At 37.3% G+C, this 72,089-nt stretch overlaps 1 protein-coding gene across 1 annotated transcript; it reads right to left on the minus strand.

The window, feature by feature from the left end:
* Window positions 1-2,123: 2,123 nt before the first annotated feature.
* LOC149549705 (uncharacterized) lies at window positions 2,124-57,940 on the minus strand. Its single transcript, XM_089792990.1, has 2 exons — window positions 54,752-57,940; window positions 2,124-2,655 (listed from the first exon to the last, which is right to left on the minus strand). The coding sequence occupies exon 1, from the start codon at window positions 57,574-57,576 to the stop codon at window positions 56,683-56,685; it is 894 nt and encodes a 297-aa protein (XP_089649116.1). The 5' UTR covers window positions 57,577-57,940; the 3' UTR covers window positions 2,124-2,655; window positions 54,752-56,682.
* Between the last annotated feature and the right edge of the window lie 14,149 nt (window positions 57,941-72,089).

Consider the following 72,089-nt stretch of genomic DNA (forward strand, 5'->3'; position numbering starts at 1 on the left):
TATTATAATATAATCTAATGATGTCACCTCATCAATATATTTACGTTAACGTATATAAGAGCATATAATAATAAAATAAAGTTTAAACTCTTCAATTCCTCCTTATTTCTTTTCCCTTAAGTTCTTTTCAAAATCGAATTCATGTTGTATTCGAATAGTCATCTTGGAAATTGATAGAAGCCTAGGAGTCTCGGCTAAGTCTTTAAGAAGCCACGATCGAATTAGATGGAGCATACCTCATTCTATCTTCTATTCTCTCCTATCTCCATACTGTTGTGCTTTCATATTGAATTCACAGTCGAATACCCTTCCTCATTCACACCCTGAATCCCTATTTTCTTCTTAATATTGCCGACGACTGAAGTCTGGAATTAGTCTCAAATTAGTGGGTGGACAAGAGACCTGACTAGAGCAAGGGAGATACAATCCAATCACAAGTCACGACTCCTAATTTCCTTTTATTTTGTTTTCAAAGATAAGTCGACTGAACACAGATCTTCCTATTTTCAAGATTGAATACCATAAAAACAATGTAAATCATGATTAGATTTTACTGAGTTTAATATCTATCTTTAGTCGGTACATAATGATAGGGTTGAGAATAAATTAAATATGTTTTCCAAATCCTGTTCTCTCTGATTTGAGTATCCATCCACAGTCAACTAGACATGTTAAATAGAGATCAATTTATAATACTAGCTGTTTGTATTATGAAGTGTATATGAGATCATTTACCGAGTATTCCTGAGTATATATCATTTATGAATTCCTTTGGTAGTATATATCATTTATGAATTCCTTTGGTAGTTGTATCAAACTTGATTGATTACATAAATCCACATCAATGCACATGCTTTAATAAACTTTTCAAACATATTCAGAACACTTTTAACACCGAGAAATTCATCGACAAGATGCCAAGGAATTGGTGAAGAGGTGTAAAACAACATCAGAATGCTCATAATCATGTGGACACCGAGGAATTCACATGGCAAAGAAGCCATAGAATTGGTGAAGAGGTGTAAAACAATATCAAAATGTTCATAATCATGCAAACACCGAGGAATTCACTTGGCAGAGAAGCCATTGAATGGTGAAGAGGTGGAAATAAACCTGCAAAAACAAATAATGAAATTAGATTGGAATAATAAATAATTAATAGCTCGTGCATGTCTCGATAATGAAATCTGTTATCAAGTTGAGTGGTGGTTATCGGATTCACGAACCCAATTGAAATCCTTGGCCAAGGTAGTTATAAGCATATGTACCAATCTTGAGATCACTTGTTTGTCCATAGATGTCAGTTATATAGGTATAACTAATGGGGCACTCAAACCACCAGGTAGCTTGGATGGTTAGACTAAAGAACATCCCAAGCTCGATCTCGATGTAGGGAGAGTATGGTTCGAAGTTGGGAGGTTAAGTCTATGTCAATACTTCTCCTCTCACCAATGTCGAGGCTTGAACAACAAGATAAAGGGATTCTTCCGTTATTTATGTATGTTTCTTTTGCACTGTTACTTTCAATCCTTTGAAGAATAATCGATAGATTAGTTTTCTAATAGCATTATTTGAATTAATATATTAGTTGATATAGAAGTTAGTTGTTACTTTGTTTTCAGCTGAATATGTTATCAATTAGAAAAGGTTAAAATGTTAGCAATGTATTTATTTATTTATTTATTTATTTTGATCTCGTTATATCAGCTGAGCATGAAATACAGTTAAAAAAGAAACAGTTACTTTCACTGTAGTTAGTTAATGGAAGTCATTGTCATATGTAATGGAATCAGTTACTTATTAAATCAGATTATTAGGTGATTTAAATTGGTTATGAAAATTAGTTTGTTACAACAAGGACATTTATGTTCACCAAGAGAACATGAAACCAAAGGACCTAAACGAGATACATGAAAAAGGAAGTTATCTTGCATTTTAGAATAAGTAAACTCACAGAATTTCCTACTTACTTTTGAAATAACAGAAGTTTACATCCCCATTATAAATTGTTCAAAAACAAAAATTGAGGCCAACTCATCCTTACTTAGAGGGGAATGCTGAAGTTTGATGTATATAAGATCTCAATCTTAATAATCACAATATACAGAACCACATCCACACCATTTCACATGCTTATTTTCATTGTATTGACTCGTAGAACATCAGCAGGAACAAGGACATTTATGTTCACCAAGAGAACGTGAAACTAAAGGACCTGACTGAGATACTTGAAAATGGAAGTTATCTTGCATTTTAGAATAAGTAGACTCGTAAAATTCACTACTTAATTTTGAAATAACAGAAGTTTTCATTTTCATTGTATTGACTCGTAGAACATCAGCAGGAACAAGGACTTTATGTTCACCAAGAGAACGTGAAACTAAAGGACCTGACTGAGATACTTGAAAATGGAAGTTATCTTGCATTTTAGAATAAGTAAACTCGTAAAATTCACTACTTAATTTTGAAATAACAGAAGTTTTCATCTCCATTATAAATTGTTCAAATACAAAAATTGAGGCCAACTCATCCTTACTTAGAGGGGGATGCTGAAGATTGATGTATTTACGATCTCAATCTTAAAGGTCACAATATATAGAACCACATCCACACCGTTTCACGTGATTATTTCCATTGTATTGACTATCAGAGTATCTGCAATCATGGTATTCAAATCATTACAAAGCTGTTTAAAAAACCATTACAAATATGTATATCCTCCTTGTAAAGATGAAGCATATCAAAATAACACTTGAAAACAGAAATTGACAACATGTGATAATACTTCACAACTGAATATGACTGGATCAGGGAAAAGAAAAATAATGTGATTGGCCAGCTAATAAAGACCTATCACGATATGATTCACAATAAACATGAATGAACCTATCAAAAAACAATAACATGAATGAAAGATCACTTCTGACTATTTTCAAATTTGAAAGGTCAACAACCAATATATAAATTATATCCTTAATGGCATGACTAATAACACGTTAGTATTTATAAGCCATCCTGCCGAAATGATTTCAAGTAAAATTTTAAAAGCTGGGACCATTTTAAATAATATGGTAGTTAGAAAATTTGGTGAATCAACAATCACATCCTATTTTTCCTACCGAGTTTTAATGAAGTAAACTTGTGGGTGTCTATCACAAGCTTTTGGCAAGACTAGCAAATTTTGTGCCAAGTACTCACAAGGTACTTAAGGAGTCTGACCCTGCCATTTGCACCTATGCATGATAAACATCAATAACACTCCAAAAACATGGGTTTGCAGCTTTAAAAGTCCTGTACACTCGTGTTGCACATGCATCTGCATTACAGCAATCTAGAGAAAATTGCATGGATGTTTAGGAGACTCAAAGGATGATTTTCTGGAGTCTGTATTTCAGATTTGCAAGGTAGTTGGTTTTTTTCTTCTTTATATTCATAATTTTTTTACATATTCGATCTTTTATAGCATGCAAAATTTACAAATTTTATTGCTTTGAATTGAATTCAAGTGATTATTTTCCTGCATTTACGATTACACAAATTTGCGTAAAAAATTTATTTTTTATTTTATTGAATATGAGGTTCACAGAGGCATTGGGGCATCCCTTCGATGTCTAGTGGACCGCCAAGTGTCTTTTGAACGTCTTGTGGATACCTAAGCATCTCCATGACACAAAGATGGAAAAGATACTTGCAAGAAGACGAAAAAAATGAAATAAGTGCCTAAACCCAAACCCTAATGCCTTATGAGCCCCACCCAAATACTAAACACACTAAAAACTTACATATAGGACCTTAAGCCTCATTTAAACTCTAAATTTCTAACAGCAGGTTGTGAGGGGAAGAGGAAAAATAAGGATTCAGGAAGAGTAAGAGGAGCAGTGATGCCAATCCACATGTTGGTTCAAAGGATTCAAAGCATTAGTCAAGCCTCATGGTAAGCAGCAGTGATGCCAATCCACATGTTGGTTCAAAGCATTCAAAGCATTATTCAACCCTCAAGGTAAGCTCCTAGTTCTTCCATGAATATTTTTTCATTTTAGTTTTTTTAATTAATTTCTTACATTACTAATTCTTGTTTACATTTTTGCAAATTCCAATTTTTAATTCATTTTTTGATATTTTAGTTTTGCAAATAAATATGTAAATACCTTGCTCAATAATAAATATGTTCTTGAATTTTTACTATTTACCGTAAATTCTCTCTGTATTTGCTGATAAGTAATCTCAGATATTCGGGCTAGACAAGTATGCTATTTGTGACTTATCTTCCATATGTTGCAATTGACATTCATTGATAACAGAGAAAGGGCAGAAGATTTCAGAACACTGGCAAATAACTTATGATCCATATTTCTGTATTGCATAATCTGAAACTGATAATGTTATTACATATTGCATCACCACAGTTCCATTGTATTCAGATACAGGAAGAGTATACTGATAGCAAAAATAAACAAATTGCACCCTCTTGTCCTCACACCATAATACTGACTAGAAGTAAGAAGGAATTAATGAATGGAAAAGATGAGTTATTGTTCTTCCCACACAGTGCCAATGAATCATAATGGGCTGACTCTAAGATAGAATGCCTTCAGTTTAGAGGCATCAAGCACTTACAGTCACAACACATACCCTGCCACCTCACATCCATGGAAAATGACACACATTTGAACCAGGAAGAAACTAAATTCTAAGCCATGAGATATATCTGCATGCAAGCAAGGTATGTTGCTAATAAAAAATATGACAGACAACAGATAAAGAAAACCCATTGCCAGACCATTATCTGCTCGGATAGAAGTTGCTCTGGAGAAGGAAGGTCAACATGAGAAGGTGAAAAGCCACAAACATGATTGTATCAAATTGAAACCATCCTCCTTTAAGCATGTTGTTCCAGCCTAAATCACAAGGTTTGAGTTCGAGTTCAAGTTCGAGTTGAGTTCAAGTTCGGTAGGGTGAAAAAAATCGAAAAAAAATTCCACCTAAAGTTCGTCTTATATAATTTTCAAAAACCTTAAGTACATCCAATAAATTATCAAAATAATTTATAGTTAAAAAATGATTTGAAATAAAATTATTAATTAACATGTTAATAAATAAACATACCAAACAGTGTTCCGGGACTCTACAAGTCCGAGCAGAACTTTGCCAATCTGAGGCAAAGGCAGCCTTTCCAAGGCAAATGGCCTCTGGACTCTGACTCGGCCAAGTCCTGGCTTGCCAAGTCCAAGGACTCTACCGAGTCTCAAGCCCAGGGCTCTCCCAATTTTAATTTTTTTCAAACTTAAAAAATATATATATAATTTTTTAAAATTTAAAGAGATAGAGATTTCTTGAAGGTGTTTTGTTCTAGTGTATATTAATTGTGAAAATGATGTTGTGGTATGTCACGAATTTATTAAGGATTGAATCTTAAATCTTAAATCTTCAACTTTATATTATGTTACTCTGTTTTTTTCCTTCAGAAATTTGCTGTTATACTTAGATCTATGCAAAATTGTGTATGAGTCTATTTATCTCAATTATTATGTATTTGATGTTAACTGACTAAATGATGCATAAAAAAATTGTTAAATCCTTAAAAATCTTTGAATTTCATGGGTTTTTTTATTTTCCGAGTCCTGGCCGAGTCCTTGTCCCATAACTATGATACCAGATAATAAATATTAATGTTCTAATTAAAATATATATATAAATAAAGTAATCTAACAATAAATAAAAATAATAGTGAATGGACATACAAAATAATAAATATTAATATACTATGGATCAAAAAATATATCTTGATATAGTAAATAATTTTTTTAATATTCTAATTTCTAACCAAACTCGAATGCTTTAATATTGTTCAATGTTAAACAAATAAATACACCATAAATTTAAATAAATTGAAACCTAGTATAATAAATATCTACCACCGCTGCATCTGCTCGAACGGAAGAATACAACATAAAGAAGCGGATGGTAGGTTTGTCTCTCCGGTTTTGCTATCAAGAAGGATGGATCTACGGATAAAGCCACTACTATTAGCAGCCAGGGGCAGATGGCACAAGTCTCAATTTCCTTTCAAGAAGATATCAGCATCACTAGATTTGACCACACTGATGACGAATAGGGCATAAACGAAGGGGGGTGATCTTTTGGCGTCTGTCGTAGTTGGGTCTGCTCGAACGGAATCAACAAAAACTACCCGCTTTGGAACTACTCCTACCTTCGCAGAAAGCAACAACTGTTTTATTGGCCATACAAATTTAAGCTGAATTTTAACGAACTTTTTTCATTTTTTATGAATTCGCCGAAATTCGACCACGAAGCCAAAAATTCGACAAACTCTGTGACTTAGGTTCCAGCTGATCTCACTTCCAAATATATCCACAAAATATTTATTCTTGTTGACACCAAAGTCACATTACCCGTCTAGCAAAAATGATAGAATTACCAAGCTGCCAAAAAGTGTCTACCAATAGCAATAATAAAACAGATTCAAGTTAAGCGATAAAATTGGCATCTTTTCCTTCTTCACAAATATTTATCAATGAATGAGTCTGATGTCAGATGCAGTGGCAATAGAGCATGAGCTCGATATCAATTATAATATTTCATTCAACCTTAACGTCTTCAAATAATTCCTAGCATATGTTATGTATCTCAAAGATAATCAATATGAATTCCAATTTGTTCAATTGAACTTCACTCACAAAACTCTTTTAGACTTAATCTTATTTATCAAATGCAAGTCGTAACAAGCTTCCAAACAATGGTATTTATTTTACTCTAAGTTGCTGATTTGGGTCCGAGGACGCATTCAGATTCGAGTTTGTGGGTTCGAGCAAAAAAAAATTCCCGTTTGGATTCATAGGTGGGTTTGTGTATATATATATATATACAAGAATATATATATATATATATATATGCATTATATATACAAAAAAATCAGAGAAACTCACGGATCCTCCTGGGTTCATCATGGGTCCTCCTGTATTCGCCATGGGTCCTCCTCAATTCGCCATGGGTTCGTCTGGATTCGTTGTGGGTCCGAGCAGGGTCCTTCATTTGGACTATGGGTCCGCTCGAGTTCGCGTTCACAAGAGAACCCATAGTCCAAATGAAGAGCCCTACCTAGACTCGGGCGCGAACCTAGACCCGGATCTAAGCAATAGGGTCCAAACCCGGTAACCTAGATTTTACTTAGTCAATAGCTTGTCCAAATGAAGGACCCTACCTAGACTCGCAGCAAACTCAGGCGTGAACCCGAACCCACAGTCCAAATGAAGGACCCTGCCTAGACTCGGGCACAAACTCGGACCCGGATCTAGGCAATAGCGTCCGAACCCGATAACTTAGATTTTACTTAGTCAATAGCTTTTCTAGCGCGAACTTGGGCGAACCCACAGTCCAAATGAAGGACCCTGCCCGGACTTGCAACGAACCCGAGCGTGAACCCAGTACCTTAGATTTTACTTAGTCAATAGCTTGTTCTCCATTAAGAAAGCGTTCATTCCTAAATCAGATCTTAGAAATTGTTTTTCATTTGAAGAACACTGCACAAATTTCAATACTAAATATTATACTCCAATGCAAAATCTATGTGACTCTGCCAAACACGAGCTAGGATGGAATCTTTCACAATGGATACTGATCTTCCCAAGAGGTTTTCATCTTCCATAAAGGTTGAGTTGGATCAAATCCACAAGGGTTTCAATCAGAGATTAAGAATAAACTTCAACATGTCTCAAATGAATCCCTCACTGCTCTTTTATAGCCCACAAGAGAAACTTTTCAAATCCTCCTTTTTGAATTTTTGTCTTCTTTTCATTTATTTTCCTATTTCCATCTTTAATTTCTATTTCAGCTTGGGAAAATAAAGTGGCATTTTTATAATTTTCCATTGACATAAAAGGGGTCTCACTTTAAACTTAGAAATTAATTACTTTATGACCTTAATAATGAAAATTAGTCGATAGGGTTTGTGGCTAGGGATTGTAGAGGTAACACTCTGATGACAAGGGCAAAGAGTATCAAGGAGAGGACTAATAATGTAGCTTGGAACAAACATGAATACAAGTAGCAAGAGATTGCAGCTTGAGAGGATTTGAAGGTGGCTCTACAGACACAAGAAACTGAGGAAAATTGGGCCATGGTAGCAGTGACTAACTAGTTATTAGGGCCCGTTTGGTTACTGTTAACCATTTTTGCCCCCCCCCCCCCCCCCCCCATTTGTTCCACTAATTAACCAATCTCATAGAACCCAGGGTGAAAACCATGTTTACGTCCATTTATTGCCATGCAAACCTAATAGGGATATGAAAAAACATTGACTTTTCCTTTATATCCCTAAGTCTTTTATCCTTCGCATCGAATGAATCTTTCAAGTTGCGATCGTGTGAAGGCCTTTTTTCGCTTTGTCACTGCAATTTATGTCTTAACCATCAAATGGGTCGCGAAGGTGCGATGACAATCAAGATTGCAGTTAGTGCACCTTCGCTACTGCCTGGGCTAACATTCAAATGCAAGTTGTGAAGGAGCAAAGTGCTATGGTCACAAAGCATTTATGCATTATGGGATCTCAAGTTGCAAGGTTGCGATTCAAGGAAACAATCAGGTTAAATGGATGTTCACATCTTCGCATGCAATTAAGACTAACCCATGGTCAAGGCTGCGAGGGTGTGAGATGGCTTGTTCGTGACGTCGCAAGGATAAGTGTTGAACCCCATTTTCTGGCTGCGAGGAAGCGACAAATGGACATGTGTCTTGGTGGGCCCGGTTCATGAGAAGTTATTTCATCGCATTGTCGCAAGGGCAGTTAATGTAACTAGTTTCGAAGGAGTTCATCAAATGAAAGCTGATCAATTGAATCGATACAACTCCATTGAAAAGATTCAGTATTTTAAGTTGCGATGGTGCGACAATGAAGAGTTGCAATCAAATCAAGGGGTTTCGCATCTTCGCATGCAGTTAAAGCTTAACCTGAGTTAAGGTGGCGATGATGCAAAATGTCTTGTTCGCTCGTTCACAAGGTTAAAGGTATGGTTAAGTTCCAAGGTTGCGACGAGGTGATCAACAGTTGAGGTTGGTCTTTGCAACTTCGTAGGTAGCAAAACAGTTAAGTGTTCTCAAGTTGCTAAGCCGCAAAAAGTGTCATGCAGTCAGGCAAAGTGTTTTCGCACCGTCATACATGAGTCAAGGCAAACCTTGGTTAATGTTGTGAAACAGCAAAATACCTTGCGCGCACCTTCGAAGGGTTAACATCGAAGTTAATGGGATAAGGTGGCGATGATGTGATGACAGTTAAAATAGTTGGCTTCGCATGGTCGCAGCGATCATGGTTAAGGATGTGGACTTCGCATGGTTGCAGGTATCAAAGATGCAGTCAGGGTTCCAATTGCGACAGTGCAAAAATTAATGCTGACGTTTAAGCTCATGACAGTCGCAGTGTCGCATGCATTTTATGTCACACTCAGTTTCAGGTTGCAAAGAGGTGACAGTTAAAAACAAAGGTGGCACAACATCGCATGTCCCAAGCAGGCTTTGTATTGGGCAGTTCCAAGGAGCGACATGGTTAAGAATGAAGATATTGCATCATCATGTAGTTAGATGGGTTGTTAGGCCCTAATTGCGTGTGAGAGGGCTATTTCATGTTGTTCGCAGGGTCACTTAGGTCAAGAGGATATCAACAAGCGGGTTGCAATTTCACAGGTTCAAGCAGTTAATCAGAGAAAACAAGTCCTGAAGCCACAAACAAAGTAGGCACAAGTCAATATGATAGAAAGAACACAGGATGATGTGGCAAAATACTTAAGAGGCATAGGGCCACGTGGTGAGGATAGATGGTTGACTCCATTTGACCTGATGACATTATCGACTTGGCGTATCGAGAACACTATCAAAGACAGCTCTTTAATGGCAAATCGATCCTTTGATCATCTACAACCACTCTTTGGTGTTCTCCATACTTGATGATGCAGTTTGCTTCCTTCTGCCGCCTTGGGTAATCCATCTACCCTACCATGCATTTATGGCTGCCCTTTTTGCCCCCGCAAAGCCAAATTTGCATGTAAAAGATTAGATTTCCTATATGGGGACGTGCATATGATCATGATCTTCTTTGATTAGCAATTATTGCTCTTCTGCAACTTTAAGCTCAGTGGTTGAGTTTGAACTCAATGTAAACATCAGAGTTATCCATGAACTCTATAAAAGGTAGTTGTAAATATGTTTTGAGGGTTCTCCTCTGTTTTGTTATGTCTACTTGCAGTAGCCTTATGCTCTGCAACCGTATTCCTTGCTTTCCATTAATGAAATAGCTCTCTTCTTTACCTCTTCTTGCCATTCACAGTTCGTGCATATATTTTGCCTTGTTTTGAAAGTTTCCTTCTAGTTTCTAAGGTCTATATGTTGTGTCTAAACTATCAATGATTGTTGTATTGTGAAGATGTCTTTCCATTCAACACTTGATCAGTTCTAAACCTGCATGTGATTTTTTTAGAGTAGAATAGAGTTAGGATTTGTGTATCTGGGCTTTTAATTGATGTTTTGTGCAGTTGTGGGCAGAGTTGTAACCGTTTCAATTAGGTGCATCCCCCCGTTTAGATTAGATTAGGTAGTTTGATTTCCTGCGTCTCCTTCTCCCTTTTCCTTCAAAGAGAAGTCAGATGCATCCAGATTGTAAGTCGGCCTTCTCCGGAGATTTGACCTCAAAGCGCAAGTCCCACACTTGGAGGTCGTTTCCATGTTACACAAGGTCACTTGAGGGTCATACCTCAAGCAAGGGTGGAGACTTTTGTGTCAACAGTTACCAGAATTGGAAAGGAATTAGCATTTGTAATTCTGAAAACTTTCTAATCCAGTGTTTGGGTGCGCAAAATCGGAATTGAAATTTGGAAAAATTAGAATTTGATGTCCTCGTTTATCCCCCCAAAAACAAAATTCCATCTTCCATCAAAATAAGTGGAATTGATCAAATTCCCATTCTAATTCCAATTTGACAAAAACAATCATTGGAGAATAAGTTGAAATATACATTTTTTCAGGTCCAATTGAAAGTGTTAGTTACATGTTACCAGCGCTGAAGCATTCAATTCAAACCCCCAGTTTCCTCATGCTTACCACCTTGAGCACAGGTACATATATATAGTTTCACAGAAAGCAATGCAGAGGATTTCTTTGCACTGCCGCAATGAATGAGCCAGATGAAGAAAGAAGTGGGGCGCGAGAAAAAATTCCATCATCTCTGGACACAAGCAGTGATGTCAAAGAAGCCGGCATGGCATCTGCCGTTTGAGTGGGTGGATTTTTCCAGCGATTTAAAATGAAGAAATTGAGCGCAGCAAAGGTAATGTCTGTGTGAGATGGATGCCTGTGTATTTGGATCAGAAAAAGGGGAATAAAGAGATGCTAAATCTGGACTTACCCTCAAAACTGTATTGAAATTTGTTAGTATTATAGTGGGTATGATCCTAATTTGCAGCATCAATCGGATTTTCTACTTTGTATTTTTATGATATTCTTTACTGTAAGAGTTGATTTGGTTCTGATGGTGTTCTGTTGTATGGGGATGATCCTGCTCAGAATTTCTTGCCGGAATATTTGTGCATCCGATTTAGGAACAAGGCCAGTATGCTAGCACCATTTCTTGCAATATTAATATGGTTTATTTTTCATATTTTCATTTCAATATGCTCGGTGTCTCATTATACAACAGTATGGCATTGTGTAATGACAATTGGTTATTCCCCTACCTCTTTGACTGCTGTGTTTGATTGAGGTTAATTTAATACACCAGTAAGCTCCAAGACTTGCAAGAACAACTATGGATGTCCCCAGATGTGTTCATTGTGCTATTTCATTCAGTTAAAAAATTTTAAAATGCTTATTCTGGTTAGTATTCCAATTCCAGAAGTGTGCAATCGAATGGAGGAAATGTCTATTCTCATTATGAATTCTTGGTGAGCCAAGCGAATCTGGAATAACAAATCCAAAATATCAAATTCCGGCAACCAAATGGGCCCTTAAGGGTGCCGAGAAGACAACAGAAGAAAAAGGCAAGACGAGCTAGGCAAACGATGGACACAAGGGGATAGAATAGACGGTTTTGGTGAGTGGGTGGGAGTTTCTATTTCTTTTTGGTCAATTTCACAGGGAGGATTTTAAAATTTTGAGATGTGCCTCTAATTTGGTGGTATCGAATTGGATGCTCAAACTGTGACATGTCAGTCAAAGGGGATTAGCGATTCCATTAGGTGTTGGAATGTGAATTGTGGGCATGGTTTGTATTTATGGGGTGGAAGTCACCATTTTGGGTGTGTTTTTCTCGTGGATGGATGCACTATTGTTGTAATTCATTATTGTAAAGATGTACATTGTAATCACTTTTAAATGATTAATTAAATATAAACTATTACCAACCAAAAAAATATTATTTTCAACTTTTTGATGTTCAAACTTTTCATTTTGTCAAATTAGGATTAAAGCTTTTGAGTATCCTCTCTTTCTATGCTTCGTGCAACCAAAAGAAAAAAGAAAACCGAAATCCTTGTTCAACAAAGGTTAAGAACTTTAGAACAAAGATTTCTATTTGTGTATCCTCTATTTACTTGAAGTAAGTTATATAAAAAGAAAAACCTCGAATCTTAATCCCTTACATTATGCATAGTTTGAATTTTATTTTAAAATTATAAATTATAAATTATAAATTTATATCATTTATTGAAATGTCACTACGTATGATCTCACAGCATAAGCGAGGGTGAGGTTGAGCTTCAAAAGATTGAAGTTGAAAATGAATCTGATTATCCACATGATGAAAGTACAGAAGCAGAGGGGTGAAACCACAAGTTCCATTTAGAGTGCAAATACTAGTTGCCCTAAAATACTGCAAAAAAATGCTAACAGTCTCTTTGATCCTAAGTGCCCTCTACACAATTTGCCAAAAAAGTTACAAATAAAGCCTAGTGCATTTGGGGGTACTAGCTTGTGGGAGCACCACTTTTGTAAAGCTTGAAATTCAGGGAAGCACTACTAGAGTTAATCCCCGCTCCTTCACATATGAGGCTAAGATGTAGATATATGGGAGAAGGTAGGAAAATTCAGTTATAGGGTTGAGATAAGAAAGTTATTGATAGGGAAGAAAATGTACCTACAAAACCATATTTGTCTCCAAGGTCAACAGGTCATCATAGGCAGGATTCTACTACATCTACTTCACAAAAACAGCCAATTGCACATATTTTGGCTTTTTTTACTTCAAAGACAACAAAGCCCAGAAGGAAAAAAACAAGTTGGCATGTGCTATTAAAGGATGAGGCAGATGATGTCATTCGCAAATTCTTCTTGCCAATGGCATTCCACTGCATGTAGCTCACTTGTCATTATAAGGAGGCAGTGGCGAAAATAGAAAGGGTGGGACCATCACTTGTTCCACCAGGTAAGACTGGATTGAGGACCAGATTATTAAATAAGAATTACTGCAATAATAAAATTTTAATTATAATACATAAAATCTTACATCACAAGTGGATGTAGCATAGTCATGGATGGGTGGGAAAACATTAGGCATTATCCCGTCACTAATATCGTATGGTTACATGTATAAAGAGCCATTATTTTCCAAAGGTTGTTGATTGTCAATGCATCACAAGGATGTCAATTTTTCAATCGTAAATCTTTAAAGATGCTGCATAGAGGAGGTTGGGCCACAAAATGTGGTCTAAAAAGTGATACAAATGCAAACCATGTGTACAAAGCTAAAGGGAAGTATATTGAGGCAGCTTATAGACATATTTGATGGATTCCATGTGTGCATGCCATGAATACAAAGACATGAAAAACAAATTATGAAATCGCTTGTTGAATGATTAAGAGTTATTAGTAGTCAAGTTGTTGATCCTGTTTGTTAAAATATAGCTAGCTGGCTGTGACAGTTTTCTGCCACACTCTTGTTAAACTATAAGTGTAGCTCCTTTGTAGAAAAGCTGTCAACCCAGACTGTTCAAAAGATTGAAGATTGCAAATAAGATCCAGATTTATCAAAAGGATCCACCATCAAAGAAAGTAGTTGCCAATTGGAGAACAAAGGCATCTCACAGGAATATGTTTGTCATTGTAGAAGCTGCCATTGAAGAAAGAAGACTGCGGCAGCTAGCAAGCTGCAAGGCATAGAAGACTAGCAGTATTTGTTGACATTGACCTACAAGGACATGTGAACAAGAAGATAAAAGCTTAGCTCACTGATCTTGTCATGTTTTTGTACAAGCAGATCTAAAGATTGAACATGACAATGGGCGTACTCATTGCCTGAAACAGGAGGACAAAAGCACGAGAGGTCACTCAACTTCCTCTCTTTAGGCAAAATAACGGTGTAAGAAGGCACAGGCAAGATGAATGTTATAGCTGGGTGTTGCCTTTCGGGGGTTTCCTCCCAGAAGAACTGGTGTTCATGAAATGCACTTGCATATAAAAATAGTTCTGTCCCTTCCTACACTGCAACTGTCGTATAAATATTGTTCCACTCCTCAGGTTGGCCCATGGTATCAACTATTGAATAACCCAAAATGTACATCATAGGAAAGCATGTTAGCCAAAAGAAAAATTATTATTAAAAATATCCCCACACATTACCTAGTTTGGCCAGAAGCAAGTCAGCCAAGGCGTAACCATTGAATAATTGACGTATTAATTATTTCGTCTATTGTTTATTACATCATTTTTTAGTTCTTTAAAATTGCTTGCAAGTAGGCTGGTTGACCCAGCCTTAATCGGGGACACCATACCCTTGCCTTAGCTGAATTACCTCCTGCAAAAGGCTGATTAAATCTACCAGCATTCTATTGGTAATTCATCTCTTAAAATGCGAGCCATCTCTACCATTAATCCCTCATAGATTATTGAGATCTTTTGTTTTTTCTATTGGCTCCTTGCATATTTTCTTCATTCCTATCCATGAATCTGTATTAAAAGAGTTTCCATGGACTGGCAAACAGAATGGCTCTAATACCAATGGAATGAACATAGTGCTTTTCTCTATCGACTGATTCACAGTTTTAAACCAACACATGCATGTGATAGTTATAACAGCAGAAGTAAAACCATGACATTTGCATCCCAAAACACTTAGATCGGATAATATACTCAACTTTGCATGTAAATCTCAGTTTATTAAATGCCAGAATAGATCAAACAGTAATTACTGAAATGAAATCATCATAAAACAATTTCGAGCAACACTGATTTCTGCAATATAATCTAAAATGTACCAAAGAGATTTGCAAATGATACTGTCACACTACTATTTACTTGCAAAATAAGTCTAATATAACTTATGGAAGCAGATCGCAATCCAGACATGATAAACAATGGATCCCAGAAACTTCAAGAAGAATTCATTTGCAGGATTTGCACTCTCAGAGGAGTTGCGGTACTTTTCTGGCAGATTTTATGTACCAGGTTAGTTACATGCAAAATTATGCTCGATCTGCTTCAATACTTGAGTGAAGCATTTTATCTAGATGTGCAGATTGGTAAAGCCATTACTGTAACGTGAATGGATAGTCTTCTTCACTGCACCTTAGGATTGGTGCAGCAACCCCCTGAATTAACCACGGGCTGTTCTAAAAGGAATGTGCTTAGGAGTTAACTACACAAAAGAATAATTTAGCTACAACTAAGAAGAATGTGCTCAAGCAAGGTTTACATCCTACCAGTAGCATACTCTAGCTCAGGTTTTGTCCCAGTTCACAAATGAGTCTGCATTTTGCAAACTGAGAATTGTATCAACTGATTGTGCTACCTCTTATACCCATATGTTGGTGCCAAAAACCTCTACACAGGTCGGACACCAACCAAAACAACCATCGATTGGCCCACTCACAAAACTTTTATTATTATTGACCTATCAAAGGGCCGATTAATCCTGTTAGGACTATTTTCTGTGGTGAAAATATCCCCTTAAAATTCTTTAAGTTTGAGGTTTCCCATTTGTGCATTGATTGAGAAAGTCTTGTTTCACAGTTGCATATCTTGCATTTCTTGTAGATTTCATGCATATCATCATGATAGGTATGTCATCCCCTTCATATTCAGCTCATTGTTCAATTTGTAACTCCATACTTGAAGACTTGATTGGTTTAAGGAAGTCTCATTTTCAGTATTTTGCAAATCTGCAAACTTTGCCCAAGTGCCAAACTGCACGAACAGGCCCAGTTTATGATTGAATATTTTGAGCTAGGTTGAGTGTCATGGCCTACTGATTTAGGGGTATGCTTATATGGTATCGAACAGTTTATCTTTCAAATTTGAGACCTCCACAGTCAGTTCTGATAGGTTTTGCCTCTCCTCGAAGTTTTGTGTTACATTCACTCTCGCTGATTGCACTTTCCCAGAAATTGAAGTTGCCTAGTTTGAAGTATTGCATTTTGGGACCAATGATTGGTGAGACTAAATTGATTGTTCCCCTGCATTGTACATGTTAGAGACATGCCATATATAAGTTTTGAGCCAATTGCAAATCTGAAGGCAATTTATTCTGGTCTGTAGGTGATTAAAGATAACAAAAATCTAAATAAGAAATTCACTAATTTGCTGATTCGGGTTGGGGGACAGATTTGGATTCACGGTTCAGGTTCGTGGATTCACGAATTATTACTTTTTCCCATTTGGGTTCGTGGGTGGGTTTGTGAGTATATATATAAGAGAAACATGCATAGTTACAAAACAAAGTCATTTCACAGTATGAATAATTGTTGCTTGATCATTGATCAATGCCAAATGTCAACGATAAAAATTAAATTAAATACTTTCTTGTTAATCTATCTTCATGATTGTAAAGAAAATCATACATTGAATTACTAAATTACAAAACATAGACTAGTTCATCAAATAATGAAGTTTGAAACATAATAATAGATGACAAGTGTTTAGTAGTTTATCAATGATCATAGTGTCAAATGCCCTTCAAGGGTCAAATGGATCATCAAAAAATGAGGGATCAATGGCTTCATCCCCAGCTGCAACTATATCTAGATCCTCATCATTGGAACCCAAACTGGTTCCACTAGTCCCAGATGCTGCTATATCATCATCCTCCACCTCAACATGAGAGATTAGATGAGTGAAATGTTTTTTATTAAGTTTCTTTTAGAGTCACATTAAACAAAAAACTCTTTAAAGTTGCTTTATTTCACACTTTGGACCCTACTGCCCTGGGTCCTCCCGGGTTCGTCGTGGGTTCACTGTGGGTTCGCCCAGGTTTGCTCCAGCAAAGACCGTGCAAACCCACAGTCCAAAATAAGGACCCTGCCTAGACCCACAGCGAACCCGGACAGGAAACCAGAGCTGCGCGGACCCAGACCCGAATCCAGGCAGCAGTGGACAAATCCGGCTTCTTACTGATTAATTTGACAGAATTTTAAATGCCCCTATTGTGGTGCTATAATTTGCAACCAGATATTTGTCATGATGGATCAAGTATACCCCTGCATTGTACTCGGTACAAATATTCATTCTACCCAGTTTCAAAACTTGATCAATTTGTTTGCTTTTCAAGGCCCGTTCCATATCCAATTTATTCAGATTATTCAGTGGTCAAAGTGCACAGTTTAAAGGGCCGACATTGTGGATTTGTAAAATGTGACCAATTGACTGTTATGCGTTCCCAATCGTTTCCCTGTAGTTAGTAAATACATCTGTGGGTACACATATTAGTGATGCTATACCTTGAGACCTTCAGACCTTCAGATCTTCATTAAGTCAAAGTTGTTGATTCATTATGCTGGTATCTTCATATAACAGTATGCAGAATTGTGCCCTCTCAAATTGTTCATCTGCTATTTTTACCAGATTGATTTGATATGCAGATTTTTGCTTTCTAACATTATCAATAACAAGGAAAATTGAAACAGGCAACTTCAGAGATTAATAACTTGTGACCTGGGCATTGTCACGAGTTGCTTCTTTACAGGATTAATCTTTGTTGACCAAAGAACGTGCTTACCAAATGCCAAGCCCCAGTTATATGTTTTTGTCAGTATTTAAGGCCAGTTAACAGGGCAGTTTCATTTGTTGTGTTACTTTGAAAAATGTTCAATGCAAGGGTAGGTGATCAATTCATGATCACATTTGATCAAATCACTCTGTGGGGTCTCCAGATGATCTTCTTTACAGGTCAGGTAAATTCTTTTTTTTAGTCGGGTCCCCAGGTGGACTCGATTTGCATTATCAGAACATGCTTCAAAATCATATGGGTTGTGTGAGAAAGCTATTTTAGCAAGTTTAAATTGGAACATGTGATAGTGCTGAGGTGCACTATTAAATACATTTAGGAGGAGTCGTCTTAAGTTTCAAGTGGTAAGCCATTTTGGACCGGGAGAAGTTTCCTTTCTAAATGGAATGCCACGCAAGTAAAGAGCAGCCATGGGGCGGCTTTTTGTAACGAATGAGGCTGGCAAGTTGATTACTTTCTCCTTTGCTTGGAACTGATCCACATCACACAGAAGCATTAAATTGTTTTGGGAGAAATGCAAATCATAGATTGCAGTGAATGAATGTATGATGGCACCATTTTGCACAAGTCAGAGGGTTTGTTTTGCAAATCTTGGAGGAGGGTGGCGCAAATATGCAGTTGTTCGAGGGGGAACTCTGCTTAGTTATAATTTACAGGTAGAACAAACATGTCGGCATTTCTTTCAAGGATGGTCTGCGATGATACGATAGGGGCTTTGATAATATGGCACCGCCAGTCTTTGGCGTGGTGCGCAGGGGCTAGTTTGGCTGAAGTGGGGCAGCCATGGATTTTGTGAGTCCACACATAAATGAAAGGGTGGAGCCATTCTGCAGAAGGAATAGGAGTCGAGTGCAGGTTCAAATGGGTATTCGAGTGTTGGACTTTGTAGGGTGGTGATCTTTGGCAATGCCGTTGTGGCAGAGACCCTACACAATCTGATATCACTTGGGAAAGCATTGTTTTTGTTGAAAAGAATGCAAAGTAAATTTGCAAATTGAATCAATGTGATTACCAGGGATAGAGCCATGGGGAACATGAAGTGAATGGGAGAGAGTTTAAATGTAATTAGCTCTGCAATATCCACTCTCGCAGCTACGCAAGTCAAAGTCAGCACCATTTTGGGGCTCCAGTTCGGTGATTTATTGAGGAAATAGTAAAAGCATGTATCCCAAATTGCTCGTGTGGGTTAAAATAGTTTTTTTAATAAGCATTCACCTTATTACTTGCCAAAAGTAAGCATTTTTGGGAAAGGACAAAGCCCGCACATGGGGCTAGGTGGGCCAGTTTGGAGGTTGACTAGGGTGCCAGATAGAATATTTTGGAGACATGTGGCAACAGTCAGACTCGATGTGGTGTCTGATTGGCAGTCTGACAGCGAATAAGAACGGGGAGCATGGCATGCATACCAAAGCAGTGAGATAGGCCAGGCAAGACCCGGGAACCAAGTAGTGCGCTCCCGTGATCCTGCGATCCGAGATGGCAAAACAGTGACATCATCACGGGATCATGGGAGGACAACAAATGGCAATGTGGGCCATGGGTAGATGGTGATACAAGCAACAAGTTGGGTGGTAAATTGTACCCAATTGGATGGGGCCATGTAGCAGAGGACGGAAGCAGTCAGTGGGACCCATGTTAAAGATTGCACAAGATCAAATGGCTACCTTGATTCTGTGATTAGAAGTGCTCGGTTGTAATATGCGCAGGATCACGGAATGCTGGGTTGGCGATGATGCAGGCAACTCAGGCAGTGACGTAGGGACCTGAGAACGAATAGCAGAGCAACATGCGGTGGAGTTGGCTAGATGGTGTTGATGGTGCAATATGCCAAGGTGGAGATATTGCAATGACGAGGTGATGCCCAAGTCACGTAGAAGTGTAATTACAGGCCAATCAGGGCCTGCCAAGTGGCAGTCTGAGTTGACTAGCGTTGACCAAGGTTGTACTAGGCCTAAAATTGAGCAGGAATGCAAAATCTGAAACCTCCAGGCATTAATAAATAAACATTCCCAAAGGTAATCTGCTAAATAAATTAAAATATGATGGGAAATTGTTTAGTGATAAAAACTTAAAATGTGCATTGACACTCATTACATAATATGGTCAAGTCAGAATTGAATATAGTTGGGTTGAAACAAACTAAGGTAAAAGGGTAAAGTTAGAAAACTGTCATATCTGTTAGAAAACTGGTAAAAATTATGAGCAGCAACAGAGGGCAAACTGTGCAGGAAGAAGGAAAATTAAAAAGACAGACCAGTTTTAGAGGATTTTTAAACAGATTTGAATGTGGGTCTTTTCGGAACTTATCAGAGGCTTTCCAAGGATGATTTTTCTATTGTTGAGGGCCATTTTGGAGAGTTTTATTATTGTATTTGCTGACTTTTTAGAAAATTTAACTGGGGTTTTGTCCTTGATTTTCTCTCGAATTTGGGTTGTTAAGACAGCATAATGATGAGAGTTAGAGGCCGTTGCAAGAAGATGATTGAAAGGAATATTTGGTTGTTGGTTTGTTGCAACAAAATGGCAAGTGTTTCTCAGATTGAAGAGCAGGTGTTTATGGTTAGATAGATAATGATGAGGATAAAATACAGAAAATAGAGGAAGAGACAAGTGTCCATGGCAGCTCAGATCCGGGTTTCTCTTCTCCCCTACATACACTCAGTTTCTTTCTTGTTTAGTGTTCCAGTCTTTGGTTCTGGATCTGAGGACCAGTCGCTCCAATTTTTCATTCTAGTCAGTGTATAATGTCTTGTGCAATCTTAATGTTGAAGGTTTTGGTTCACTTTGTTGTGTGTTTGGTTTTCAGCTTCTTGTAATCCTCTGTGTCAGTGAAAGCAAATCAGTTGTGTGAAAAAAATTGGTAATGACTCTTGAGTGTATTCAGCTATCTTTTAGTCATGAAAATCAATGGTTTGGGTGATTGTTATTGCACATTTACTGTGGTAAATATTTCAGTTGTTTGTTCACATTCAACGAATGTGTTTAATATCTTTCAGCTGCACAATGAAGATGGTTATATGATCCTCAGGATACTTCAAAAAGTATGTTATCAAGGTGTTCATGAGAGATCTCATCTTTGCAATGCAATGATGTTGTGTAGATTACTGATTTTGCATTTGGTTCATTGTCACTGAATGGTTGTTAGCTTGTCGATTCCCAATGGATAAGGACCAGCCAGCTAGATGCAAGTTGTGCAAACCTTGGAAAAAAATCAAAAATATCTTTAGCTTCCAGCATAATTTATTGTTATCTCTCTGATTTCCGATCCTGCTGCTGCTGGACTTTCCTTTCTCTCTAATAAAGTTGGTATCTCAGACATTACCTTGGATAGATGCTGGTTTGGTACAAGGGATACCCTTTTCATCAAATTCTTCTCTTTTTCAGATAGGCTTCGTGCCCTTAGAGCAAAGAGAAAGTTGTTCTCTCTCCCCACTAAAATTTATCTAGATGAAGATCTTACGAAGGCAAAGGTTACAAAACTCAAACATGCTCGGGGAATTGTGGCAGATGCTAGGCGTGTTGGGAAATGGGCTATTATTAGGAATCTTAGAGCAGTGGTTCGTGACTCTCCTCCTACTGGTTGGGTAGAGAGGACAACCTCTAACCCGGCATGACAGTCCCGATAGCAGTCTAACAAGAGGAAGCCCCCTTCTCTTCTTGTCAATTGTTGGAATGGTAATGGCTCTTTATGGTTATTACCGGGTCTTTTTCAGGATGTGGTGGGGTCCTCAGATATTTTGGCCATTATTAAGACTCATGGTAGCCCCATGCGCCCTCTTCTAGGTTATCCTGGTTATCAATGGCTGTCGGTTTGTAGAGATGAGGTTAGGACTTCTGGTGGGGTTCGTGGGTCCGAGGGTGCGGCTTGCTTGGTTCGGGATGATATTTTCAGTTTCACTTCAGTTGTTCACTCTAATGCCTTTGCCAAATTTATGTGGGTCCGGATTGGTCGGCAAAAATACCGACAGAGAGATATTTTCATTGTTGTTTGTTATTTTCCTCCGACCTCCTCCCCTTATGCCATTCATGACCCGGAGAATGGAGATCCTTTCTGTGACCTTCAAGAGAGCATTTCACAGTTTGAGGCTTTGGGTGACACTATTATTCTTGGTGACATCAACACTCGAACCAGGGATCTTCAAACTTCGTTGTATGATCGTGGTTTTGATTCACAATACACTTCTGAGTTAGACCCGACTAATATGGGACTTCAGCGCACCTCGGAGGATGTCCTTGGACTGCTCTCAGGTTATGGCCGTCACCTCCTCCAACTTTGTGAGTCTTCTGGGTTGTTGATTCTAAACTGCTTATCCTTCCTTCTTGGATCGGACCTCTTTATCTATTGGCCACACTATGGTGGTGCGAGTGTTGTTGACTATGTCATTTCCTCTCATTCCTTCATTCCTTCCATTCATAGCTTCACCATTTCGCATCTCCCCTTGGCCGATCATGCTCTTCTTAGCATTTCTATTTGCATTTCACCCCACTCGTCGCACTCCTTCCAGCGTTCTCATTGTCCAGCTGTTACCGTCTCCTTTTTTACTCGATTCCATTACTCTGAGAGCGATGGTGAGCTTTTTATCTACCACCTTAGAAGACTTCTGACACCTGCTAGGTTTAGTGAGTTGCTTGCTGCCTCTGACATGTTTGATTCACTGGCCTCTACCATCTGGGATCATGCTCTCCTTTCTATTCCTCATCATTCCCCTACCTCTCTCAGAGCTAAGCGTCAGAATACTTGTCCTATGAATAAATGGTTTGATACTGATTGCAAAGCTTTCCATCGCTCTGTTCACGTTACCTTTGAGACTCAGTCTCCTACCTTCACCCATCTACACCTTTCTTACCTTCATTTTCTTCGCCACAAGAAGCATTCTTTTTCCTCTTTTCAATGCAGAACACTTTGTTCCACGCTTATTCAAAATCCCCAGATCTTTTGGCATACCCTTTCCCTCGTTGCTCCCCCTTGTCCTCCATTCTTCACTACCACTCTCTAACCTCCCATATTATTACGCTGTATAACATTCCTAGGCAGCCGCCTCTTCACTCCACTCCACCTCCTCACTGCCATTTATTCTCCTACTCTAGTGTTATTGAGGCCATCAGAGCTTTGAGATACAGCAGAGCAGCAGATGAAGAAGGTTTTCAAGCAGAACTTTTCAAACTTGGTGCTTCGGTTCTTGGATCTTACCTTCGTACACTCTTTAATAGAGTTGTTTGCACTAGGTTTCCTGAGTCCTGGTCTAGGCATGTGGTTTACCCTATTCACAAGTCTGGGCCTGCTTCTGATCCGGGTAACTATAGAACTATTATGATTGGACATACTTTTGCCAAACTTTATGCCATTGCTCTGAACACCATGTTATCTAGTGAGTTGGATAGAAGACGCTGTAGAGCTAAAGGGCAAGTTGGTTTTTGGGCAAATTATCAGACTATGGATCATGTTTTCATGTTGCAGACTATCATTGAGGAGGCTAGGCACCGCTCTCAGAAGGTTTATTGTTGTTTTGTGGACTTCCGTAAGGCTTTTGATTATGTCCCTAGGTTGGCCTTATTTCAAGAGATTGGGATCTCAGATATGTTGTAGACTGCTATTATGAGGCTTTATGAGAGGGTAACCAGTAGGCTCAAGACTCCGGAGGGCTTTTCTATTCCGATTCAGAGCACCATTGGGGTGAAGCAAGGTTTTCCTCTTTCTCTTACTTTGTTTGGTTTGTATATTGATGAGTTGGAGGATTTCCTTGTGAACTCCTCTCAACTGGGGGATGGATGCTATTTGCATCAGGTTTTGATCTCTATTCTCCTTTTTGTTGATTATGTGGTTCTCTTAGCCTCTTCTCCTAACAGCTTACAGAGACTTCTGGATAGTCTGGCTTCTTTTTGTGACCAGCGACAACTTGTGGTCAATTTATGTAAGACTCAGGTTATGGTCTTTAACTGTTTAAAGACCTCTCATCTTCATTTCTTCTTTTAGGGTCATGAGGTTGAGATGACTTCCTCTTATATGTATCTCAGTGTGAAGTTTTCAGGGCCATGCTTTAGCTTGAGACCAGCTATTCAGTCCAGAGTTAATAAGGGCATGGGTTCGCTATCCATACTCTTGTCTGGCATACTGTTCTTTTGTTGAGATTTTGAGATCTGACACCTCTACTAGGTCTCGTTGTTGGTACGCCCAGGCCAGCTCTTTGTTGAGTTCGATTGGTATTGATATAGATCGTCTTCCTCTATACCAGTGTTCACTTGATGCTCTTGCTCATCTTCTCCCCTCACGTCAGGAGTTGAACGAGCATGTCAGACAGGATATTTAGAGACAGTACATTACCACTACTTGGAGTAATCCTCTAGGAGGTCTATAACCTAGAATGGCCTTCTATGTTGAGCATTTTCTTGTGATTCAAGATGGTATTACTGTTCGCCCCACTTATCTCTATCGGCGCTGGAACCATGCCTTACGATTTTCTTTAGGCTCATTCAGAGTTGGTTCTCACCGCCTCAGGGCTTGGACTGATCACCATATGGATCGGGCTGATAGGGTTTGTAAGTTGTGTACTTTGGCAGAGGTTGAGACTGAGATCCACTTCATATTTCGAGGTCCGCTTTACTATGAGATCAGAGGGAGATTTTACTGCCTTTTCAGAGAGTGCTCTTGTCTTTCGATGTTCTTCAGTTATATTGATCAGCGGTGTCTTGCACTTTATCTTCAGGAGGCCACCCATCTTCAAGAGATTATCCTGTAGTCTTTTATACCTCAGGGGTGTACTTCGGACCAGCTCATTACTGCCTTTTTCTCTCCCTTGTCTCCCCTACGAGGTTTAAAAAGGTCTTCCAGTACTTCTCATTCCAGATCAGTTAGACATTGCACCAGTCTCTCCAAGCAGCGACAGTCATACAGCGGCTCTACACGACATTCTAAGACTATGGATAGCTCACAGGTTTACCCCTCTATTACTGATTTCTTTGTGACAAGGAAGGACCATTAGTCCTTACCTTGTTTTCTTTCTTGTTTTGTGTATTGCTTCGTTTATGTTTTGCCACCGTTTGGTGCTTCTGCTTTGACCAGCTCTTCTGTTTGTATGCTCAGTCCCATAAACCTTGTTGGTTTTAAGTGGACATTAATATTATCTTATCTTATCTCATGTTTCACAACAATTCGTTGTTCAATTAGTAACCAGCCATTATTGAATAGCTCCTTGCTGTTGTAGATGCCTTTGTGAGATTATCTACTTTTTTTTATTCATGGATCTGTTGAGTGAGTTAGTTTACTAAAGCTAGGTGTACCCTCCCTAGTCTTGCAGAACTAGAAGTGTTGGGGGACATTTTATCAATGTCAGTTGGTCCAGCCTTTCAAAGAGGTTTGATAATTGGAGTTGGCTTTCTCCTTAGAATTCATTGTGAAAAATGTGTTGATAGCTTGTAGAGCATAAAACCATTTTTAGAACCAACAAATCCATCAACTACTCGAGACAACTTGATGGAGTGGTTCGACACCAAATAATGATTGAATTTAAATCAACTTTGGCGGTGCATCAAAGGGGGATGCAGGTCCGTCAAGAGTAGGTTGTCTTGCTAGAGATTGGCAAGGGAATACTCTCGCCTAGTGTATGTATGCAAGGATACTCTGGACAAATGTATGTATGAAAAGGTTCATAAACAGGCACCATGGTTGAAAAACTCTAAAAGGTATCACATGTCTTGCAATATATCAGGCCAAATTACTGGATGATTTTATTGCCAATAAAATCAAAGATGATGCAGGAGCATCTCGGGTGTAAGGGCAATCTTGCATCACCTAAAAATATTTCTGTTTTGTCATTTTCAATAGGGGCTATTTCAGTGTAGAGTTACTATTTATGAAAACTTACTATTTTTAGTAAGTGGGTCATATGATCTTGGAATGTTCTGATTTCATAGGTGGAGGATCATCTCAATCATATCAACCTGCCAGTACTGCATTGTCATATTGTTACATCCCAAATTTTGCCGATTTAAAATAATCATATAGCCATTATATATATTTCATGCAAATGTCAGATGTATAGTTAAATCAGTTGAATGTTATGATCATGTGAAATGGATATTATGGTTGTTCATTTTGATTCATGTAAAAATGACTTGTTAATTGCTTGTTACAATTTTAATTGAAAATGAATATTTATTTTTTATTTTTTTATTTTCGTAAAGGTGACAAGTCACCATACTAAATTTATTAATGTGAAAAACTGTTTGAGGGCTCGAAGAGGCAAAACCAGCAAAACCTCCTTTACTTGCCAAATTACAACTGAAATGCACACCCAAACAATACCACATGGGCCAAATCATCCTGAAAAGGATGAGGTTACAAGCTCTTCAGCCAAATTTGGTGAAAGGTGACAACCCTGAAATAACCCATAGATATTATATTTGTCAAATACATTGGAGCCAAACTCTAGGCCCGCCCCCAAGTTGGCTAAAAAATCAACAAATTGGTTGGCTTCCCTGAAGCAATGACTAATTTTAAACTCCTAAAACCTCAGCAAAAGCTTCCAAACTTCGTCTAATACATATTGAAGATCCCAACTAACCACCTTCTTTGAGGACAATACTGAAGTAACAATCTAAGAGTCACCTTCAATGTGCAATTTCAAAACCCCTGGAGATAATGCTAGTTTAACACTATCCCTAAGAGAGCTCTTACCTCCGCTAGGTTGTTAGTCCTATCCGGAAGCTTACAATACGAAGCTTTTAACATATGACAATGATGGTCCCTAAGGACACAACCGCCACCTAATCTGCCTGGGTTCCCTTTAGATTCACCATCAAAATTTAGCTTGCAAAAAGGAGAAGGGGCTTCCCATTTAGTATGTTTCCGGATCTCAGCCTTAGGTTTATTGCCAACTAATATGCCCTTAAAAAGGAATAGAAATCAGCAGCCATCTATTTAGGATTAAGCCATCAACGGATGAGAATGAAGAGGACATGTTCTTAGTCCTTAAAGTAAAAGCATTGACATTTTCTGAGATAGATTTATCAATCACACACCCTATCCACCAAAGAAAATTCCTTCCTGAATATTCTTCTATTTCTTTCCCACCAAATCCCCCAAACAACTCAAGATGGAGCAATTCTCCATATCTCTGCAAAAAAAGAGCCCTTTGAAGGAGAGGCCAACCCACCAGCAATTGAGATGAATTAGGAAGTGGACCATACCAACCAAGTCTGTGAAGGACCCTCATCCAACACTCATGAGCAAAGTCACATGACAGAAGAAGATGTATAACATTCTCCCACTCCTTACCACATAGGACACAAAGGAAACTATCAACGATACGTAACCTTTGAAGTCTATCTGAAGTGAGCATTCTATTTTGAAGAGCCAACCAAAGAAAAGCTTCAGCCTTTGGAAGAACAGCATCATGCCAACAAAACTTAAATTTCCTTTCGTGAGCAATATTCTGCCCATCAATAAGGGATTGATATCCTTCCTTGACTAAATATTGTCCACTTCCACTTCTACTCCAAATCAACCTATCACTCTCATCATTGCAGCATAGAGGTAAAGCTCTATGTTTTTTATCTGAGGTATAGGCAGCCCTGAAAAATCTTTCCAAAGTACATTAGAGAATCCATTAGAATACTCAAAAGAGACATAATCCTTTACTTTGGAGCCCCATAAAGGTTTCAAAACAACCGAGCTGAATTAAATTTATCGGATAAAGAAAAGGGATGAAAGTCATTCCATGAGTCTGACTAGAATAGCGCCTTATCGCCCGAGTTAACGACCCACAATAAATGTTGCAACAATACTTCTCTACTCTTAACCAAAAACTTCCACATAGCTGATCCTTTAGGGGGATTCCGCATTGTGAATATGCGCTCCAGCTCATCCGAATCCAAGTATTTAGTCTTGATAATCCTTGCCCATAATGCTGAAGGATTCTTATAAAACTTCCATGCCAGCTTGGTCCCAGGGCTAATATTCCTCTCATGAATATTGTGGACCCCAACTCCACCCCTAACCTTTAGTTTACAGATCTTATCCCATGAGACCAAAGCAACTTTTTTCTTCTCAACCAAATTCCCCTTCCAAATAAAATCTGTAAGAAGGCTCCTAATAGATGAGATGACACCTTTAGGGGCTAAGAGAACCAACATCACATAATTAGGGATGGAGGAAAGTATTGTTTTAACCATTAAGATCCTACCTGCAAGGGGCAACCACCTGGCCTTCCAAGAGGCAATTCGTTCTTTAATAGACTGAAGAATACCACCCCATTAAGTAGCCTTACTGGTACCTTGGAAAAAAGGGACACCTAAACACTTGCATGGGGAATCAGCCACCATAAAACCAAGGCATCTCTAAACATCCCTCCTGATATGGATATTCATCTTGAAGAAAAAACTCTTGGATTTAGAAGGATTCACTATCTGCCCTGAGGCCTCACAATATTCATTCAAAGTATCTCGAATAAAAAGTGCTTCCCTCAATGATCCCTTACCAAACAACAACGAGTCATCAGCAAACAAATTGTGAGTCACTGAAATTTGTGAATGGTGAATTCTAAATCCTTCCCATAACCCCAATTCATGTTTATGAGAAATCAGCCTACCGAGACCCTCTGCCAACAAGAGAAAGAGGAAGGGGGATAGAGGATCGCCCTGCTTCAACCCTTGGGAGGAAAAGAAGAAGCCACATGGGGAACCATTAATTGAGTACTGAAAATAATGCTCCTGAGATACAAGAAATAATCCACTTAATCCACTTTCTATGGAAACCAAATTTATCCAAAATCTGCCTCAGGAAAGACCAATTAACCCTATCATACGCCTTCATCATATCTAATTTTACAACCATAGCTGGAAAACCTTCAGTCTTGATAGAATGGAGAACCTCATGAGCCACCAAAGCTCCTTCCAATTACTCCCTAACAGGCACAAAGCCCCCTTGTTGTTCTGAAATAATCAATGGGATCACCTCAGCCAATCTAGAGGAGATTGCTTTTGTGATAATCTTATATATTGTATTACAAAGGGCAATAGGCCTGAAATCTGCAAATGTATTTGGCTGAGAACATTTCAGAATAAGAGTGATGAAGTTCATGTTAAATTGTTTTAGCATGTTTCAACGAATCCTGGACTATTCTGCTGCCAATAAAATATCATTCCTCATAAAATCCCACCATTTTTGAAAAAACAACGGGGTAAAGCCATCTGGGCCTGGAGCCTTATCAGCAACCATAGAGAAAACCACCTTCCTGATTTCTTCCAATGTGAAAGGCTTCAACAAATTTGCATTCTGCTGGTCGGAAACTAGTTTTGGAATACAAACCAGCACCGATTGGAAGCTTGTACAGAATGATCAGATTTAAGTAAACTTTCAAAATACCCAACTGCCTCCCTGTCAATGTCCCCTTCTTCAGTAAGGATACTGCTTGACTTGTCTTTAATCTAGAAAATAGTATTACAATTTCTTCTTACCTTAGCTGAAGCATGAAAAAATTGAGTATTCCTGACTCCCTCTGACAACCATAACTCCATAGACCTCTGTCTCCAGTAAATCTCTTCCCTCAAAAGGACTAAATCGAACTTTCCTTTTAAAGTTTTTTGGATTTCGTAAACCTCAGCTGTAAGACCATTGGCAATGACATATTCATCCCACTGCTCTAATTGGGACTGAAGATCCTTCCTTTCCTCAAAAAAGTTACCAAAATTAGATTTGTTCCATTCTTTTATCCTTGACTTCATATGACATAATTTATTAGAAAGCTGAAACATTCTTGATCCTTTCACAAAAGGGCATTCACTCCACCAATCAAACAAGAGAGACATGAAATTTTTGTCAGTAAACCACATACGTTCCATCTTAAAATATGACCTACATCTGAAACCTTTTCCACCTAATTGGAGATATAAATCAATTGGGAAGTGACCTGAGCCTATGAAGGGTAGAATTGAAGAAGCACGACAGCCTTATTCCAAAACCCAATGAGAGTTCAGGAGAAATCTATCTAACCTGACACCTACATGGTGGGCACCTTTCCTTTTATTGGTCCAAGTAACTATCCCATTAGTCGGCACACAATCCAGCAAAGTATTACCCTCTATAAATTCCTAAAAATCTTGTGTAACTCTAGGGGATGGTTGCAACTCCCCAACTTTATCACCAGCCCCAAGTGTTGCATTAAAATCCCCTCCCAGTATTACCTTTCCTGTCCCAAGATCATGGATCATAACTGATAACAAATCCCATATTTATTATTCTTACAAGAAGTTATAAAAGTTAGTTATGATGAAATGATCGTTAGCCATTATAATGATTAAAGAATAACTTTTGATTATAGTTATCTTGATTGGAAAGTATGTTATTATTGTGGAAAATTCCTCTTGGGTGCAGGAGAAGACAAAGGGGAAAAAGTATTGCTAAACGAGAACTAAGGAATGGGACACCAAGAGTCCATCGGCATGCCATCAGGTATGGATTCTAACCATCTTGGTCAAGGATTTAGTGACTAGGCAAGCAAGAGTATACATTGGACAACCATGAGCTACCCAGTCAGTTCATAACATTAAAGGAAACATTAAGCATCTAATAATATAAGAATTGTTACCTTTCTATCTAAGATTGTTATGTAGTCTCCTAATTATATATTTGTATATTAACACTATGTTATCCAAACATTTGTACTTGCACCTACATGTATATGTATCAAAGTAACTATTTCACAAAAAATCGTTTGGCTTGAATCGAATTGCCAAATTGCGTGAATCGCCACGATTCTTGTTACTATGATATGTATATATAAGGGCGTAAATCAATACAATGATACAAAAGAATTACGTGATCAAACTTAAGCACACACACACACACACACACATATATATATATAGAGAGAGAGAGAGAGATGGCACGATAACATGATGCCAATATATTTTTACATGTATCTTCAAATATTGGCTCCTTATAATTTGGGCAATTGCCATACTCATAATTTGTTTAAAATTCATATTTATGCTCTCGCTAACACATGCAAGTATCTTTTATCATTTTGTCCAAACTTCGTTATACTCTACAAAATTAATTCCTTCCCACAGCAACCAACCAGGTCTGCATTGTACTTTTGAAATCATTTGGAAAACCTTTACATTGTATTGATCCTAGAAGGAATACATTGGCTCTTGGTCGAATTTATTTCAGCTTTCCAATTGGTATTCACCCGCATCTCAGCCCATGGTTGCAAGACCACTCTAGGCAATGCAAGACTTAATCACAGGTTATGCAAACATTGTTTCATTGATACATTACCATATATCTACATTGCACAATTTATGTCACTATTAGGCAAACAATGGTCTTACTATATTGCCATTTGTATACTTTGCTCATTGTTAATATTATCATGCAAACAATGACTACGTTGCCATGGGATTGTTTGGCCAATGGAATTGTTAGTCAATCCCTGAACATCATTTTCGATGTCGTGCATATAGAATGTTGTTGATATTACCATCATGAAAAATTGTAATTGTCCTTGTGATCACAATACATAATTTGAAATTACTTTCCATTGAAATAATTTTTGCATGAAATGCTCCACAAACCGGCACTGAAATACTTATGTACAAATAAATCAGCCTAACTCATACAAAGGTGTTGGCAATATACCTCTAAGATAAGATCAGCTCAGGATGCCATAACTATAACATTAAACGCAGAATACTCAATCTAAACCTGATTTGAATATGATCTCAGGATCTCCTAGGATGCATTCTTAAGACCATAAAGCTCAAGTCAAATGGCTGGGAGGAGAAAACATTCCTGCAAGAACAAAAGAAAGTCAGAAATGGAAGTGATTAAAGCATAAAACTAAATATGTACATCTGAGTCAGCTCATGGTTCTCCAATAAGAAACTCTTGTTGTCAAGTTGAGCAGTGGGTGATCAGGCAAATTGTAGCCTACTGAAATCCTTGGCCAAGGTAGGTAAGTTGCATGCTTGTCACAATGATCATTAGAATTCAAAGTGCTAACTAACAGAGGGGGATTGATGGAGGATATCCACAGCCTTGTCTGCTGCTTAGCCGACACTCTTAACACCGGAATACTTGGATGGCGGGACCATGGGTCCCCAAGCCTAGCCTTGGGGTAGGGAGGGTCCTTCTCAACTGAGATTGTGTGGGGATGAGTTACGGGTTGTGGTTGGGAGGTTAAGCCCATGTCAATGCTTCTCTTCACCAGATGTCGAGGGTTGCTCAACACAGTGTCCATCTTTCGATTTATGTATGGTATTTGACTCTTTTACTCTCATTCATCCTTGCCATTATGTTATGTGATAATGATACTTAGTTTTGTTATTAACTTATGTTGTCTTTTGTAAAGATTGTATTAGAAATAGAAGGAAAGAACATGGAAGTAGTAATTGTTTTTCATATGTAAATTGATTAGTTCGTTATTGATCTCATGAATGTGAAATGCAATAACTAAATAAGTTTGTTATCTTCTCCTTCATATGAATTAGTTGTGATAACTATCAGTTGTCATTTTGTTATGATTATTGATGTATTCTGAGATATTGTTCTAAATTGGCTATGGAGAAATAGTATGTTACATGTGGTATCAGAGCGTTGGGTCCAACTCTAAACCTTGGGCTCATCACTTAACCACACTAGGAAAACTAAAAGTGTAGATTTAAATGTTAATAGGATGTACACCCAAATGACTCCCTGGAAGAAACCCTGACACCCCATATACTTTTATCTAATAAAGAATATGTTGATGCATGACTATTCCTACTACTCCACACCCAAAGATGTTTAAACCTTAGCATAGACCTTGCAGCGAATCAAGAAAGAGAGGATTGGGCAGCCACAGCCTTGTCTGCTGCTTAGCCGACACTCTTAACACCGAAATACTTGGATGGCGGGACCATGGGTCCCCAAGCCTAGCCTTGGGGTAGGGAGGGTCCTTCTCAATTGAGATTGTGTGGGGATGAGTTACGGGTTGTGGTTGGGAGGTTAAGCCCATGTCAATGCTTCTCTTCACCAGATGTCGAGGGTTGCTCAACACAGTGTCCATCTTTCGATTTATGTATGGTATTTGACTCTTTTACTCTCATTCATCCTTGCCATTATGTTATGTGATAATGATACTTAGTTTTGTTATTAACTTATGTTGTCTTTTGTAAAGATTGTATTAGAAATAGAAGGAAAGAACATGGAAGTAGTATTTGTTTTTCATATGTAAATTGATTAGTTCGTTATTGATCTCATGAATGTGAAATGCAATAACTAAATAAGTTTGTTATCTTCTCCTTCATATGAATTAGTTGTGATAACTATCAGTTGTCATTTTGTTATGATTATTGATGTATTCTGAGATATTGTTCTAAATTGACTATGGAGAAATAGTATGTTACATGTGGTATCAGAGCGTTGGGTCCAACTCTAAACCTTGGGCTCATCACTTAACCACACTAGGAAAACTAAAAGTGTAGATTTAAATGTTAATAGGATGTACACCCAAATGACTCCCTGGAAGAAACCCTGACACCCCATATACTTTTATCTAGTAAAGAATATGTTGATGCATGACTATTCCTACTACTCCACACCCAAAGATGTTTAAACCTTAGCATAGACCTTGCAGCGAATCAAGAAAGAGAGGATTGGGCAGACTCCTGCCAAGAAGGCAACGCTGAGAAACAAACTTACTGGATGCAAGAGAAGACAAAAGGGGGAAGTATTGGTAAACGGGAACTAAGGAATGGGGCACTATGAGTCCATCAACAAGCCATCAAGTATGGATTCTAACCATCTTGGTTAAGGATTTAATGACTAGGCAAGTAAGAGTATACCTTGGACAACCATGAGCTTCCCAGTCAGTTCATAACATTAATCAATGAAACATTAAGCATTTAATAATATTAAAATTGTTACCTTTCTATCTAAGATGGTTATGTAGTCTCCTGATTATATATCACTATATTGACAATAAGTTATCCTAACATTTGTACTTGCACCTATATGTATATATATAAGTGCGTAAATCAATATAATGATACAAAAGAATTACGTGATCAAAATTATGCACCTACATATATACGTACAAATAGAGGTGGCACAATAGTATGGTGCCAATACATTATTAAACATGAGGATGATTTTTACATATATCTTCAAATACTGGCTCCTTATAATTTGGGCGATTGTCATCTTTTATCGGCTCATTATTCATTTAAAATTCATCAGTGTAGTTACTCAAAATTTAATTTTCTTGGAACCGATAGCTGGCTTCCACCGCTACCTCGGTCTTCTTTTGTAACAAAGAGAGGCAGAGCAGTTTTGGACTGCATATTTATGCTCTTGCTAAGACATGCAAGTATCTTTCATCATTTTGTCCAAGCTTTGTTATACTCTACAACATAATTCCTTCCCACGGCAACCAACCGAGTCTACATTTTACTTTTAAAATCATTTGGAAAAGCTCTACCTTGTATTGAGCTTGGAAGGAATACATTGGCTCTTGTTCGAATTTATTTCAGCATTCCAGTTGGCATTCACCCACGTCTCAGCTCGTGGTTGCAAGACCACTCTAGGCAGCGCAAGACTCAATCACAAGTTATGCAAACATTGTTTCATTGATATATTATCATTTATCTACATTGCTCGATTTATGTCACTCTCAGGCAAAAATGGTCTAACTATATTGTCATTTGTATGCTTTGCTCATTGTTAATAGTGTCATGCAAACAATGACTACGTTGCAATAACATTGTTTGGCCGATGTAATTGATAGTCAATCACTAAACATCATTTCCGATGCCGTGCATATAGAATGTATGAGTGGTTAGTGATGCCTTTTGGGCTAACCAATGCACCGAGCACTTTCATGTGGCTCATGTATGAGGTGCTTAAGGAATTTCTGGGTAAGTTTTTCATTGTTTACCAAGAAGCTATTTTGATCTTTAATAAGACATTGGAGGAGCATATAATGCATATTCATTTGGTGTTTGAGGAAGTTGTGGGAAGAAAAGTTGCTGATAAATCTAAAGAAGTGTAGTTTTGTGAAGGAGTTGTTGTACCTAGGATTTGTAGTTTCAGCAGGAGGTCTACAGATGGACCCTGAGAAAGTGAAGGCTATCTTTAAATGGCCTACTCCACAAAGTACTACGGAGGTAAGATCTTTTTATGGACTTGCTAGTTTTTATAAAAAGTTTATCAAAGATTTTAGCAATATTTGTCAACCCTTTACTAAAACGATGAGAGGAGATAAGAAAGAGTCTAAGTGGCCTATAGGAGCAGTTAAGAGTTTCAATTTGTTGAAACAAAAAGTTACAGAGTAACCTGTTTTAGCATTTCGAGATTTTAATAAGGTGTTTCACCTAGACTGTGGCACTAATGGTACTGCAATAGGAGTTGTTTTGAGTCAAGAAGGTAGACCTATTGCTTGTTTTAGTGAGAATCTGAATGATGCCAAATGAAAGTATTTTGTTTCTAATTTGGAATTTCATGCTATAGTTCAAGCATTGAAGAAGTGGAGGCACTATCTTCTTCCTAAGGAGTTCGTTTTGTATACTTACCATCAAGCTTTGCAATAATAAAATAGTGTGGAAAATTGAACCAAAGGCATTTGAAATGGGTTAGTTATACATTTGTTTTGAAACACAAAAGTGGGAAGTCTAATAGAGTTGCAAATGCTATTAGCAAAAGAAAGCTTTTGTTGACAGAGATGCAGATCGAGGTGGTTGGGCTCAAGGAACTCAAGAATTTGTATCCGGAGGATCGTGATTTTGGTAAATCTTGGAAAACTTGTACAGAACTTGTTACACTTGAGAGAACGAAGTGGTTGGATTTCATAATCCAAGATCGTATATTGTTCAAAGGAAGTCATTTGTGCATTCCCAGAAGTTCAATGAGGGAGAATCCCACTAAGGAGAAGAATAGTGGACGATTGGTTGGACACTTTGGTAGAGATAAACCACTGCTTTAGTTGTTGAGAATTATTATTGGCCACAATTGCAGCAAGATGTGAAGAAGTTTGTGCAATGTTGCAGATTATGTCAAATGGCGAAAAGAGTGAAGCAAAATATGGGGTTATATCAGCCATTACCTGTACCTAAGAAGCCGTGGGAAGATGTCAACATGGATTTCATTCTTGGTTTACCAAGGACACAGCGAGGGCATGATTCGATATTTGTGGTGGTTGGTAGATTTTCAAAAATGGCACATGTCATTCCCTACAAGAAGACTAGTGATGTTGTTCATGTAGCGGAGTTGTTTTTCAAAGAAGTGGTGAGACAACATGATCTACCAATGAATATAGTTTCTAATCGAGATCCAAGTTTGTTGGTTATTTTTCGCATAAATTGTGTAAGAAATTGAAGACAAATTTGAAGTTCAGCTCATCCCATCACCCACAAACTAATGGACAAACAGAGTTGTGAGCCAGAGTTTGAGAAATTTGTTGAGATGCTTGGTTGGAGATAAGTGAAAAGTTTGGGATCTGATTTTACTATAGGCAGAATTTGCATACAATAATTATGTCAATAGGAGTACTTGTAAATCACCATTCCAGATTGTATATGGGAGCAGCCCCAAAAATGCTTCTGAATTGAGGCAGTTGGATAAAGGAGAAACAAGGAGTACTGAAGCTAAAGATGTTGTTGAACATTTGAAGAATATCCATGAGGAGGTTAGGAAGCATACTACGAGGTTGAATACGAAGTACAAGGCTAAGGCAGATGAGAAAAGAAGGTATAAAGAATTTCAAGTCGGGGATAAAGTCATGGTTCATTTGAGAAAGGAGCATTTTCCAATGGGTACATATAATAAGCTGAAAATGAAGAAGTTTGGACCATGCAAGATACTGAAAAAGCATGAATTTGGAAATGCCTATGACATAGAGTTGCCTATTGAATTGAATATTTCACCCGTATTTAACATTTCAGAACTGATAGAATATCACAAAGGAGGTGGTGGAGATGAGATTGCAGAAGCGCAGTAAAGTTCCAGCAACTACTTCAACTACAATGGAGATTGAGGAAATACTAGACAGTCGTGTTGGCAGAAATACATGGAACAGAACATATGAAGAGTACCTAGTCAAATGGAAAGGGAGACCAGTAGAAGATTCATCATGGCTGACAAGGGAGAAGGTTAACCGTCTTGATTTTCCTCTGAACACTTGAAACGTGACAGGGTCATTTCTCAAATTACACCGAGTGTTGATGCAAGAGCATCCTGGATGTAAGGGCAATCTTGCATCACCCAAAAATATTTCTATTTTGTCATTTTCAATAAGGGTTATTTCAGTACAGGGTTACTATTTATGGAAACTTGATAATTTTAGTAAGTGGATTATACGATCTCGGAGTGTTCTAGTTTCACAGGTGAAGGTTCATCTTATAGTCATATTAGACTGCCAGTGGAGCTACATTGTCATACCATGTGTATTGCAAAAGTTATTGAGGTTTTTGGGTATTAAACCTTTGAGCTCAATTTTGAAGGCCTAGAGGCTCCGAAACAATGTTTGTGCCTGAGTTGACTAGCGCTAACGCCTTTCAGATGCTATAGTTCAAGAGCTGACGATTCCAAAAAGTACTTATAGTTGAAAACAGGACATATGGTTTGAAAGTTATGGCCTCCCGAAGTTGGGGTAACTAAAAACATAATTAGGGCTGACCCTATGTTAAAAATAAGAAAATAATAATTAATTAGGGTTTTGTTGGCTTCAAAGGTTAGGGTTCATATCTAGAACCTTCTTGGGTGGTGAAATTTTGCCTATATAATGAAGGCCCATAGTGATGTCTAAGCAGCTCTGGATGATATTGCGTAGCTCTATCTTGCAAATTATTGTAAGGAAGGCGCCCATGTGGGTTTGCATATTGTATTTCAAAAATTTGTAATTTTGCATTTGCGGCGATAATAAGCCATATTTTATTCTCGCAAATTGTTGTTATTTATTTATTTTTCTTAGGTGTTTGTGGTATTAGGACAAGCACCCTTCATCAGAAGATTATAATGATTTTCGCGCAGCAATTTTTTCTTGAAAAACTAGACAATTGTGGAAGAAAGGGGCAGAAAACCGCCATGTTTACCTGTGGCGTCATCATTTAGCAAGACACAAATTCCACAATGGGCAAAGGATAACATTTATGCTATGCATTTCAAAGTGTAAAATGCATGAGTAGACAAAATATGGAATGTGAGCTACTTTCATCTAGAACACAAAAGAAAAATTACAGGGAGAGTAATGTGTCCTCAATAGTGCTCTCCCTTCCTCATGTCACCACCAAGACAGGAAATAATGTGAGGTAATTAATCAGCTATTTACCATCCTGTCGTACTATCCTTGCAAGACACCTCCACTCCCATATGACTACCTCATAGATCTTCCCATACCTTATCATTCTATTGCATTAGCTCTACCACTAACTTGGAAAATTTTCCCACCTCTATTTTTCCATCACATTTAATGTGGGAAATTTTGAAAGTTTTGAATGTTGTTTTATGATTTGTACTAATTTATCAACTTCCAATTCCTTGTTCCTCTAATTATCGCACTCATTATAATATGTGAAACTCCCTCTAGATGAAGCATCTAAACCAACAATCTCTTTGTCAATTTCACTACATTGTTGTGCTTCCACTTCATTTTTTGTGGCTGTATCAAGCCTTTACATACACAAGCCAAAATGCTCCGCTTTGAATTGTCCCTAGAGATTGATAAATTAAACCATAGTTGGAAAACTCGCCAAAAGCAAAAACTCGCCAAGCCCCCCAAAAGTTTAATCGGGAAAAACTCGGCGATTTAAAAAAAAACTCGGGAACTTAAAAAAACCGCTGAAATTTAATTAAAAATACATTTATTTTGCAAAATTTAATGAGAAGATGCATCTAATAAGTTAATTAAAGAGAATACAAAAGAAACAAGCAGAGTTTAGATATATATAAATGCACAGTGCGTACAAAATTGCATTCTCATGGGGAATGCTCATGGCAGGAAGCAAAATAGTAAATAGTTATTGGCATCAAACAATGCAGCCGAGTTTTTAAAAAAAAATCCCCGAGTTTTTAGTAAAAACTCGCCGAGTAATCGGCGAGTTTTTGCCCAACAGCCGAGTTTTTATTCCAGCGATTTTTTCTGGGATTTACTCGCCCAGCTTAAATACTCGGCGAGTGTTTAAAACTCGCCGAGTAATCTGCGAGTTTTCCATCTATGAATTAAACCATTTCAGCCCATTAATAGGCCAAAAGAAAAATTATTTTTAATAATAATATTTTATTTATTTATTTTTGATATATTTAGTAACTAACATATTTATAACATTTAAATTGTGTGTCAACTGACTCAACTGGGTAGGGGACATGACAGGTTTCTATTTTTAAACCCCCACAAACTACTAGGATCTCTTCAAATATAAGAAATTCGAATACAATGAGGGGATTTGGGAGTAGAGACTAGAATCAACAACTTGGAAAATTATCTATGTCAATATCATAACATTGTTGGTCAATGATGTAGCGTTACACTATTAGTCAATGGTTCAAATGTCATTATTTTTAAAAAATACAATACAAGCTTCAACATTGCACAAAAACGGTAGACAAAATATAAGAGATTGTTATCGATTTGATCAAGTCCAAGCCACAAACACATCCTTCAATGTCAATCAATGAGTATGGAAAGCAAAAATTAGAACCTCCCCCCAAGTTATGCCAAATGATTTAATAAGCAATTTATGAATTATGATTATGGTTTTAAAAGGCAATCATCATAAATAGTCGCCAACTAAATATTGTATGAAGATTTTGCATCATGATGCAGTTTTGTACTCACTTTGAATATAATGAATCACATTTAATAGAAAACACTTTTATACGCATTTTATGGACTCATTAGATATATAAAAAAGGGCACTTTCACGTCCCAGTGGGAAAGGAAAAAAATCATTTCAATTGTATAGTGATGTAAGCAAGCATCCTAATTCTTTTTGAAAGTATCATGAGTAACCACATCACCAACTTTTGATCTCATTGCCATGGAAAACAATTGTACTAAATTGAACTTGTGCTCTCCAAGAACTTTGGAGTTCCCCTTTACTTACCAACCCACCCATGGAAAATTCAAAAAATGGGCTAATTGTCCACCAATTCATTATGATTAAGAAGGGCACATACAACCAAGCTACAAGCATAGGGTTTACTCGGGGAGCTTCCCATTAACATGTTAGAACCCTAAGGTCTTAATTCATGACTCTTGTAGTGCCTCTCCCATTTGATTTCTTTAAGTCATCTTGATGGATGCAACCTTGTTGATTTCTTCTCGAGAAGGGATCGTGATTGTGACCATGAGTGGTCTACACCCTTGAAGTGATTGTATTTATGTTACTGTATCAACTGCTTTGATTATGCTTATGGCTGATTTAGGAGATTATGATGTGTTAGATGGTTCACTAAGGTTTGTGCCAGTGGTTACCAGGATCAATGTGGCATCATGATGTTGTTATGTGATTACCTTGAGATGTGTGTAGAGATTGCACTATGTATTATTATCTTGCTACACTAGACTAGGTTCCTGTAGGAGTGGTTAGTCATGTTTATGACTGTGTTAGCTTATGTGTTTTAAGTGTCTTTTCATGTTATTTAAACAACCATTATTAAATGCTTAAATAATTAGAAATGGATTGTCCATGTTGGATTCATTGGTTATGTGCTGCAGATATTTACCTTGTTATATTTCGATTCGAGAGATACTTGTTACTCATGTTATGTTTTACATTTGAGATTATCTGAAGGTCAGATGTTATACTTTGATTTCAATATCATAGATGTTAGACTACTATGCTGTTCAGTTGATCATATTTGCATGATGATGCCATTTTGAGATGATAGTATGTTTTATGATGATATCTAGTTATCCGGTATTTGGACATATCTCTAATTATGTTATGTGATGGATTTAATGCTATGATTATTTACTTCATTCTTGCTTCATTATGCTATATGCGAGCGTGAGTGATGTAAATAGATTATATCAATATAATTGAATAAATGGTTAAATTAAGTGATTTAATGCATTTATTGCTTTGACTATTTTATTATATGCAATTGCACTTGATCGTATATTTTAGTGTGTAGGATTTATATCCCTCGCTATGAGTGGCACATGGAGTTCGTGATTCAGCTATTCATATTTACCAATGTCACCCCTGTATGGTCGACGTATCTTATTTAAATGTTTAAATTAAACCTTCTGGTGAATTGATAAATTCGGACACATTTGCATTATGTGACTAGATTTGTGAACGTATATGTGCATTTAGAGGTTCGCATTGTCACAAAATTGTTAAGGATTCTGTGATTTTGGTTTTTTGGTTTTTGGGCTTTATTTTAATTAATTTAATTTCTGGCAACTTTGGCGTAGATGAATTTCAATTACTTGGAATAGCCTATTTTCATTTGCATTGATTCGGGGTTTAACTAGGTTGGTTGGTTATTTGCCCTAATCGATTATTCACTTGAAAAGTGAATAAGTATCCTAAAAGGAATTTAATTCCTCACTTCTCACTTTTGAATTAGAAAGTTTGAGAGTAAACATAAAATCCTCTTCATGAGGAATTACTGTTCTATTCGTTGTGGGAGCAAAGGGCATGGGATCATCGCAAGATTGGTCTCGTTGGATCCAATTTAAGGAGACCTTGAATTGTCGTGATTTTTGGCTACTTCTGCGGAATTTTTATTTTATTGTCAAATTCTCATTTCCCCCCTTTGGTTGCGAGGTAGGGCTCTCCTGTTTTATTGTTTCTACTTCTGTTTTTGGTAGCCGTTTGTTAGGAGGCTGAGAACTAGTGTTCCCCTCCGTGTATGTATGCTAGCTCTACCCGGTTGAGCGGGTATGAGCATTTTCCTATTTTTCGAGATGAGGGTTTGGGGTTTTGCACTATTATGCTGGTTGTTTTTGCATACGAACTCCAAAGCCAGATTTTATTGGATTTTCGTGGCTTTTGTTCCTTAAGACCAAATGGGTTTTAATTTTGGAGTTTTTGAGTTTTGAGGCTTTTACCTCATTTTGTGTGCATGTTTTCTTGGGTTTTCTTGGCATGATGTTGGTTGTAGACCTGGATCATCCATTGGGATGCCAGTTAGATCATTGTTGCACTTTTATGTTGCATTCGGATACGTGCTGCATCCGTACTCTCAACTTTGTGTTTGGTTGAGTGATTTTATACCTGGTGCTATTGTTTCTTTTGGACACTTGTTATTTCGTGGACACTAGGATTCGTGTAGAATCCATACTCCCGGATTGAGGCCGGTTGAGTGAGTTCATGATGTTTGGTCTTGTTGCATCATTGGGATTTGTGCAAAATCCATCCTCGAGAATTCATCCTCCCGGATTGAGGCCAGTTGAGTGAGTTCATGATGTATGGTTTTATTGTTCTTGGGATCCGTGTAGAATTTGTCCTCCCGAGTTGTTTTTGGTTGAGTGATATTTTGCTTGTGTTCTCATCCAGTCCTTGTCTAATGATCTTTGTAATGGTGGTGTGCCACACACGAGCACGTACGCGTGCATTTGTTGGGTGACTTGCGAGGCCTGATCATTGGATGAGCATGGATAGGGTAGGGTAGCATATGGAGGGGGCTTCTTTTATCCGTAGCCTAGTGTCCATGCCCAAGGCATTGCATGCAAAAGTTTTAAGTAAGTGATAACTAAATAAAACACTAGGTGGTAATAAAATTTAAGATAATAAAATGTTAGTCCAAGGCCCTTCTATTGGGGAGTTGAGCCGCACAATCCGAGCTTGGGCTTTCTGATGCCAAGTGACTCTCCATGATGTTAGCCCCTACATAGTAGCCCACTAAGTGTCTCACCAAGACCTATAGTTTATGCATTCTCCCTGTTCTTGGTTTCAGTCATCAAACTGTTTGGCGTGAGTGCTAGCCATGGACATTGTGCTTTTTGTGTATTTGTGGTTGGATCATTATCTCCATCAGCACTCAGCACGGTGGGAGTGGACCTATGGGTTCTGTTGTGACTGCCAGTCACCATCGCCCAAGCCTGGGACCCCCTTTCTTTAAAATCATATGCCAGCTGTCTCCTGGTTTTATGGAGCACAAGTCAACCTCAAGCAAGGAATGGTCAACTAGTGAAAAAATCCCCGAATGTTTTAAAACTGCGCTTTGAACTCTCCATGCAACGGGATTTTATGATAGTGCAAGAATATTGTGAAAAGGATAAAATCCTTCACTCCATAAAAAGCCCGACCCCACAAATTCAGGAGCGCAATTTTAAGATAGCAAAGGATATTGGGAAAAGGATAAAATCCTTCACTCCATAAAAGGCCCGACCCCACAAGTTTAGGAGCGCAGATTTGTTGTTGCCGTGGAATGTTGGCAAAGGATAAAATCCTCCAGTTTGAAAAAAGCCTGCCCCCTAAATCATGGAGCGCAGAGTTGGGCTACTCACAGAAATTATTCTGCAAAAATCCCACTTTCCATAAATCGTGGAGCACATAATCGCGCCAGGCTGAGGAAAGCTTTGAAACAAATGCATGACACAAGTGTTGCATTGGGAAGAATTGAACATGTAGTCAGCAAATTGGTAGAAGAAAATTTTATGCGTGCATTCAAGCACAAGTCCTTGCCACTCCAATTCCATGTGCATCGTGAACAAGGCAAATAACCCTGGCTATACATATAACGGGAATTGGGCAATCAAATAAACATTTGCCCTAATTCCAAATGAACAAAGCAGATGGCCCTGGCTACACTGAAAAGGATAACTAGGCAGTAAAATGAGCACTTGCAGTTAGACAACACATTTGAAGTTGAAATTTGTTGGTAAGTATAGAACGGTCAGGGAATCCTTATCAAATTTTGTCTTCCCAGCTCAGACAATGGCTCAGAGAACCCTGTGGCCATGAATGCATCCAAAGAAAATTCTATAAGCTCTTTGGAAACAGTTGCCAGCTGGTAAATCATGAAAAGCAAGAATATTGGAAATTTTTGAGGAAAATCCGAAATTTAAGGCAAAAGAATGAAATTCCTTATGAAGGGAAAAGTTGGATTCAAAGAAAAGCGAAAAAACAATTTTCCTTCAAAAAAAAAATTAGATTTACAAAATTAAATATTAGCTTTAATAATATTTAATTTGGTTGTTTAAATAATAAATCCAAAAATAAATATTGGAGAGAAGTTGCAAAAAAGTTTGATTTTTCATTAAAACGTGGAAATTAATTAAATATTGATTCTAATTGATATTTAATTAATTAAAATCAAAACCAAAATCAAAAGGGGATAAGAAATACTTAGCTTCATCTTGAAGCTAAGAGCATCAAAAATAGCAACTTTTTGAAACAAACAGCAAAAGCGACAAGTGGCACAAAAGATGGAAACCGTGATGGCTAAGTAAAGCAACTACCTAATTTTAGTCTACAGCTTTAAAGGCATCTTTTTTGAAGGATGATTTCTATAAGAAACCCTCTCATTCATTCAGGCTCACACAGAAATCTGAAGAGCAAATTGAGAATAGGAGCGAGATTCAAGGAGTTCAATAAAGCAAATTTTTGGGAAATTTTTTGAAATTGTTGAGGAGTTTTCTAGGAATTCAGGATAGAGGATTTTGAATCCTATCAGAAAGGAATTTTTTTTGCAGTGAGTTGCAAAAATTGCATATTTCTCACGGAAGTATTGAAAAGTGAATCTTGAAAGGAGTACGAAAATTTTGGCAAAAATCCAAAATCTGTCTTATGGACAAGTTGTATCTGTTGTTTTTAATACTTTCCTTGCATAGTCTTATGTATGTACATTTTCTATTTTGCAGGAAAGGAGAATGGCAAAGCCCAGGGGAACAGGAGAAATGCGAGGACAACTAATAAAGAATGAAAGGAGAGGATTCTATCTTGAATCCAAAATTGTATCAAAGTGGGCAAAGATTAGAGATACAAGTCTTGGCGACCTTGATTTGAAAGATTTTAATCGGAGAATGCTCGGATATAGTGACTATCACCCGACACACCTAGCCACCAGAATTGTGAGAAGTGGAATTTTCGCTACAGCTAGTTTCCCTCCTTTTCAACATCCAAAGTTGATTGCGGAATGTACCAAACACTACAATCCTAAAGATAGAACCATCAGGGATTCTGAACCAAATGTTCTCGCAGATTTTTCTCCAGCATCCATTTTTGAAGCGTTTGGAATTCCTTCTCACCCAAGGATGGTCACAAAGACACAGGAGCAAGCACTGAGAATCTACACGTCTGGAATCAATTTCTATGAAGAAATAATCAACAAAAGATGGTTGAAAAAGAATAGATCACATCATTCCAAGATTCCTAAGGAAATAGTATGGCTTGACTTGCAAAGGGAATATAGTGACATGGTCATGATGTTGAGTTGCATATTTGGCATGCCTTATTATTATAGGTTTGAATCTTGGATGTGGTATTTTGTTGAGCAGGTGATGGAGGAAGGCGACAGAATAGATTGGGTTGGGCTCATAAGTGATAATCTAAATGAACAGTTGATGAATCTAGAGCATACAAGGAAATTTTACATGAGTTCCTATGTCATCTACATGCTAGCATGGAGGACAAATTATGATGGACTACAATGCAAAGGACCGATTGGAAGCGAAACCCAACACCTCAAAGTCCATGAATGTTACCCACAGTTGCATTTGTACTCAAAGGAAGATTACATGAAGGTTAATGATATATTTGCCATGCGAATAGTAAGAACATTACAAAAGAGGCCACATATAAGAATGTCAATGGGTGCGATGAAGTTGGTCAAGGAATATGGTGCTTGGTTCATTCAGTTTCCTACTTTTTCATACATCCAAGTTCAAGGATTCTCCACGGAGCCATACAAACTTCCCAGGTATCCAACGGATAAGATGGTCTTGTTAGAGCTTACTCGACAACTTACAGCCTATGACAAGATTCAAAAAGGGAAAAAGAAGTTGGGGTTGCAATTTCCAATTTCCATAGGAGAAGGGAAAACTAAGGTATGCCCATGTCTAAAAGTTGCAAAGAAATCATCAGATAAGCTCCACTTCTTCCGCCTTCCGCTTTATCCAAAAAAGAATGATTTTGATCCTTACAACAAGATCTCATCAATAGGAGGATCAAAGTACCAACACAAGGTTCACCTTGAAGACTTTTGGGCAAATGCAGCAGATGAGAACGAGATTATAAAAAGGTTGCATTCAAGATTACCATTGAACATTATTAGAACATGCAACATATTCAAGGTTCCTGATCAAATGGAGGAGGACCCAAACATGATGCGAAAGGGATTCAATCCAGAAATGACAGCTCAACCATATGATTGGAAGAAGAAAGAAATTACAGATCTCGCAGCTCTTTCAAAACTAGTCTTAGATTTTACAAAGTGGTGGATCGAGCGTAAGCTTGAAAAATTAGTTGCACTAGCTAATGGATTCACATATAGGTTGCTTGGTCATAGACCACTTAGGGATGAAAGATCAGGACAAATATTTGAAGGGATTGTTGAGGAAAGAGGAACTCCATCTGAAGATGTAGGAACCAAGAAAGGGAAAGAGGTACCTCGAGAAAAGCGTCCTAGGATTGAGGAAGTCATCCAAGAATCTCAAAATAAGAAGCAGAAACATGGAGATGCTCCCTCTTCTCCGAGTCGAACTCCAAGTGTCCAAGAGATAAAAACATTTGAAAGGCAGGATGGAGGGACAAGTATAAGGAGATTTGAGCAAAAAGAGAATTTGGATAGGCTGAGTATAAATGCCTATGAAAAGTCCATGCAAGAAAGAGGGAGAGATTAAGATATTGCTACAGAGGAAAGTCTCGCTACGAGCTTAGAGCGAGAAATGATTAATGATGGAGATGGTCCACTAGAGGAAGAAACTCCAAGAGTAGCAATACATCTTCCAAGTGCCGAAGCCGTAGTTCCTGAGGTTACAATGGATAGTCCAGGAGGTGAAGAGGAGATTAACATTCGAGCGGTCCAAAGGAAAGAACAATTGGTAATTCCAGGGGACCAAAGTATACCCATTCCAAAATAGTTGAAGCAACGAATTCAATTGCATCAACAAAGGGAGGTTGATCCAGCAATTGAATTACAGGAAATTTTGGACAGATCAGAAGAACAAGGGAAAGCAAAAAGATATCCTAAATTCATCAGAGGAGAATCAAGGTCCAGAATCTTGCAGATTGCGACTCCCACAGTTGACAAAGGAAAAAATCAGATTGCTCCAGATGAATATCATGCTATGGAAGTAAATCTTGGTCGGGCCTCCCGAGAGCAAATATTGGAAGAATTTGATGACTCCACATAGGCTTTGAAAGATAGGCTGAAGAAAGTAGAAGGGTGTGAAAAGCAAAAAAGAGAAATTGGGGCCTTATGTCAGTAAATCAATAACTTGTCTCATCCAATAAGAGAGGAAGGTCCATCATTTGTCCCTCCAACAGGTGTTTCCAGTGAAGTGGTAGGTGATATTGACAGAATCAAGCGGATTGCTCAAGGTGCAAAGATTTGGATTGAAGGAATTCAAGAGGTAGCCTTCAAACATGCAGAAGAATTAGTACAAGTGCACAATAGGGCATTGGCTGCAATCTCTAGGATCCAGTGCATGGAGGAATCATGGGTGGATGAGCATATTTACCAAGAAGAGGTGATTGCCGACATTCAAAATTTGATGGAGACCCCAAAGCAAGAATTGATTGATGGTCGAGTTATCAGCGAGGGGGATGTCTATGATTTTATTCGATGGTACAGTGCAATGATCATGGCTAAGGAAATGTTTGAGAGCTTTACCAGGGAATCCAGTTGATGGAAGAAGATTGTTGATAACATCAAGCAAGGAATATCAAATGCAGTTGCATCCTTGTTATCATAGAGATTGCTGGAAGAAGAAATAACAACAGATAATCTGAAAGTCAAGTTAGAGGAATTCTTTCAACTAAATGTATATGGAAGAGATGATTTTGAGAATTTCTCCATCTTCTCAAATACAATGCACACTACTAAGGACTTACTACCAGATTGGGATGAAAGCTTGGGAAAAGCAAAAAGAGCAATTGCAGTTCTAGAATTCAAGCAAGAATCTGCACCAAGCATTAGTACAGAGGAGTTGGGAACACTGTTAGATCGATTTCGATCTTTCAAGCGAAAAAATCAAGGATAGATGCATTAAATGCATAGTGGGTGTGCATAGGGATCATTTATTACACCCCACTCCTTAAACGAGCATGCATAGTGGGCATTTATTACCCACTACAGTAGTGGATTCCTTGTGGCATTAATGTAGATTCTTTTCCATTGCCCTAACCCTAATTAGGGCTGATGTGGCACAATCTTGGCCATCAGTTATTGTGATCATTCAGGCCACCTATTGTAATCGAGGACCTATATAAAGGCCTCATTTCTCATTTGTAAAGGGAGACTTTTATGAGATTGTTGCTATGAGTTACTGAGATAATAAAGTTTTCATTGGAGTTTGGTGAATACTTGATGTGTCTTAGTGCTTGCTTGTTCTCCTAAATTTCTTCAATTAGATTAAGTTTAGCCTAGTTAATGTATGGTGATTGCAATGAAGAATATGATGGTGTATTGATGAATTCCTTAGGTTCATACTTTTGACGTTTTAGTGATTCTAATTCGTTGTGTAAAGTTAGCCTGAACCCCTTTCATGCATATGCTCAATTTCTATCATTCGTATACATTGTTCTTTATGATGGTGTATGTGGTGATATGAAAATCTTTGGCATAACCCTTGAAGATTGCACCAATTCACGCATAGTTGTAGTATAACTTGGCGAAGCGGAATTCAGTAAATTGAGGAATTTGTCCACTAGAGTACTATTTGTTGTTATCACTACCCTTAGGATTAGAATATAACTCCTAAACCCTATCTTATTCAATTTTTGCATATTCTGTGAAAACTCCAAAAAAAGCACTTCGTTGCAAAACCTTAAGATAGCTCCCACATCCAGTATGGCTTGAAATGAATCTAAATAAACACATAAGGCCCCTTGTGATCATCAGCAAATCACATCAACCACCGATCTTATCCACAGTCCAGACCTGGCATTAAAGGAACCTTGAAGTCATTGTATGATCTTCTAGCAATCTTAGCATACACAAGACTTTATTCAAGAGAGGATAAGATATTTCAGTCTTTTGTTCTACTATTTGGTGAGTCATAAAACACACATCAACAAGTTCTACGTGGTTGGGAAGCATAGCTACCTTTATCACTGTTGGGGACCACTGTACAGAGAGTCTATTATCCCAATGCAACCGTTGTTGGATGTTTTCACTTGGTACTTCAGGTTCCGGAGTATGCTTTCTTGTGATTTATGCTTTCATTGGAATGCTTGTATATCACGTTTAGATAATGTTAGTATTAACACATTTCCTTATTATGATGTTTAGCATATGATTAGACGATGTGATTTTCTTAGTTGGAGTATCTATTGCTTATTGGTTTAGCATGTTAGATTTCCTATTTTTATGATGGTATTATGCTTTAGTAGTGACGTCCTCATAAGACAACTCCAACTATCTAGTTGGTAGTTTGGGATGTTAGGCGTGGAGGATGGCTAGAACCTTCGAGGTCTCATGATGCTATTATGGTTGGGAGGAACCACGCTTGAGTTTTGTTATGTTCGTACATTGCGATGTTGCTTTCAATACTTTTCCTTCACTGCTATGTTTAGATGGTTAGATTCAGCTTCCGTCTTTCAGTTGTTATGATTCGAGTGTCTATGCCTTGATTGTGGATCCGGTACTCCCTGGTGTGGAGGAATCTTCATTTCTTAGCGTTTTACCTTAATGTTTTCTGGCTTGTTTTGAATCCTCGCACTAAATTGTACTTTCTCACGTGAGAGTGCAAAAGTTCGTGTGGTGTTCTGGGTTTTCTCGCACAGCTCTTGGTACTTCCTCGCGCGAAACCCACACCAGTTATGGGTGTTTTGGCTGCTAGGCCAAGTGTTTCCTCGCACCGTTTGGTGCATTTCCTTGCACGAAAGGCAAATTCTTGCGTGGCATACTGTACTTCCTTGCGTGAAATTCTATCAACTATTGTCCTCGCACGAAAAACAAGGGGCATCTCCACTAGTTTTCGGGGAATGCATTTTGGTGTTTAAGTACCCTTTGGGTTTGCTTAATTTTCCATGCTTTGACAAATCTGAGATTCTTTGTTCTATTGTCGTCTTTGGTTTCGTTTCTCTGTTTGTGTCAATTTGGTAGTGGCGTTTGAAGATTTGTTAGTTGCTGGGATTGTTGGTAAAGTCTTCTGTTGCAATCTTTTTGATCCTTGTATGATGTTGTCATGTGCATTCATACTTGTTTAAAAAATTTCTTGGCTTATATTTAATCCTTGTTCCAAGAATCTCCGGGCAAGGCATTACAACTCTCATAGTCAACAATATAAGCAAAAATAATATTTCTTTAACAAATGTAAACAAACACTCACAAACAACAAATAAGAATGACTTGAATGGGTATATATTTGTGGTAAATAGAATACCCAAAATCCCCATGCACAATTAGAGGTGCAATTACACATAATAAAGATGTAGAGTCTATAAACCCAAGACCTTTTAGCGTACTCTTGCAGATGCTAATAGACAAGGGCCTTGAAACTAAAGAAGATTATCTTCCCCTCAATATTTTATTCCCTTCTTAAAATCAAGAAGCTGTTGTGTCTAAATTAATACTAAGGAATTGTGCCCCAATTATTGATGAGAAAGTTGTTTATGCAAAAATTACACTAAGTACCCCAATTATGATGGATGAATTGAGGTATACAATACTGATAAAGAGAAAATCCAATGAAGATTGGTCTTGCAAAGATCTCCATACTAAAGGATCAAAAGCTAAAGAATATCAAAATCGAGATGAAGGAATTACAAAGTTCAATTTGTGGTACAAAGGAATATGAACTAAGAGAAGCATATAGAAGTACTCTATCTATAAACTCAATCAAAGAATCTAGAGGAGATGCTAAGCAAAGAGAAAGTTCTAACATATTCATGTTGGAGAGGCCTGCCATAATAAAATTTATTTTAGCTAACCAAAAGGTTCGAAAATGTATGAACACTTTTAAACATTCCACCTAAAATTATTAGTTGAATTTTGAACAACAACAAAAAAGTTGAAAAAAAACCTAATGAAGCTCTCTACCACACCTTGACAATGTCTAACAAAGAATTCACCATGAAAATTAATAAACCTAAACCAATTTTTGTTCCAAAAAGGTTGTTGCCAGAAAAACAAATGGATGTGTTTAATGATGTAATCAACGCTTTAGTTTAAGGATTCACTTTCAAACAAAGTGTATTTTGACATTATGTAACATAATACCATAATCAAAACATGTTCCTTGAACTTACCTTAGTTACCAATTCAGGCACATGAATCGGATTCGTGGATTCGTGATTTTTTTCCCATTAGAATTTGAGTGTGTGTATATATATATATATATATATATTCCAAGTTTGGTATGTGGGTCCTTGGGGATTCACAACGGATTCGTGTTGGATTTGTGAGGATCCATGTGGATTCGTCTAGATTCGCAGTCCGCAATTCCAGACAAACAAGGATCCTGCCCGAATTAGGACGAGTCCTGGCACAAATCCAAATCCAGATTGGATCCGAATCCAGCCTCCAAGGCACAAATCTGGTAACTAAGTAAAATATAGATAACATTGTTAGATAATTATCATTGATCTCAGAGCTAGATATTGATACATGGAAAAGATATAGTAACCTGTTGTTAGAAAGAATATGTTGTTATGTTGGAATGGAAAGATATTTATTAAAATCATATCAGATAAGTTTCATGTTGGGTGCCAAGGCGGGGAAGGAATGAACAAATAAAAGATTTTACGTCCACGAGGCTGAAGCAACCTATGGGAACCCTTAAAATAGAAAGCACCCCAAAATAGGGTGCTAGAACTTAAGGCCATTTGAAACTATTTCTTAAGTCTAGTCTTCAACGATGAATTTTGATCACTCAGATTGTTGTCCTATTGTCCGCTTCTTAAATATCCTCATAGCTGGAGCAGATGTCTTTGTATGCTAGGCACTCCATGATAAAATGTCACTCTATCTCTACTACTCCCATGTTGCAAAATAAACATTATCTCATACCATTCTTCCTTAGGTATCATCCATCTACTTGTTTTATACCTCAAATAGCAAGAACTTGTCATAAGCTGCACTATAAGCATTTTTGCTCTCCATTTTATATTTGCTCCTATGTATGCATTTCTCCTCATGATCTTCCGTAGGGTTGAATTCTTTGACATAGTAATCTGTTTTGCGCCCATTTTGTCTTGACCATATGGTCCTGAATTTTTCCCTCCCAAATTTTGTATTTCTTCATTGTTATCCAGATATTCATGCATATTAACATTTCGTTTTTTTCATCCAATTGAGGTTTTGCTTCATCCATGTATTCTTTCTTCTATCTGGTCTTTCATCTATGATCAGTTTAGGCCAACGATGTTTTTCCATACCTTGAATTTTCTTTAGATAGCTTAACGACCGAACTGTTGTTGAAGCCTCTAAAGGAAATATGCATGTTTCCACCAATAAGATCTCATATGTTAAATATATTAGCCATATATGAAATTCTGTAAATTACAATTCAATAATTAATTTGCATTAAATATGAATTAATGTTTGTATGGAGAAATTTGTTTGTGTATTATATAAACAGGGTGTATTACATTTCATACTTGGTTCAATTCTGGGTCCCGCGCCCTTTGCTGGAATCGGTTATCTTCTCTTAGCAGTTACGTATTGCCAAGAAGGATATTGCTGAAGGCTGCTTGTTTTCAGTTATTTAAAATTGCTATTCAACGTGTTTTTCTTCCTTCAGTCATTGTTGGTCTTATTAGTGAAAACGTTCGCAGTAATGATATTAGCGAATATCATCTCACGGCAGCAGTTATGATATTATTAATATCATCTCACAGCATCACACAGTGGCCCGCGTTGGCAAATTGATGAGCGTTTTTGGCAAGAACGGCATCATCAGTTCTTTTCTTCATACGGCAATCTGTGTTTTCTTATCATTGAAATATATACATTCTTTAGAGTTATCTTTCTCAGTGTGACTTTTTCGATATTGTAATTGATGATTCTGATATGCTCAGTATCATCAAGTTTTATCTGCCATTGATCAGAGGTGATCGATTCTTATTTAATGCTTTATATGTTCATAGAGCTGTAGCTCTGTCAATATGTAATGAAGGTTTTCATATAAATAAAGGATTCATCTTTGAGGCTGGGTTGTTTCCCTCATTGCAGAGGGTTTTTCCCAGGATATATGCAGATGTTTTATTTATAAGTTTCTAGTCCAGATTTAACATCATAGGGAACCACGGTTTTAATTTTGAGGCTGCTGATGATAAAATATTTTTGGGTTCTCTCTGATTGCCTTCATTTCTGATCTAACATGCTGCTACCCCAAATCTCAAATCCGTAAAGGATAACTGAGAAACTAACAAACCAAAAAGCATCTTCTTCGTTTTCCAAACCCATGACTCTACTTTCCTACATCTATTTTGTAAGGAATATAGCGTTTTCCAGCCATTGTAAATTCTGTGTGCTTTACATGTTTCCCAACTGAGTTTGTTGTGGAAAACGATACCAAGATACTTGTACTCAACTACTATCTCTTAATGATCGCCTTCGAAAAGAAATGTGTTTTGTGTATTCCTGTTTCTTTTCAAAGAGAAGATTGTCACTTGATTTTTGCTAGTTTCACTTGCATCAAATTAAAATCAATTTTTTACAACTGTCAAGAAAAGAAAGCAAAACACATAAAGCTAGCTGCCGCTTCCAGAAGGAAACAAGAAAATAATGTTTGAGGATATGATAACTAAATCTGAACTATGCCATAAAAAAGAAATATTTTAACATATTTAAAAAAGATTTAACGCAGATTTGAGGATATGATAGGATAAACCAAATCTGATTTGTGTCGTAAAAAGAAAGATTTTATACAGATTTTAAAGCAGATGTGATAACGTTTCATAATCAGATATGGGCACCCAAGATATTTAAGAAAATATTCCATTTTGAGAAGCACCATTTTTAATAGATTTTATCCTTGAAGAGTTTTATGGATATTAATGAAATAAAAATGGAAAATGCACTGTAAGAAGATTTTTTATTTATTTATAATCAGAGTGAGGTTGATGAGAAGAGAAAGAAGTACAGATTTATGAAGAGAAGTAAGTACAGATTCAAATAGAATTTATTGGAGGTCGGTGCCTCCTCCTGATCTGGTGCTCAGAGAACTCACGTTTGTAAGATGGGTGTCTTATGTGGGTTGTTGCCTCTAGTTTGTAAGAAATTAATAAAAGCAATATTTTGCCTCTGTGTTTTTTCTTCAAAGTTTCAAACTTTTCCACATAATTTCTATGTCCTTACATGTGTTGTTTACTTTATGATTTCTGAAGTCACATTTGCAGATTTGAAATAAGTGAAAAAATTCATCCTAATACTAATTACACTCTCCCTCAGCCCAACCCACTACCCCCTCAGTATAGGTTGTGCTCTTCAAGCACGTTTGAAACATTAAATGTAGATTTGGAAAATATTTTAGTTACACTAGCAGCATATTAAAAGAACCTAAAAATTCTTCCAGTTTTAATAAAAACATAGCAAAGCCTGAATTTTGTTTGCCTTATCACCAGAAGAAGTTTCAAACTACTTTGAATAAATTTTCAACACAAATTCGCAAATAACAAATTGCACGAAATGTTTATGTGAGGCAGAATAAGACTTACTCATTTTGTAGGTCTGAATATCCCCATTGATTTGGAGACCCAAAATCGCCCATCGAAGCTTGACGATAATGGCCAGAAAAGGTGGAATTTACTCTTGGATCAAACACGAGCGGATCAACCTGCTCGCCCAAGGCAAGCATTGTGGGATTAGCAAACCCTCCCGGACCATGTGTGGCGGGATTAACATATTTTCCTGGGCGAGGAATTCCCGTGTATGAGTTGTGGCTTCGGTTGCGCTGGCCATTTGTTAGTTAGCAGTGAGACAATCGACCATTCACAGCACTTAAAGCAATTGATTTAGTGGTAAATACAACAAAGCCAAAACCCCTAGAATGACCATTCTCTTTATGCACTACAACGTTAGCCTTTTCTATTTGTCCGTACTGTAAGAATGCCTCCCTGAGCATCTCTGAGTTTGTGCTATGGCTCAAACTCTCAATACATATTGTCCTCTTTAATTCATCTCGGCTTGCAACACGGTCTACGTGAGCTGAAAACCACACTTCTTTCAATGCAGTCGATTTCACAACCTCCAAGAGCTCATCTTTGGTGAGAGAATCCACCAGCATTTCAATGACTTCTATAGTGTTACATTGTTGCTGTTCCTCCGTTGTGGTGTCTTCCTGTCTGGTTTTCTTCGATTGTCCCCCTTCCTCCATGTTCGCTCCATTCCTTTTCTTCCTCTTGCTTTGATCATTCTCTGGGTTTTTCTCAATTGTTCCGTCAACCTTCATTGTCTTCACTTCTCCTTCTTCATGTGTGCTTTTCTTTACTTCTCCCTCTTGCTCTGTGATTTTCTTCAGTTCTTTTACTTTTTTCTTTCGCTTCTTTTTCTTATTCTTCTTACGCTTGCCCTCGCTATGATCATCCTGTGGGTTTTTCTCGACTATTCTGTCAACCTTCATTGTCTTCACTTCTCCTTCCTGTGCGTTTTTCTTTACTTCTCCCTCTTCCTTTGTGATTTTCTTCAGTTCTCCTCCTACTTTTTTGCTCGCTTCTTTTTCTTCCTCTTCTTACGCTTGCCCTCGCTTCATTCATTCTCAATTTTTTTCTCCACAACTTCATCGATCTCCATTTTCTCCGAGAGCTTTTTTGCTGTCACAGTAACCTCAATCTCCTTCTCTGATTCATTCTGTTGCAGCTCCACTTTCTTCACAGTTGACTCATCGGCCTTCGCAACCTCCAAAATTGTCTTCACCGTCTGTGGACTTTCCATCTCGAAGTTTGCCTTGGTACATTTTCTTGCTTGATTTTCCTTTTCCTTCATTTACTTTTTTTGCTCGCTTCTTTTTCTTACTCTTCTTATGCTTACCCTCGCTTTGTTCATTCTCAATTTTTTTCTCCACCATTTCATCGATCTCCATTTTCTCCGAGAGCTTTTGCTCTGTCACAATGACCTCAATCTCCTTCTCTAATTCATTCTGCTGCAGCTCCACTTTCTTCGCAGTTGACTCGTCGACCTTCGCAACTTCTAAAATTTTCGTCACAGTATGTGGACTTTCCATCTCCAACTTTGCCTTCGGTACACTTTCCTGCTCTACTTTTCCTTCACCTTCTTTTACTTTTTTCGCTCGCTTCCTTTTCTTACTCTTCTTACGGTTGCCCTCACTTTGTTCGTTCTCAATTTTATTCTCCACCATTTCATCAATCTGCATTTTCTCCGAGAGCTTTTGCTCTGTTTCCGTTTTTACAGTAACCTCAATCTCCTTTTCTGATTCATTCTGCTGCAACTCCACTTTCTTCACAGTTGACTCATCGCCCTGCGCAAACTCCAAAATTGTCTTCACCGTCTGTGGACTTTCCATCTCCAACTTTGCCTTTGATACATTTTCCTGCTCTGATTTTCCTTCTCCTTCTTTTACTTTTTTCGCTCGCTTCCTTTTCTTACTCTTCTTACACTTGCCCTCGCTTTGTTCATTCTCAATTTTTTTCTACACCATTTCATCCATCTCCATTTTCTCCGAAAGCTTTTGCTCTGTCTCCATTTTCACAGTAACCTCAATCTCCTTCTCTGATTCAATCTGCTGCAGCGCTGGTGTCTTCGTAGCTGACTCATCGGCCTTCGCAACCTCCAAAATTGTCTTCACCGTCTGTGGACTTTCCATCTCCAGCTTTGCCTTTGGTACATTTTCATGTTCTGATTTTCCTTCTCTTTCTTTTACTTTTTTCGCTCGCTGCATTTTCTTACTTTTCTTACGGTTGCCTTCACTTTGTTCATTCTCAATTTTTTTCTCCACCATTTCATTGATCTCCATTTGCTCCGAGAGCTTTTGCGCTGTCTCCATTTTCACAGTAACCTCAATCTCCTTCTCTGATTCCTTCTGCTGCAGCTCCAGTGTCTTCGCAGCTGATTCATCGGCCTTTGCAACCTCTAAAATTTTATTCACCGTCTGTGGACTTTCCGTCTCCAACTCTGCCTCGGGTACACATTTCTGCTCGGATTTTCCAACTATCTGATTGGAATCTACAATTACCTCTTTTTTCTGCTCCTCTTGTACATACTCTTCAGGTAAAATTTCTTCATTTTTCGACTCGTCAGCTACATTGAGACTACTTTTCTGCTCACCGGCAAATCTATCGACATCCACTGTCCCCGCTGCTAAACTCCCGGTATTTTCCGCACCAGCCACTAATTTAGCAGCATTTCTCTTGCGATTTTTTTTGGCTGACACCGTTTTCTCTGAAATTTTTGGGTCCGTGGATTTATCCTCTCTATTGATCTCGTTAGCCTCTGCCGCTCCTGTAACTTTCTGATCGACCTCTGCTTTCTCTGCACCATTTTGATCGGCGTATTCGTTGCGCTCTACCTCGATCGAAATTTGCATCGCAGCTTGTCATTCATTTTGTGTCGATTCCTGCGCTGTTTCTTCCTCTTCCTTTGTTCTAAGCTTGACGGCTTTATTCTTTGGGGTCTTGCCCGGTGTCTCTCTCTTGGATTCCACCATTTTAAGAGGAATCTGGATGAGCTGTGCGGACTTGGATTACAATCCAGACAGAGATCTGTGACCTTCCTTCATTAAAACCATGAGGATTTGTCAAAATTGAACTGTCCGATGTCCTTTATTAGGGTTTATCGTCAGGTTGGGGTTATACAGAAGTGAGATAGGTACTCCTGACATAGGCGTTACAGGGCTACGAATACCCTATAGACTGAAGGTATTTTATCGACATCAAATAGCCCAAGGGACCACTCGTGAGAAGTTTAAATCGTTTTCATGTTTTATAACCCTCCTCTAATGAACTTCTATCACAAAACAGTTTTATGGAGTCTTTGCAAACAAGGTAAAGGCGAATAGTCATGTAAAAAGCCTTCCTTCAAATGTAAACTATCCTCTTTTAATATTATGCATACATATTATGAGATGTATCATATTTGAAAATGAAATATCATTTAGTTTCAATATATTTTTTAATGTAAAAAATTATACTCTCTTTCATCTCAAAAATATTATTTAGTTTCAATACATTTTTTAATGTGAAAAATTATACTTTCTTTCATCTCAAACCTATTTAAGAACCATCTATCTACTTGTTCAATATTAGAGATGATGAGATTTGGTTCTCAATTATGCCACTAGCTATTTGGCTTTACCTTTGATTATCACTCTTAGGTAGTCTTTATCTTGATGACTCGAAATGGGATTGAACTCTTTTGCATAGTAGGTTTTTTTCCCCTCCCCATTTGCTTTGTCCACGTGGCAGTCCTAAATTTTTCCAACACAAGTCTTTTTATCTCTTCGTTATTGTCGAGACATTTTTTACAGGTCAATCACCATTTATTCAACCATGTGTTGTTTTGCCTCATCTACATCTTTCTACATATTATTCTCTCATTGTCTACAAACTTGAGCAAACAATGTTTATCCATATTATAATTTTTATTTGAATAACTTAACAAACAAATCATTCTTGAAGCTTCCATTGGGAACATACCTACTTCAACCAAGAGAATCACATTGCATAATTGTTAATTTGACTTTAAGGTTAGTTGTGATAAGATGCTTTTCTAAACTTTCAAATAGTTTCAGTGCGTGGTTAGAAAGGTTGCTCTTTCAAAACTTATAACCATATATCACAATTGGAATGACTAGGAGGCCAAAAAGAGTCTTATTGGTTTTCCAATCTCGCCATTCTACTTATCTACACCTAGTTTGAAGTATGAAAGAAGCTCTCCACCGCTCTGTTGGTACTCTCAAATTTTGAGAGTGACATGTTGAAATGTTGTTAAAAGTAGCCCTATTTGAGCTTTTGAGAATTGGTACCCTAGATGGACTTCAAGCAACACCAAGTGAATATATATTTTTCCTACATTTCTTTTAGCCCATTTATGCATCTTGAGTCCTTAGTTTGTATTTTTGAATGGTTTTATAATGAATCATTTTTAGCTATTGTCAAATCTACAAATATTGCCCAAATGTTAACCCAAATAATCATGCTCTCTTTGAATTTGAATATCTTGAGCCCTATTGAGCGTCATGGCCTACTGGCTTAGGGGTTTGTTCATTGTAAACCAAAGAGCTTATGTTTCAAGTTTCAAGTATCTGTGGTCAGTTTTGATAGGTTTTGCAACTCCTCAAACTCTAGCATTTCATCTGGTCTTGCTAATTGCACTTTTCCAATAAAAGAAGTTGCCCACTTTGAGGCCTTGCATTCTGGGACTTGTGATTGGTCAAAACAAGATGATTTCTTCTCTGCATTATAAATAGTAGAGACTTGCCCTCTGCCATTTTTGAGCTCATTTTAAATATGTTTGATCACTTTGCTCAACCCCATTTGAAATCCAATTTATTCAATTTATTTGGTTATCAAGTATTGCAAAATTTCTCTCTCTTCCTACATATTAGTTTTTTCTTTCATCCTTTAGGGTTTCAAATTTCGGTAACCATTGGGGCTCCATCTTTTGTGTTTCCAACTAGCGAGAATTGATGTATTTTGAGTAGCACTTATAGTATTTCAATGAGCATATCTAATGGATTAGTGTTGAATTTTCAGAAGGTTTTTGAGTTTTGTAAGTTGTATGCATGTTGTATATAAGATGTAGCAAAAAAATTAATTCATATACGGTTCTAGTTTAGATCTCTCTATTGTGCTTCTTGATTAAGTTTCAAGTGAAAAAACCAAGGATTTGTGTCATTTGGTGTTTTCTTGATGAAGGACAGCTCTGATACCACTAATGTAGGTCCGCTCTGATACCACTAATGAAGGTACAACTCTGATAAACTTCACCCAACCAAGGTCCTGGTACAAATTGCCTCACACTTCGGCGATCTGCTTGTACACTCAGGATCTCTCTCCTCCACAAATTTTTTTTTTTTTTTTTTTTTCCAATTTTTTTTTTTTTTTTCAATTTTTTTTTTTTTTTTCCATGCAAGATGCTCCTGCATCAGACTCCCCCAGTAAATAGAAAAGTGTGTCCCACACTTTGATGCCAAAAGAAATATCTACCACCATCTTCATCTTCACCAAAGGTTTCCACCTCAACAGAGATAAGAAAACCACCATACAAATCTTCCACATCTGCATCACTCTATCAAACACCAGAATCTCAACCATCCAATCAGCATGCTCACTCCCAGGAACAAACTGAACATAATGCTTCAACAGAAAACTCTCATCCACATCAGCAACTAGTGAATTCACACCCATAGCAAAAAACCCCGCATCAACAACAACAAACTCCATATCAGCACCAACATGTAGATCACCATCAATACATGCCAAACTCTCAACACTAGCAACCTCATTGCTCACAACAAGATGCTCTACAATACATAACTCACCTCCAACAACCGGATCATCCATGACCAAGTGCTCTGCAACATTCAAGTCACCACCAACATCAACTAGATCATCCACAACCAAGTGCTCCACAATCTCCATGTTAGACTCAACCAATTGATCATGAAAACCAACATCTATCCCAACATCAACAACATTAGGAATATCTTTAGCAACAACCTCTAGTTGCTCTGCAGGTTCTGCATCAGGCTCCACAAACTGATCAGCAAAACCATCCTCTTCCACCTTGACCTTCTTAGCTTTAGCATCCAACCGAGCAAACACCTTAGAAAAATTCCTCTCCACTATATCATGGATTTTCGCAATCATCTTAGGGTCCAATCCTCTTGGAGCCATCTTCCAAGATCTTTGTAAACCCTCTGCAACAAATCCTTCCCACGCTCCTTGTGACAACCTTGAATTTTTTGCAAGTCAGATCGCAACCTGCCACCTCGCACGAACAATCAGGAACCACATCACAAGTCTAGGACAACAGATTTGCAGTCCACCAGCTCTGATACCACTTGATGAAGGACGGCTCTGATACCACTAATGTAGGTCCGCTCTGATACCACTAATGAAGGTACAACTCTGATAAACTTCACCCAACCAAGGTCTTGGTACAAACTGCCTCACACTTCGACGATCTGCTTGTACACTCAGGATCTCTCTCCTCCACAAATTTTATTTTATTTTTTTCCAATTTTTTTTTTTTTTCAATTTTTTTTTTTTTCCATGCAAGATGCTCCTGCATCATTTGTTATGAGATATGTAGTTTTTTGTTTGTGCTTTGATTCAAAGAGTCAATTAAATTCCTGATAGAAAGTGAAGATTGATTAAGTCTTGTACAAAGAGTTGATAAGAAGGATGAGTTAACATTGTTGCTACAGAATGTTGCAAGACAATATCTCTTAGTTATTATGCTATTGTTTGAAATATGTAATGCAATATTATATTTCTCTCGACTCAAAAAACCCAATATGAAAAAGGCACTGATCTCATCTTTGAAATTTTTGTTGTGGTGTTTTTGCTTCTAGTCCATGTTATCTTGTTGCGATTAAATCTAAACTTAGAATTACCTTTTCCTTTGTTGTATGGTGTTGTTTTACCCAAATCTCATGCTCCATGTTAAGATTGATGATCAATGGAAAATTTGTGCTTGTCTATTGGATCTCTTCATGTTGATGAATTATATGAGATGTATCTGCTTAATTAGATTTAAATATGTATCTGTCTGAATAGGGGGAAAATGAATCCATTGTCCTATGCATAGATGAACGGCGAAAACCAAGATTTACCTCCTAATGTAGGCCCAATTTAACACAAGATCAAGTGTCAATTCGTAACCTAATGTAAAAGGGTGAATTGTTTGGACTTACTTCTCCCTCACCTTCACAAAGAGAGGGTTTTATGAAGGTAAATATTCAATATGAAAGCTGAGTGTAGAAAATTGGAAATATGTATCAAAATAAAGAAGGAAAGAAGACTCACTTTGGTGAATACAAACCTATAAGTGGGATGTCAGATGATCTTTGTAATTACTTAAACTCACTATCTCAACCTGAAATTATGAGACTATAATAATTATAAATATTTCAATTTACTGTCAGGGTTGATCTGGCAAAAAACAATTTTTGAAACTCTGAAGTTTTGTGAAAAGGGTATTTGAATTTGCACTCTATTTTTCCTTTTATGATCCACAACTTGTAAAAAATGGTTTTTATTTTTTGATGGGGGATTTTTCTTGGTCAAACCCTAGTTTAGGAATTAACCTTGAAATTGAAATAATGAAAATGTTGGAAAGTAAGTAAATGCACAAGTTCGCCTTACAATAGTATAATTTCTCAAATCAAATATAATGAGCTCACTTTACAGAGTGAATGGGTCAAGAGGGTGTAAATGTAGGATGATCAATGTAGAAAAGGATGAAAGTAAAAGCCCTTCCTTGATGACCAACTCCACTATCACCAAAGGGGGAACCTAGATCTTGAAAGGTTGTGACATGAACATGGAAGAGATGATGAAGCTCCCAACTAAACTCCTTGAAGCTCCTTGAAAGCACCTTGAGTGCAAGAGATATGATGTCCAATGACTTGAAAAAGGATCTCCTTAAATGTACTTGAATGCTTGAGATGCTTGAACACTTGAAGGCTCTAGTACTTGAGTGCTTGTGCATGTTAATGATGAGATGTTTGGCAGTTGGATGCAAAATGAGGCAAATGGATGTGCTTATAAAAGGGCTTAGAATAAAATTTCTCTCATCAACCAATCAGACACAATATTAATGCCTCAGATCAACCTCAATATAGGGCCCAAGAAGAGGGTCCAAAAATGGATCCTGAGAAGGGACACAATGCATCATTAGAGACATACTATGTCATTAGGGATGTATTTTGTCCTTGATTCTTAGATCAAAAATCCATGGGATTCCCTCAAGGTCCCATAACAAGTCCCAGTTTTGAGAAATCAGATATAGATCTCTAGAAAACTCAATTTCAAAGCCAAATAGAGATTCTGAGTGATTGAAGAAAGGGAAGGGAAGACCCAAATGAATAGGTCCTATCTCAAGGTTTGCATCATGAAATAGGAATTCTAGGAAGTATCTATTAGTTCCTACCCTGATTTCATCTAGAAGAAGTGAAAAGAGGGAAGAAGAAATGGGAGAATGTGAATTAAATGCAAGTCTAGCATTAAATCACACTAAATAGGTGATAAATTTTCATAAAGTTGAAGTTCTTCCAATTAAATATGATACATTTATCCCCCACTTTAGCGAGAGTACGGGCTCAACCCAAACTCTTGGCAAAGTAGAGCACGAGATATAAGATGATCTTATCAGAATCAAGGAGACAAAGAATCCATCAAGCCCCCAAGAGATCGAGTCTTTCCCAACTCCAAGATCATAATACAAGAGAAATTACTAATGAAGAGAAGAAGAGAAGGAGTGTGATTAATTCGACCAATGAGAAGTGTACATCTCATTTTGAACTGTGCAAAAAAGAAATTAAAAATGTGTTACTTGTGTATGAGACTTTCACATATTGAATTTTGAAAGGATAGGATTAAAGGGTCTAATGATTTTGTGTGCTTGATAGTCAGTCTCACATATTTTTCACTTTGTGGTGGTTTTATACCCATGGAATATAGTAATCTTATACCGTGAGAATGGTTTTGAGTATGTTGGGATAGGTCAAATGGTCTAGAAAGTGTATGTATCATGCTAGTCAACCAATCCAAGACATGTAGAAAGGGAGAGTAGCTCGCCCTAACAAGTTGTGGAATGTTACTATACTCTAGATCTATTGTGATTAAAATAAATATAAACATATAAAAATAAGGGGACCATATATGCCCCCTGTTAAGATGGAAAGATAATGACTTATTTTGGCATCTTAAGGAAGTGATGAAGAAGGATAAAGTAATTTCAGCATCGAGATAGTATTCATAAGCAAAACCCAATCCAAACCAAAGAGGTCACTACGCCTACGAGGTCATGGAAGGATATATTGTCTCATTCGAGAAGTGAAAAAGAAAATCCTTACAAGGGATAACACACTATTATGAGGCTCCAAGGTAAGTGATCAATCTTTACAAATGATATAAGATTGAATGTCGCATGATACAAACAAATATCACATAACCAAAGGAAATAGTGGATCCTTGAGAGAATGAGAAAGATGGATAGGGTTCCCTTGCCCCCCAAGTGTAGGAACAAAGGGAAGATAGGACCTATTATGCTACTCACAAGTGAGCCATGTATGACAATGAGCCCCCAAGAGATAGACTAGTATTACATGGCATGGAGCATCATAATAGGGACCTAGGTATTATTTAAAGAAATATAGATTCAAACAAAGCCCATCATAAGGAGCTATGTGAGTAAACTCATTATTAATGAGTTGTTAAATCTTGAAATGTAAAAATTGAAAATTATTGGTAGAGTGACCATGATAATGGTGATACATGCAAAGTGTAAGATTCACAAGTTGTTATCTATGTTTATTTCTAGATTTAGATCTAGTAATCATCTTAGCAAAAAGAAGTTTATCCAAAACAAATTCTTGATTAGTAGAAGATGATAAAGGAGAGGATATGAACAAATAATTAAATTTACAACTTTGTTACACACATCCTAGTGCATGTTTAACAATGGTGTTGAAAGAATGCATACTCCCCCCTTTGCCTAAGGGCATATAGGCTTCTTCTTGTTCTTTACTAATGTTATTCTCAATGAATCCATAACAAGAAGGAATATCACTTGCTTTGATATATACATCATGAGTAGAAGTAGAAATAAAGTTATTACAAAGAGAATTTGGTTGAGATTTTATGATTGAGAGGTCATTAACTTTATATTGTCCAATAAAAGATGGATTAAAATATAATATACCCCTATCATCTTCAAATAGAGGGGAGGAAGAAGGTTCTTTAGTCTTGTGAGGTTTATCTTTAGTCTTAGGTTCCTTCACTTCATTTGTAGAAAGAGAAACTTGAGCATATTTTGTGTTTTAACAAAGCTTAGGTGCATCATCAACATGAAGAGTATACATAATATTGTTATGAACAAACTTGACCTTACCATGAAGAGTATAAGAAACAACATGCATAGAATGAAACCAAGATCTTCCTAAGAGAAGGTTATAATTGAGGGGTGTAGGCATAACATGCATAGGAGTATTCAATATCACTGGACCTACTTCAATATGTAGAGTTAGAATACCCAAAGTTCTCGTGGTAATGTTATCAGATCCTTGAATAGGAATGTTATCAGGATGAATATATGTAAGATCAAAATTTATAGTCTTCAACATATGTAGACTACAAACATTCAAACTATGTCCATTATCGATCAATCTTTGACTTGTGGTATTTTTATTAATAACACAACTATTATAAGAGCATCATAATGATCATGAATCTCCTTAGGAGGAAAATCATCAAGCATAAACATATTTGGAGGGGGGATAGGTATACCATGCATGCATTGTAAAAAACCATTGATGTCATCTTGGTTAAGAGGTGAAATTGGAAGAGAGTGTAAATATTTTTTTAAGATGTCATTCCTCCAGGGTTCCTTCGGGCTAAGTCACATTCAAGAAGTTTTATTAATAAGTTTAAGTCTCAAGTACAATGTCCATAATCATAAAATGAACAAACAGATACATAAGCTCCTACACCATACATAAGAACAACTAATATGAGATCTATTAGATTTCCACAATCCATGCTAATGTGCTATCAAATTTTTGGATTTGATTGTGTATAATTTTTTTTTACATCAACGTTTCAGATCATACTACATGATCCATCAGCAGGATGCTAGAGAGAAAAGAGAACATGAAAAAATAGAATGCGGTCCAACCAACTGAAGAAATAGAAGGGATGGGGAAGGGGAGGAGAGAACATCAACGTTTCTCTCCTCCCCTTCCCCATCCCTTCTATTTCTTCAGCTGGTTGGACCTGCATTCTATTTTTTCATGTTCTCTTTTCTCTCTAGCATCCTGATGTTGGATTATGTAGTATGATCCAAAACGTTGATGTAAAAAAAATTATACACAATCAAATCCAGAAATTTGATAGCACAACAACTAATATGATAAAGTACATCTAGATAACATCATCCATTGCACATTTTGCACGGTATGTAATAATAAATACAAGTATATTAAAATACTATACAACATGCCATAGGATCTCAAATACAATATACACAATACACATAGATACAACATATGAATAGAAATCTCTAGGATAACAAGAATAATGATAATAATACAATTGCATCAACGAGAATCCAACATATACATATCTAATGGGGACCCAGATAGTAAGAAGTCACTACCTCTCAATCGTGTGGTCACCTAAATAGACTCCCATTCCCATTGTGTTGGGGGGGTAGTGTATGATCCACATACATATATTTGTTAAATTTGTAGCTTCAGTTGAATTGAAGCACATAATAGATCAAATATATATTTGAAATATGTTCATACATAGATACATATTGTTGAGATCTAATTGAAAAGATCATTGTTGAGAAAGATTAAAAGAAGGAAATTGTTGAAGAAGACTATGTGTTTCAATCATTGTTTTGTCACTGATGTCAAACCTGCTATTTGCTGGTAAGACAAATGCTTATAAGATTCAAGTACTATCACTTAATTTTTTGATGAAGAGGATTTGATCAAAAGATGTAACAATAGCACCTAGAGGAAAGGTTGAGTTATGATTATGTAATGAAGTACGAGGATTAGTTAAGATATTGATGTATTGATGTATTGATAATCTACTTAAGGTTACAAAGGTTGGTTACGCTTAGAAAGTTTAGAAGAACAAGTTACACAAATTTTTTTTGCCAAGCTTGACCGAGTGGATAGTAGGTGTCGAGCAAAGTCAGTGCAAGCCGAGGAGAAAATTAGTTGGAGCTGAGTAAAAGTTCATTCTAGTGTATGCCGAGCAAAACAATTGATGTCGAGTAAAGTTTAGTTGATGTCAAGCACCAGTAAACTTTAGTAGGTGCCAAGTAATTTCAAAGTGGATGCCAAGAAATGTAGTATGTGTCGAGCATTAGAAGGTTGATAATGTCGAGTTGCTGCATTATTTAGAAGATAGAAGATTCAATGAATCTGAGCTGTCAAGTTCATTTTTTTGGATTTTGTGAACTAGGAGGAAGATAAGGTGATGAGCTAGTGGCACATAATTTGAGGTAAACCATTTTTAGGAGAATTCAAAGTGGATTCTAGGAGAAGTTTCTAGAAGAGATATGAGATATAGGGTAGATACATTGTATCCTACCTAATCCATTAGAACCCTAATTTGGATGATGGAGAATGAGTGGCAAAATATCTTAATTTCCTATTTATAGGAATATCTGGTCATCAAGCAAAGTTTTCATGTGCGAGAACCTAAGGGAGATAAGGAGTCAAGGGTTTTGCTTCATCAAGTGACCTAAGACAAGAGTCTACAATGGCATGTTAAGTAAGAAGGATTAAGGAGATGAATGCTTGAAGGGCGAACAAGCTATTAGAGCTACAAAGTATAAAGGCCAAGTAGAATTGAGGACTAAATAGAGATCTATAATCTGCAAGAGAAGTTGTAAGTTGTATCAAATCAAAGCCTTACTATTACTCTCTAACAATTGTATCAGTCTAGGGTAAATCCTTTGGATTAAAGTTGACCTAACAATCATTTATAAATCCTTTAATCGGGTGGCATTCCAAGTGAATGGCCTAAAGTTCTTAACAAGGCTCACTTCTAATAGGGTGATTGAAATCCTTTAATAGGGTCACATTTAACAATGTGTATTATAACCTTTAACATGTTAGGATTAAACCACAAATATAAATAACAATTACATGCAAATATAACCAATAACAGAAAATAATAGATCACATAGAAAAGAACACAAGACACCAAGATTTAACATGGTTCACCCAATCCTTGGGCTACATCCACCAAAAAACAAGTTTGATATTATTACGATCCAGTGATTACAACTTGATTACAATCTGTAATCCCTTATAGCTCAAAATTGCTGCAAGAACCAATTTCACATCACCACACTAAAATAATCCCTAACCCTAACCCCTTTTATACAAGTATTTTTATACCACTTTAGGGTTACAACATATCATCCATATGTCGGCCATACGTCGGCCATGACCCAAAACCCCAAAGAATTTATGAAGTATGTATAGTACTTCCCTAATTAGTCACCACAAACTAATAATCTCCCACTTGAGGATTGATCAGACTCCACACTAGACAACAATTTCCCACTTGGAGACTAATCCTATAGCAATACCGCTACCACATGGGGCTCCCACTAGATCAAACCACCCTGGACTTTGTTGTTCTTGTATTCATGTTCAATTTAGAAGACCAACCGAAGCTGAAGAGGAGTTCAACTTCTCCCTTGTTACTATCTTTGTAAATATATCTGTTCGATTGGCATTTGTATGTATCTTGTCCAACTTCAATTGTCCATCCTTCAAAACTGACTGAATGAAATGGTACTACAATTGTATGTGTTTGGTCTTTGAATGTAGAGTTGAATTTTTTACAAGATGAATGACACTCTGACTATCTGTAAACAAATAATTATCCTTCTGAGGGTGTCCCAATTCTTCCAAGAAGAATTAAAGCCATATCATCTCCTTGGTTGCCTCTGTAGTAGCAACATACTATGCCTCTATAGTGGATAAATAATTAACCTTCTATAACCTAGAAACCCAACTCACGGCTGCCCCACCAATAGTAAAGACATAACTTGTAGTACTTCGCCTAGTATCAATATCCCCTACCAAATCTGAGTCAACATACCTATGTAAATCAGTAGTAGAGCCCCCAAAGTGTAAACACTTAGTGGGAATTCCTCTCAAATATCTGAGAATCCACTTGATTGCATTCCAATGCTCAATTCCTGGATGACTCATATACCTGCTAATGACTCCCACTGCATGTGCAATATCTGGCCTTGTACATACCATAGCATACATCAAACTTCCTATTGCTGAAGCATAGGGTACCTTGGACATCTTATCCTCCTCTACTTGTGTCTTGGGACACATCTCCTTATTCAACTTCAAATGACCAGGTAAAGGTGTGTTGATAGCTTTAGCATTGTCCATAGATAAATGTTGCAACACCTTCTCAACATGATCAACCTAAAATAGTGTCAATTTTTTGTTCTTCCTATCTCTACAAATCTTCATACCAAGGGTTTATTTTGTTGCCCCCAAATCCTTCATGGAAAATGCATGTGCTAACTGGCATTTCAACCTCGTAATATGATCCATGTTAGACCCAGCTACAAGCATATCATCAACATATAAACATAAAATAATGTAGCTATCATCATCCAACCTCTTAAAATAAACACAATGATCTGAATGACACCTATTGTATTCATGCTCATGCATAAAACTATCAAATTTTAGATACCATTGCCGAGGGGCTTGCTTTAAGCCATATAGACTTTTCTTCAATTTGCACACTAAGTTCTTCTTACCTTTGACCTCAAATCCCCATGGTTGAGCCATATATATCTCTTCATCCAAATTACCATGAAGGAAGGTTGTTTTAACATCAAGCTACTCTAAATGCAAATCATCAATAGCCATAATACTTAAAACAATACGAATAGAAGCCATTTTAACAATAGGAGAAAATATCTTATCAAAATCGATACCTTTTTTCTGTGCAAATTCTTTTATAACTAACCTGGTTTTAAATCTTTTCTTACCTCCATCCTCTTCTTTTAACCTATAAACCCACTTATTCTATAAAGCTCTTTTACTTGTAGGCAACTTACATAAATCCCATGTCATATTCTTTAGCAAAGAGTCCATTTTGTCTTTCATTGCAGACTCCCACTAAATCGTAGTATCCACCTGCATAGCATCATCATAACATTTAGGTTCACCAACATCAGTAAGTAAAATAGACTACAAAGAGGAAGAAAATCTTTTTGGAGGTCTAATTTGCCTTGTTGACCATCTAACATTCACTAGTGTGTGTGATATTTTTTGTTGCGGTTGTTGCAGATCATGAGGAATTGTTGAAACATCATCTTTTGGAGTATCATCCAACACTACATAATCATCTTCTTTCTTCTCATGTTGCTGCAACATATCTTTGTACAACACTTTTTCATTGAATATGACATCCTTGCTTCTTACAATTTTATGATTTTCAAAATCCCAAAGTCTATAACCAAATTCATTAATGTCATAGCTAACAAATACACATTTTTTTGACTTAGCTTCCAGCTTGGTTCTATTTTCAGAATCTATTTGAGCAAATGCTTTACAACCGAAGGTTTTGAGAAAAGAATAAATCATCTTCTTACCAGTCCATGCTTTCTTTGGAATACCACAACCCAAAAGAGTAGAGGGACCTCTATTAATCAAATATATAGTAGTATTGACAGCCTCCTCCCACATGTGTAAGGGCAACCTGGCATGCAACCTCATGCTCCTTGCATGCTCCATTATAGTCCTGTTCAGGCACTCAACCACTCCATTTTCCTGTGGAGTCCTTGGAATAGTTTTTTGTCTACGAATTCCATTAGTGGAGCAATAATATTCAAATTCATGACTACAATACTCACCACCATTATCAGATCTAAGAAATTTTAATTTCTTGCTAGTCTCATTTTCAACCAAGCATTTCCATTTCTTAAATGTTTGAAATACATCATATTTTTGTCTTAGAAAATAAACCCATACTCTTCTAGTTGAATCATCAATGAATGTAACACAATAATGAGATCCACCAAGGGAAGATACTTGAGCCAGTCCCCATACATCGATATGCACAAGCTCTAATTTCTCCTTTTTGTTTTCCTTCCCAGTCTTCATAAAACTCACTCTCTTTTGTTTTCCATAAACACAACTTTCACGAAAATTCATATTAACACATTTTAGACTTGGTAAAACATTTTTTGAATGAAGTACTTTCATACCTTTCTCACTCATGTGCCCAAGTTTGTTGTGCCACAGTGCTATATTAGAATTTATAGTAGCTATTTGTTCTCCTTGCTCAACTGCAACAACTATTCCTAAACATTCATTTTTCTCTAAAACAATTAAAGTAGAAGGAACAAGATGACCTATACAAAGATATAAGGTGCCTACTTTCACACCTTTTGCTACTACAAGGGAACCTTTTGAAACCTTCTAATTTTTATCATTAAAAGTAACTACACAATCCTCATCGCTGATTTGCCCTACTGAAATTAAATTCCTACTAAGCCTTGGAACATGTCTTACCTCATGTATTAGCCAATGATTCCCATTCTGCAACTTAATCTCAACTTTTTTCTTTCCAACAATCTGATAGGGTTCATTATCCCCCAAATAAACAAGCCTAAAATCCCCTTGGACATAATCAATGAAATAACCTCTATGAGGTGTAGCATGGAATGAAGCACCAGAATCTAAAACCCATGAATCGTCAACACTTTCTAAAGATAGAAGCAAAGCATCCTCTTCGAATTTGTTTTTTGCCACATTTGCCTCCTTGTCTCCATCTGGTTTATCTCCTTCATTTTTCTTTCGAGTCCAAAAATCTTTCTTTTTATGCCCTGGTTTCCCACAGTAACAATAGTCATTTGGTCCTCTCGATTGAGACCTCCTCCCCTTTGACTTTCCTCTTGATTTCTCATGATTTCCAAAATTACTTCCTCTCTTAGTGATTTTGGCTTTGCTTTGTGCGTTCAAAGCACTTCTTGATGTAGATCCACCTGAGGTTTTCTTACGAGTTTCCTCACTCAAAATAACACCGATCACATCATCATATTTTAGGGTACTAGGTCCAGGAACAAAATTACTCACAGCCATTATCAAGCCATTCCAGCTTTCAGGTAAAGAACACAAAATCAATAGAGCCCTAATTTCTTTATCAAAATTGATACCCATAGAAGATAACTGACTAGTAATAGTATTAAACTCATTTAAATAATCTGCAACAGATCCACCTTCTGCCATTTTCATATTAAATAAATGCTTCATGAGAAATACCTTGTTTGAAGTGGAGGGCTTTTCATACAATTTCGCTA

Source organism: Cupressus sempervirens, chromosome 7, assembly GCF_028749045.1.
Source record: "Cupressus sempervirens isolate cs-2001-9-10 chromosome 7, ASM2874904v1, whole genome shotgun sequence".
Classification (NCBI taxonomy): domain Eukaryota; kingdom Viridiplantae; phylum Streptophyta; class Pinopsida; order Cupressales; family Cupressaceae; genus Cupressus; species Cupressus sempervirens.

What these genes read in the sequence shown, in the direction of transcription:
- LOC149549705 (XM_089792990.1), bottom strand. Translation starts at nt 57,576, where the DNA reads ATGCAAATTTCGATCGAGGTAGAGCGCAACGAATACGCCGATCAAAAT.